This window comes from Lolium rigidum, chromosome 3 (genome assembly GCF_022539505.1).
Source record: "Lolium rigidum isolate FL_2022 chromosome 3, APGP_CSIRO_Lrig_0.1, whole genome shotgun sequence".
Taxonomy (NCBI): Eukaryota; Viridiplantae; Streptophyta; class Magnoliopsida; order Poales; family Poaceae; genus Lolium; species Lolium rigidum.
In genome coordinates, this window is record NC_061510.1 from 354,197,600 (window position 1) to 354,269,688 (window position 72,089).

General features: G+C 44.4%; 2 protein-coding genes, 1 long non-coding RNA gene and 1 pseudogene across 3 annotated transcripts; 1 reads left to right on the plus strand and 3 right to left on the minus strand.

Moving 5' to 3' along the window:
* Window positions 1-4,634: 4,634 nt before the first annotated feature.
* LOC124700329 (protein POLLEN DEFECTIVE IN GUIDANCE 1-like) lies at window positions 4,635-10,513 on the minus strand. Its single transcript, XM_047232480.1, has 11 exons — window positions 9,942-10,513; window positions 9,332-9,483; window positions 8,672-8,775; window positions 7,592-7,680; window positions 7,430-7,503; window positions 7,205-7,355; window positions 6,757-6,924; window positions 6,151-6,248; window positions 5,940-6,062; window positions 5,338-5,406; window positions 4,635-5,241 (listed from the first exon to the last, which is right to left on the minus strand). Exons 1-11 carry the CDS (start codon window positions 10,492-10,494, stop codon window positions 5,041-5,043), a joined length of 1,782 nt encoding a protein of 593 aa, XP_047088436.1. The 5' UTR covers window positions 10,495-10,513; the 3' UTR covers window positions 4,635-5,040.
* A 3,462-nt stretch (window positions 10,514-13,975) lies between these two features.
* On the plus strand, window positions 13,976-20,142 carry LOC124704089 (GPN-loop GTPase 3-like). Its single transcript, XM_047236334.1, has 9 exons — window positions 13,976-14,085; window positions 16,075-16,183; window positions 16,268-16,349; window positions 17,083-17,168; window positions 17,448-17,551; window positions 17,636-17,766; window positions 17,859-17,952; window positions 19,264-19,319; window positions 19,788-20,142. Exons 1-9 carry the CDS (start codon window positions 14,041-14,043, stop codon window positions 19,885-19,887), a joined length of 807 nt encoding a protein of 268 aa, XP_047092290.1. The 5' UTR covers window positions 13,976-14,040; the 3' UTR covers window positions 19,888-20,142.
* Window positions 14,596-15,633, minus strand: LOC124704090. Its single transcript, XR_007003462.1, has 3 exons — window positions 15,454-15,633; window positions 15,006-15,147; window positions 14,596-14,922 (listed from the first exon to the last, which is right to left on the minus strand). It is a non-coding gene; the product is annotated as an uncharacterized LOC124704090 (long non-coding RNA).
* Window positions 20,143-57,467: 37,325 nt separating the features above from the next.
* LOC124700330 lies at window positions 57,468-63,861 on the minus strand (annotated as a pseudogene).
* Window positions 63,862-72,089: the final 8,228 nt, after the last annotated feature.

Sequence of the window (72,089 nt, forward strand, 5' to 3'; positions counted from 1 at the left end):
ACGAGGGCCGCTCCCGTTCGGTGCGACGGCGGCGCCGAACGAAGAGGAGATCCACGAGATGATCACCTCCGGCTCCATGGCCGCCGCTGCGAGCCCGGGGTTCTTCATGACCGCCGCCGCTGCGTGCCCGGGGTTCTTCACGCAAGAGGAGACGAGGGCGACGGCAGCTGTGGCGGCGCGCAACGGGCATCGGGAGGATGTTGCCGACGGAAGCCAAGCCGTCGAAGAAGAAGTCGAGGAAGAAGAAGAGCCAACTCAAGCCGCCGCCAACCTGTCGAAGGGGAAGAAGAAGAGGAAGAAGGACTCGCCGCCTGCCGAACCGCGTATCAAATGGACGCCGAAGGAAGAGGAGTGCCTCGCCGAAGCTTGGATGACCGTGTCCACGAACGGCATAATCGGGGCCAATCAGTCGTTCGACACATACTGGCTTCGAGTGAGGCAGGCGTACGAGGAACGCAAACTCGTCGATCCCTACTTCAACAAGACGAACATGAACGTGTACCGGGGAGACAAGGCAATGGCCACCCATTGGGGGATCATGCAGACGGCGTGCAGCAAATGGCACGGCATACAGGAGGAGGTCGACAAACGGCCGATCGGCGGCCACGACTTGGAGCAAAAGGTATGCTCCGCCGACCGTGCATCACCGAGGTACATCGTCGTTACCTGACCCGTATCGCCGTGATCTTTTTTCCCCAGCTGCGCCGAGCTTTGGACATGTACACGGACGACACCGGCCTGCAGTTCAAGTTCCTCAACGTCTACGCCCGCCTCGAGAATTGCGAGAAGTGGAAGGAAACTCCGCATGACTCTCTCGAAGAGCAAGACCGAGCAAGTACAACCCCGATGCTCCGGCGGCTTGCGCGGCGGAAGGGCGCCACTGAACTCGGCCGAGAAGAAGCTGAAAGAGCTCAAACGGACGGACAATCCCGCCGACAGGATGCGGGCGTCGATCGACAAGTGCTTGGGCCGACTTGAGGTCGCACGCCGACGGGAGGAACGACAAGTTCGACGGTAGGTGGCGGGAGATGCTCGCCAACCAGGGCGTCCGGATCGCCCTGCTGAAGACGACGGCGGCGGCGAAGAAGAGAAACACAGACTTGGCGTTCCTCATGGGCGGCGGCGACATGGAACTGATGGACGAGGAGACGAGGAATTGGTACCAGGGTCACCGCAGCGACATCCTCCGAGCCACTCCGGCCAGTCCTTCGTCGTCTCCGCCGGCTCCTACCTCGTCTACCTCACCATCCACCTCGTCGACTGCGGCTGCTTCGACGTCCACTGCCGCTGCTTCCTCGTCGCCCGCAGCAGCAGTAGCCGCTTCGGCCACGGCGTGTGAGGGAACTGGTCCGTCGGACACCGCCGTGCCGGCCGGGACTGCCGACGAGCCTGTCTCCGTGTAATTTCCCTCCGATCGCCGATCTGTGGCTGATCCTTTTGCTCCTTTTGCCGATCAACTGGCCGTACTTGTAGCGCGGGACGGCGATTTGTTTGAATTTAAACTCTATCCGCCGAACTCCGGGTGGACGACTGGAAATACGGTACTCCCCACGACTTAATTTCGTCCAATCCGGCGGTTGTTTCGTCCGGATTTGGGCGTGGGGAGCGCCAACGAGTGGGGATGCTCTTAGCACGATCTGAAATTTCAGCGCGCCACGAGTAGAGATCCGTATTCAGTTCGCTCTTTCGGCCCCTACAAATACAGGTCGAGTTGAGTTTTCGGTCTCGGACTGAAAACTTTTTTTCGGTTTTGCCTCGTTTACGGTGACTGGTCTGCGCATTTTCTGAACTGAACCCGTAAATCGGCAGTTATTATTCGGTTTTGCCCAGTTTACGGACTCTGCTAGAGATGCTCTCAGGCACGTGCTTTTCTACATCTCAGACGAGCAAGCCATTGCTCGGCCATGATCAACCGTCTCCGTCGATGGCAGTGGTGCTGCTGTTTCTATACTACACTAGATTCTCTTTAGAAGTGCAAGTCGGGTTTCAGTAAATGTGTGTATATAAACACACAAGGATGTGTTGGATTGGTGAGATCATATCGCGAGACTGTAAAAACAGCCTTTGTCTAGAAGTTTGCCTTAAGTGTGTCCATGATTATTTGGCGCGATCAATCTTTCCATGATACCCAACAATATAGTATAAAGTGCCGCCGAAAGAACATACATAAGCTGCGCCTAGATAAGCTAAGCTTCTTCGTGTCACTCCTGTGCTAGCTAACATTCAACTTTGTCGTCTACCTTTGTAGGTGCAATCACCGAATTCATTCGTATGGCAAGGGAATGAAGTTATTCGCGCTGATCAGGCCAATGCAGGACACAGTGGATGCACAAGACACTTGTGAGGGACAGGACAAAGAGGCCAGATTCCAAATGAAGAAATGGAAACTCGAAAACGATCCTTCTGATTGTCCAAGAATGAGGGGCAAGGAGGTTGATTAGCTTACCTGGGAATCATGCAGGGATCACCGAACCGAAAAATAAGCATGTTGGCTAAATCTTTTTCCGTAAGACCCAATCCTCGTAAATTTGTTTATATATGAATTGAAGATGGCTAAAACATCATGTGGAAGCAATTTATTAGATTGCTCAAATTCATTCCAACCAATGTGTGTTCACGTTACAGATGAGATTCTGAACTAGCCGTTTGTATGGAACTCTTCAAGCCAGCATGGAGTGTAGCTAAAAGAATATTTGACGATGGGCCGTTGGTTATTGAAATGAGTATAGTTTGTTTGGTATATATTTCCTATGCCTTCGACTTTTGAGGTACTCAAATGATAGGCCAGTCCCTTCCCCGTAGATTCACTGATCAGGAAGACAATCTCTCTGTATGGGTGAAATCCGAGCATTATAATTTTTGGTGTACGAAAAAAAATCTGCCGGTCATCGTCATGCGAGTGAAAGTCTTCAACAGTGTCTCTGTTCTCGCTAGCATAATCATTGTAAGCACGTTGTTGAAGCTTCTGTTTAATTGTTGCTTTCTCATTCCCTTCATTCTTGGCTTGACCATCAACATTATCACTATCGGAGTTCCATTCAAACTCCTCTTCAAGTGTATCTTTCTTCTTGTAGTCTGGGGGATGAGAACAAGACAAGTTGTACTTAACATCTTTCAACACCCAGGGCCTGTGAACTTGTTGGCCGTGGTGAGGTGCTAGGGCAGCCTGAAGGTTGTTGTCATACTTTAACATCCACTCCCTTTGACCAGATGATTCCTTGAGGACCCAAACCCGACGACGATAGTTATCAAGTGCTGCAAAGTACACCCCTTGTTCTGACTTCTCGAGATAACGAGTTGGACGTAGGCTCAGTCCCATATCCACGGGTGGTTTAATTACGCAGAATTTGTGGGTTGATAGTGATATTCCGCGAAATTGAAGCATTGCCAACATAAGAGCTCACGGAAAAGTAGTCACTTTCGCTAAGGGATGACACATGAGAAAGAAAATGAAATAACCAAGTGGAGTGGATACACCATACCTTACAACGGAATTAGCTTCACGCTGAAGGTAAAGTGCTCCTCGCCAATAGACAGCACATTCTCGCCAGCGTAACGACCTGAACTGTGCTTGACGTTGGTGCCTTGAACACGCCCTTCTCGAACAAAGGACCTCTTCTCCCATGTACCCGTCTCTGAAGAGAAGACACGGAAGATGCATGGAGAGGATGCCCACCTACATTCTTTCACTAAGGGGTCAAAATCATCAAGCTCCTCCACAAGGCCGACGGAAAACCGGCGGGGGATCATGAACACCTCGTAGTGTGGTGACACCATGGGATCATATACTAGGTAGGTGTTGAATGATGCATTGACGTGGCCAGCCATATGCCTGACGAGCCTGGGCGCTGGCGGGCATGGCGGCAGAAGGTAGCAGCGCCGTGTGGCTGGGTTAACCACGTGTCTGCTGAGCAAGAGGAGGCCATTGCAGTGATCCTGAATATGACAGTCCCGCCAAGTTTGATGGTAGCCGCGGTTAGAGACCTCCATGTAGGTGTTAGGGTCAGGAAGGAAGTCGAGGGCGCCTGTTGAGGCGGAGGGGCGAGCAAATAATCTCGGTAACATCTGTTCGCCTAAGTGGAGAAAGACACCGTGGAAGGAGAGCGGGAGCAGGTCCACACGCAGCAGCCGGCAGGCGTCGATGGCGGCGCGCCAGTCCCTGCAGACGCAGCGGGATGCGGCGAGCCAGCATGGCGCGAGGCGGCTAGCACGTCGTCGGGCAGGATGCACGCCAGGTCCTGCTGTTAAGCGAGCTCCTTGCCGTAGTCACCAGCAGCAGTATCTCCATCGGCATCCTCAGAGCAGCATCTGTACACCACCTCTCCCACGGGCATCATCGCTCGAGTATCGTTCTGTACCCCTAACATAGCTTTCGATTTGATTTATCGGACTGGGTATGAGCGTCGTTTGGTAAAACTCAAGTCCGTCTCCGGCTCGGGTTGGTCAAAAAGAAATCCGAGATTTGGTCATGAGCGTCCTCTTGTAAAACACAACCCGTCTCCGGCTCAGGTTTGTCAACAGCACATCACGAACAGATGCTCATACACAGTTGCAAAAAAAAAAAAAAAAAAAAAAAGAAGACAAGAGCAACACAGACTCATTGTTTGGCACAGAAATTATGATTTGAAAGCTGCTGCGGACAAAATTGTCATATTTTATTCTCAGGGGAAATGTACAAATATGCCTAACTTGACAGATCCGCAAGGCTTTGCAAAAATCTTAACTAGGTTGAGGCAGATAATTTTGGGATGAGACTATGAACAATCCACAGAGGGATGTAAGAAAAAAAACTATGAACACAGCAAAATTGGACTATACTCAGTTCCTCGACTCAATGAGAAGTTTGTGGAAAAGAAGATATTTGTGATATCCCTCTGTAGATATTCCTCTGTGCATTACTACACTATCCATAATTCTTCATACGGGCAGGCACCTATGACCGAACTCATGGCTGATGCGGTGGGTGCTGTACTCCACGCACCACAGCAAATTGACTTCTCAAGGATAGCATCTTAACACCAGGATCACGGTGCCAGGTACTCAATCCACATGTTGTTTTCTTGTCAGACGTAGATTTATATACCAAGCCGCGAGGCAGCGCAATACCAATCCCACTAGTATCTTGAAGATGGCGAGTATAAAATAGGTCAGAATTGACCAGAGCAAAATCCAGAATATTCTCCAGATAAATGGGCCAGAGGGAAGGAGGGTGGCATACACTGGAGTTAGTACACGAATTACCTAATGAAACACCAACGAATACCTTGCTTGTTAGTAAAATATGTAAACACAAACGGAAAAGGTAGAAGAGCATGGACATTTGACGTGTTCACTTACCACACAAGCAGGGGCAAGGGGGATGAATGTTAGATCCTTCTGACGGTCATCAGTTTGCTCATTCAAAATCTGTGCAGATATTTTTTTCAGCAATACAGGTATTAGCAACAACATTAAGATGAAAAGGTTTCAACTTCTAGGCAGATGAACCAGCAATATCACAAAGTTTTGGTATGCACAGAAAAGCAGAATCAGGAAAATAATACCGTGACATATCACAAGACAAAATATACTGAAAACAATTGTTCATTGCATGCAATTCCAATTATTTGTCAATATATGGTATAGCTGGAATTTCCTAAATAATTCTGCAGGAGAAAGGCAGTCATACATGCCATGGAATCAACGACAGAAAATTACAAACACAATGAAGCAGCACTTTAAAACAACAACAGTCATTGCTTATTTATCTATCCACACGAATCAAATTAGCAATGTTCTGTGTGCATGAATGTATCTTAACATTTTTTAACTAAGAAATAACTCCAAAAGTCATTGCTTATTTATCTATCCAAGTATCAAAGGGGCATATGATATGTAGCCAGCAAAATATTCGAATCAAAATACACATGCAGCTGGTTAAGTTATCTGTCAGCACATACCTGCTTGGATAGGTCTTCCAGAAACTCTGAATAAGCAACCGGCTTTATCTCATTAAATTTTGCAAGGAATGAATGCTTGATAGCATCAATAAGTACTTCACACATAAATACCAAGGAGGCATTCTGCAGTGACAAAAGGAAGTAATATTATTTTTCTGAAACCATACAAGTCTCTGACTACGACTAAAATATATAGAAAATTTGAACTTACAATAAGAAAACTGTCAAACCATGGTCCCTCTGCTTCCAAAATATTTTGAGCTAGTACAAATAGCAGAAATGCTGTGATGTGAAATCTCTCAATGATGTCTGCAAATCAGCAAATCTCAAGAATTAAGCATTGTAAAAATAAAAAATAAATGCAACAGGGGCATGCTAAATATAGAGCACAGCGCTAATTAACCACCAGTGGAGTATAACATAAAACATAGCAGTTATTTTGCAACCAATGAAGTGCTTGAAACCAAAGCTTCAAACATTGCACTTACAAGATGAAGATTACCCACGATTTGCTTCTAGAAAATAATGCACATCAAATATGTCATGTTCACTTAATCTAAATAGATCCATGCAGACAATTTATCTGGAGAGTCCAACTTAGCACTATTCATTCTACCTAAGAGCTGAAAATGCTGAACACTAAAGTAGCTTAATAGCAACAGTAAGCAATGACAAATATTGACAAATGCATGCAATGCAGAAACAGTGAATTCAAAAGGATCATCCAGATGATGGAAACATAGTAAATACAGTAATCCATCAGCATCTTATTCTAGAATCTGGAAATGGGACAATCATAATTCATAAGCACACTCACCATAGTAGACCAGATTGTGAAGGTTCTCTTTGCTAACCCGCTTAAATACATTGCTCTTGATCTCGGCAAAATTGTTGGACACCAAAAGAGCCAACAGTGCATTGTTATGGGCAATAATACATGTTGACAGGGTGATAGCTTGCGCTAACAAGACAAATGAATGCACAAGTAATAACTCGTTAAGGAAACTAAATATAGAATTTATACCAAAAAATAAAGAAGCAACTGAAAATTGGACATACTGATGTTAAAAAAAACTGTGATTCCACTAAAAATGTTATACAATGACTACTATATCTGTACTGTGAGCTGGTAATGAGTTGGATACTGCGTACCAGTAAAGGCTGCATAACATAACTATGAATAGAGGAATTCCAACATCAAGGAATTATAAATTACCCCAAGGAACATATACATATAAAATAGCATAACTTGCAGCAAAGGATATCAAATGCAACGACAGCAATAGCCTCGTCCAAAAGGAACCGCATCAGTTCAAATGTCGCATTATCAGTTGAACATGTTGACAGTCCCTCAGCTGAGTTGAACAAAACTTGCAACACATCCTCACCAAATGATTGACAGAGCTTGTCAAATATCTAAAAAGAAGGGGGAAAGGTTAAGTACGCTTACCAAAAAATGTACATACATTTCAAATAAATATTTCCATCACCTCTAGTACGTTGTATACCACATAGAGTTTGATCGTGCCCTGGCCACGAATGACATGGTAAATCAAACTAATATCTGACACAGAAAACAAAGTGTTGAAGGATTAACAAACGTGTGCAGAATATTCTTTTAGTTCAGCAAAGCCAAAGGGAAAATAACAAACCTATCATCTGCAAAGAAGCAACTCCTAGGGCTAGAACTATAAAACATCCATAATCTGATAAATCAGCAGCATTTGGCCGTAGAAACTGCCTGCCACAAACACATTAGATAAATATAAGTACATGACTCTATGCTGCTGAAAACAAGAGCTTAAACTGGGAAAGTGTGGTGTTTACAATGTAATGACACATACAAGTACACGGATGAAGAATCACTTAACGCTACAAGCACTTAGTCTAGCAGACCGTGGCATCATGAACAATAAACAATTCACCAGTATTTCTCCTGCTGGTAGTCCTGGCTAATGCCTATAATAAATGTAGGATACTTCAAAAAAAAAAAAGGATTGCCCACCAACTAGAAAAATACTGGTAACAGATGATAGCTATTATATAAGTAGGCATTTAACTGGAATACTAGCACGGTATCATACTTTATACAGAAAGAATCAAAACTGTGGACTAAAATATTCACTTTTGTGGACCAAGATATTATTTTTAAAAAAGGTATCATCATTTTATTATATGAAGGTCAGCAACATGGGCAGAATAACTGTTCACAGCTCTGGGTTTAAATCAGAAAGCTAATGAGGGGCACATTTTATTTTATGTTTGGTGCAATTCTAATCGCATTTTGAGCCTGAGAAAATGTTAACTATAATACATATGATCAACCAAACATAATCATGTAAATCCCAAAAAGTTCTGAGGCCCGCTCTGGAAGCGCTTAACATCACATAAAAGCTAGCCAATTTCTTATAAAAGCTTAATCACAGAGTTAATGTTTTGAGTACAAAAGGGATTAAGCTTATCCGAGAAGGCCCATAGGGATGTCTCATTGCTTTGAACTTGCGGTAGCTTTAAGCTTAAGCATAGGCTTACAAAATAGACCATAAACTAGAAAGTATCTCCGGATTCAGTTGCTAATAAGAAGAATGAATGGTATCCTTTTAAACAACGAAATCCTAAAATAAGATATGATAAAACATATTTTAATTTGCAGCCATACATTACAATGTGTGCCAAGATTTAATTTTATGTACAAAATCTATATGTAAATCATCTGGTTTACAGCAACCCACCTGGTTTTCAGCACCCGCCAAACTGTCATCACAATTCTTGCAGGCATAATGGTGAGCAAAGACAGAAAGGAATCCAAGCAGACAAAGAATCCTGCGACAATTAGCTGCAGAATTGATCACAATCAAACATCTCCCCATTACTACAGATAAAATGGTACATCCATAAATTACTATACTAAACATTTAGCTCTATTGCACATGGTAATCAAATTATTATTTTTAAGAATTTTTCTGAACGAATGATCAAACCCATTATTTTGTTAATTTATTTAAGTATTGCCAAAATCACATCATTTGTATCTATCCATATCTTACAAGCATCTGAATTACCCATATTCACTTTCAGTTAAAATATGTAGTGATAACATGGTTTCAGAAATACTACAACAAGATGCATATTGGATTCATTTCCATCGATGCTGGCAAACTTGGATGGCACTAAAATTTCAATAGATAGGATGACCCTAAAATTCCAAATATTCTACTCCCTCCGTGTCCCACCAAAAGTGTCAACTTTGTCAAAATTTGGATGTATCTAGACACTATCTAGTAGGTAGATACATCCAAATTTTGACAAATTTGAGACACTTTTGGTGGGATGGAGGGAGTAATATATAGTACCCAAAGAAGGGAGCATATTTCCAAGTACAGAATATATACCCGTTCACATCTCCAAGGCACATGAAACATAGTGTTGTAGACCCTCTGTCGCTTCTTATCATTACCCACTGCAATTGTACTTCTAAGTGAATTGCCGCTATACAACTCTCCAATGAAATATCTGAATGGTGAATTATCACGGCGCTCGACTTCTGCAGTAATTGAAACTAGGTTAGGTGTAAAGGCATAAAAATTTGACTAATTCAATATGCAATAGGAAATCGGAGTATATGCAAAAGTTGTTTCCATCTACCGCCACTGCAAAGCAAATGGTTAGGAGCTAGACAGTTAAAAAGAAATGCAAATCAACAGACTGGTAATAACAATTCTTTGAGGTTTTCCTTAAAGAGCAAAACATGAAGAGGCTACCATGCTGGTTTAAACTATTTGATTCAACTTGCTATAGTTACTGTTTTGACAGGTTTGTCACATTGCTGAAGTCTGCTTGCAAGCTCGTAGAAAATCAGTGTGCCCTTATGTTCTCAAATGACACACTTCTTGTTCGATATGAGTCTCCTCATCAGCACCGGAGAAACAACATCACAATGAAAGAGAGGTACAAGAAAGTAACAATGTGTGCTGAAATCCAAACGAAGAGAGATCTATATACCTCCGAGAATGTTGCTATTCTCCTTGATGAACTTCTCCCAGTCCAGCGACTCATCCTTCTCCAGTTTCTTCAGAACACCGTTCGCCTCAGGTCGCCGAGCCGCGTCGACCACATCTGCCGCCGCCGCCGCGGCAGCGGCAACGCTCTCCCGCGTGCTGCTTCCGCAGCAGCTGCTGGACGCGTCGTCCCCGGACGCCGCCGACAACCTCCCATTCGAGGCCACGCTCCTCTGCCTCAACTCCACCCCAACGCGGGTCACGCAGCTCGCCGCGGACCCCTCCGCGTCCGAGCTCTGGCAGACCTTCTCCACCACGGACCTCAGATCCGTTACCCTGAAGGCCGCGGCGGCGCTCCCGTCCACGCGCGGCTCCTCCTCCACGATCGGGGGGCTCTGGAACCCCTGCTTGCGCTTGGAGCGCCTCCTGCGGCGGCGGCGGCCATCGGAGGAGGTTTCCGGGAGGGAGCGCGGGGATGTGTCGTCGACGTCGTCGGCGGTGAGGTCGCTGGAGAGGAGCTCGAATGAGAGCTTGCGGCCGCCGGATCCGAGTGACATGGGCGGCGCTGGGCGAGGCGGCGGGGTTACCCCACGTGAACCCTAGGCGTGGGCCGCGCCGGCGAACGGCGGCGAGGAGCGGAGGCGGAGGGGAGGCGGAGGAGGAGGATTAACGGACGCAGCACGGGAGATTATTATTTTTCTCTCGTGTTTATGTGTGCTTTTAATTCCTTCTTATGTTTTTCGATTTTTCCTGTGATGAGATGGCGATGACGTGGGTGGAACGAATGGAAGCAGGTCGCGTGGCATCCTAGGAACAAAGGAATGCGCTTTTTCCTTGCTACGTGGCGTGGGACACACTTCATGTCAAATCGGTGGTAACACGTCGACTGCCATGTCAGCATCTGTGCCACTTCAGCTACTAAGATTATCATAGAAAAAAAATTCTTCTGTTTCGCATTTAGGAGTGGAAATTATCTTGCATTGCCATACAGTATCAGTCTGGGATGCCCAAAAGGAGACACTGGTGTAGAGATGTACCGTCAGTTTCTCCCTCGCCATTTTATTACCACTAATTTTGGTGAAGCCGATGTGATAAATCTTCGGACGGTGTTGGGCATGCATTTGTATAAGCTCCAATTATTGGCTAGTTGGACAAATTCAACCATGTTTTTAGCCCAAAACAACAATATATAGAGTATAAGTCAGCTATTTGCTCTTGAGTAAACACCACTTGAGAAGCCTGATGATAATTTTACAAATATAGCAGAACCAACACTTGCGAGGTTGAACCCGTTTCAATGGAGAGGCAAACTTCATTTTCTTTAGCTTGTCCTCAGGACTAGATGGAGACGTACTCATGCTCCACACAGAAAAGGTAAGTAGAAGTGTGATACTTCTGGTTCGATGGCTATCGGCATAGGGCAAGGGGCGCTTTTATAGCCTCAAAAATAGCGTCGAATGGTGAAGTAAGCGTGGAAATTATGCACCAAATATGAGGAGGGTTGTTCACTCATGTGGTTGTCGAACCCTTTTCCATTGTCTAAGATGGCAGTATGTACATCCCTCTAGCTAGGTGCAATGATGGGAGGATCCTTCCGCTGGCCCGCCACGTGATCACACAGACTTACATCAAAGAAAGTGGTGGGATGCTTGATTTGCCAGCTCCGTCGGTGGGAGGATACATGTGTCTCTTCGTTGGCTTTCCGCCATGGTAGTTTTGGCATTTTTCTGTTCGGCGGGGGGGGGGGTTGTAATTTCTAGCTATATTGCAAAGTGCATGGGGTATATTTGTAGGAAAACAACTGGCCTTGATGGTAAGTGTTTGCAACTTTCTTTTTCTATTGGAGCTGATTATTTTTTTTAAACCCGGTGGTCGGTGGAAGGAGATATTTTCCAGGGTGATAGCTCAACCAATCCATGCATGCTATGTCCAATTATAAATTTTCAAAATAGTTCTCGAATGAATTATGACGCCGGTTATAGTAGGGTTACTTGTTTTGGTGATATAACAGAAGTGTGTGGAAGAAAAGGATGGTTTATATTGCTTTATCCTGACAATGTCGGGGAAACAAAGCTCTATTGATGTGCATTTTAGAAGCATCATCTATGGATTGTTATTACCATGGTGGTAATTAGAAAACAATATAAACAAACTTCTGAAAGCATGGACATGCTAGCAAATTCCTAACTTTGCTCGCATGACCATTTTTGTGTTGATATTCAAAACAACGGTGTTTATTGTACGATGTAAAGTTAATAAAGAATCTGAGTATGAAGTAATGATCGCCTCATATGTGCTTGAGAGTTGAGAAACCCTCACAATGAAAGCATACTTGTACGGAACATATGGATTTACTAAAATACAAATATTAAATATATGTAACTTCGTACAAATTTCTAACTAATAGAGTTAGCGTGAAAACATAATAGTAGAAGAAGCACTATGTGATATTCCTATATAACAAAAAAGGTATGCAAAGAATTGAACAATGAACCAACTGATACAACCATGCCTTGCAAACTAGTTGAGTTACTACATGTTGGTCATAATATGCTAGTCCGTTTTATTATACATCTGCCCTGGTTGGTGTAGTGCGTTCTTCACTATGCGCATGGGAGTATATTTTGGCTGGTGCTCTCTTTCATGTGCATATGAGACTCACTTCTAGGCACTCTAGCAATCACATATAACATCAATTTCACCGCCACAATCTTGTGTGAATATGGATAAATTTTTAGGCCTCAATGCGATATAGTCGTACCTCGCACTTGAGTTACTCACATTGAGATTATCAGAAAAATGTCTCAGTCCATCTTCTCCATGTATTGTGAATCACTAGAAATCTCTAGTTATGTCCAAGAACATAAAGAAACATTACCACTTGCTCTTTGATACATGTGTGTATGCTATCTTTATGCAACTCCTAACCCTTAATATGTTTACAAGGTGGTTAAAATGTGTTCTTCTCGTCCGCTGGTATCCTCTATATCGTTGTTGTCATAGATGTAGTTCAGATTTGTCATCATCTGAGAGGGGGACCTATAATTGCGACGAATCACTCTCTGGTCGACCAAAAGCATACATGTGTGAATCATAGCTACGAGTGCAGTCGACTGGTTGGAAAGCTTCAACGGTTCATCCTAATAAAATCGATGTTGCATAAATAACCGTGAAATTGGCCATAAGCTGAAACTACCTCTCTGGGGAGGGTGGTTATAGGTTCTTACAACCATGGTTGAAGACGAAGACGACCTGTCGTGGCCAGAGACGACTCGAAAAAGAGGAGGATGTAGACGAGGAGAGCAAGCTGATGCCTCAAATTTGTGAGCCATGCTGTTTCCGGTGTCGGAGACAAGAGGGTGACGGAGCCGGTGCCGAAGAACTGCAAAGTCGGAGCAACCAGCGCCATAGATCTCAATCATCGCGGGAGAGGAAAAGTGAGGATTAATTTATTCTTTAGCAATGGTGACCTAGATTGTGAGGCACTGGCTACATTTCAACGAAGCTAATTTTTCTAGTTCCCGCCATCATCGCACTTGCTCCCTCGCATGCTGTTTCTTCCTTTGCGCCCATAACGCCTGCCCGAGTGGAAAAGGTCAATTTAGACGTTCCTCGCGAGACTCTCCTAAAGGCTAGCTGCTAAAGCTAGGGTTCATGACAGCCCAAAACACAAAAGTCGTTGAAAAACCAGAGCTATTTTTTGGTTCAGTGGAAAGCCGGAAAACCGGCTCGCAAGAAAGCAAATTGATCAGGGCCTATAGCGGTAGTCCGAACTCGGTGTAGTTGTGGCCCAAGCCCAACACGCTCCACCCGACTCCCACTCCCAGCCGCCACAAACCCCTACAGCGCGCCGCACAGTCGTCTCCAACCCGGGCGAGCCAGCCAACGCCGACCAACCTCCGGGAGGGAGACGCCGCCTATGTCCACCCTAATCGGGTCCCTCCTCGCAGCCCTCGTCTGGTGCGCCGCCTACCTCGCCGCCGCCATCTCCTCCGCCTTCTAATCCCCCCTTCCTGCTCCAACCCAACACCCCCTTCACCTCTCTCTAAACCCTACCCCGACCCCCCTCCCCCTCCCCACTCGCCCGACAGCCCCGCGGCGCCATGGGTTTCGCGCAGCTCGTCATCGGCCCAGCCGGCAGCGGCAAGGTTACCCCCTCGCCCACTTCCTTTCTGGTTCATGCTCGATTCAATTCCGTCGACGATTATTGTTTGTTTTGTGCTGTTGATTGGTTCTGGGTTTCGGTTTCGTTCCTAGTATTTTAGGTGATTCCAGCCGAAATACTAGTTTACTTCATTTTTATTTATTTATCTAGGGTTTAGTTAAGTCCACTGGTGTGAGATAGATATATACCGACACATATTCGGGGTAAGGGCATGTTTGGTTGCCGGCCACAAATTGTGGCAAGCCATATTTTGTGGCAAAGCTACTCCATTTGGTTGGTGACCAAAGTTCGGCAAAAAAAAGAGTGGCAGCTGTTTGGTTTGCTGCCATAAATGTTTGGCAAAAACTTGTGGCAATTGTTTGTATTGCCGCCAAAAGTTTGACAAAGAAGTGAGGTACACGGCCATTACAGATAACAGTTGAAAAAGAAATATGTTAAACCTTCAGCTTTTTCTTGGTCATTGCTGCTTCTCATGAAGTAGATGATCATAAAGTAAATCATAACACATGACCATAAACTTCAATTATTTTGATTTTGTTCGAGGGGATAAAAACTCATGTATGTCATAAAAAAGAAATTATAAACTTAGAGTAGATGATCATTATAATTAGAGCATCACACTCATGTGTTTCATACAAGAGAAATTATAAAAGCATCGCATGCATGTGTTGCATACAAACAAGAAAGAAATTATCAGAGATGGTCCTACTTTATCTTCCCACATTGCTTTGGCCATCTCTTCTCTTTTCTTTGCCCATGCCACATTCTCCTGGTCACTACGGTTTCTTATACGTGTACCATCCAGGGGTCTTATGCATCCCTAAGAAAATCGAAATTTTATTGCTTTCAATTAGATGAACATGACATCAGTACTTGAAAAAGTGATTAGCAATTTCAGTGTACCTCAAAGTAAGGGTGAAATCTGCCACGGGAAGTTGCGATCTTCGAATGTGTCTCAAGTGATTTGATGCATATGAGGTCACCGGCAAGGATACACAGACCGTCTAAAACAAGATGGAAATACCTACTAACAGTCTCACTTGATCTGATGAACTCAAAAGCAATTGATCTGAATGTCCATTTTAAACCCACGGCATGCATAAACATGGCAGGAAAATAATCGTAGGAAAGCAGAGCTGAACTTTCTCTGACGAAAAGATAAAGAATAGACGTGCACAAAATTGATAGATCATGTAGTACAGATCTTCACACGAACTAATACACACACGTAGCATATATCCATGTATACACAAGCAATGGTAGCAAATTAAAAAAATGCAAGGCAAGACATGTATCTCCTGGATTGAAGAAGACCTAAAAAATCGATTGCAAGGCATGATAAAAGGAATACCTTCTCCATCCGCATGGACTGGCCGTGAATCTGCTGCCACTTTCGCTGCCCTGCTTCCGTTTCCGCTGCTATACTCTCTTTCCACTTTTCTCAGCTTCAGATCTGGACATGAGTGGGAACGAGCGGTCCGCGAAGTGGTGGCGGTGAGTGGATGAGATGGGAGAATGGGCGGTAGGGAGGACGGCCTGTTCTGGGATGGGAGACGTGGCGACGGTGATCTCAGCAACGTCGGCGAAAGGGGAGCAGCCTTGGAGTGAAAGTGTGCAGAGGGGAAATTTTTTCAGATACGGCTGAGAAAGAAGGTACGCTTGGAAAAAGACCAGCCAAAGCTTGCTGGTATTGGCGGCCACAGCGGGCGTGGCGGGGAAAAAGACCGCCAAAGTTCTCTGGCAAAAACATGTGTCGGGAGGGCGGCGAGACTGTGGCGAGCCAATACTTATTGATGAACGAAACACCTGCCAAAAGAGCTGTGGCAAGCCAAATTTTGGCTTGGCAATTTGTGGCCGGCAACCAAACAGGCCCTAAATCGCCTGATCGAAGTGGGTTGAACGTCATGTTAGAGCGATTAGGAACAAGCCTAGAAGAAATGGCGTGTTCTAATCTATTGCCATTGCTGTGCAGTCGACCTACTGCTCCGGTCTGTTCCAGCACTGCGAGACGGTAGGCAGGAGGATTCACATGGTCAATCTGGATCCAGCCGCAGAGCACTTCAGCTATCCTGTGTCTACGGGTAAGAATATATTTATGTATGCCCCTGCGCTCATATTTATATATGCCTCTTACTCATCTTCTTTTGGTGATTTTTTTCTTCCAGATATCAGAGAGCTCATATCGTTGGATGATGTCATGGAGGAGCTTGGGATGGGGCCGAATGGCGGGCTCATCTACTGCATGGAGTATCCTATTGTGTGAAAGCATGTTGATTTATTGTTGATTGTTGTCTTCCTTCCAAGCTAGTATTTAGTTATGAAGTGCCCCTGTCGTTTCACTTTGGTACCTATAATGGGGTCGGAGTTGCAACATTAGGCTGCTGTGGCAGATTTGCTATTGTAGCACATCACTGACAATTGTTCTGCGGAGTACCCTGAGGCTCACAGATGTGGTACATATTAATTTTGGAAGACCCTACTTGCTCGGTAAATTGTCACTGGATCTGGACGATCCTCTAGATCATGCTAGTGCTTTATTACGCCCTGGTGGGATGGTCGCAAATATGCTTCATTATGCCTAGAAATTATATTTACCTTCTGCTTACTTTTCACCAGCAATAGTTGTATGCATATGTTCCAAGAGCAAATACTTTCACTGTGCCCGCATGATTTGCTATCCCAATAGCAGATACTATGACTTTCAGTTATTGTTTCAATTTTCCGCTCCATTTGTTCAAGTCATTTGCTAGGAATGTTTCTTTATGCACAAGATTGATAGGCACTGTTGTGCTGCCAATTTTATTATTCCCTTATGTTTCTGTACTCAAAAGTCAAAGAAAGAGCTACATTTGTAATCTAGGCTCCGACCAAATTCATTTTGATCATGCAATTCCAAGAGGATGTGAACATTTTTATATTGGCAACGTTTTTTTTAGAAGATCTTATGCTGGCAGTTGTTGTTTCCTTAAGAAATCCTTAGGCACCTTGAAGACAATTTGGATGATTGGTTGGATGAACAATTGGAGAACTATTTGGACGATGACTATCTTGTGTTTGACTGTCCAGGTAATCTTCATAATGCCTGTTTTCATGCTCTAATTATATTTTGTTAACTTCATGTCACCTACTATTCTTTACACATAAACACCTGCATGGGCCTAGTCTAATGAGTTTTTCTTTACTTATTATGTTATGCTTGTGCACTAACTGTGTACATGTTGCCATCTTAATCCATCTCTTCTGTGGTTCTGTAGCATGTTTTACTGTATGGAAAGTCTGACATACCTAGCTTGCTTAACATTACCTAGAAAGGTTAACCCAAGGCTCCACATGTTGTTTTGGCAGGCCAGATTGAACTCTTCACTCATGTTCCAGTTCTACGTAACTTTGTCGAGTATCTGAAACGGAAAAATTTCACTGTTTGCGCTGTGTATCTTTTGGATTCGCAGGTTTGAATCACTAATACAGTTTTCTTTTATGGCAACATTGGACTCCAACCCCAGGCTGATTTCTGTTTGTTTTTCTTGGTGCAGTTTGTCAGTGATGTAACCAAATACATTAGTGGTTGCATGGCTTCTCTTTCTGCTATGATTCAACTTGAACTTCCTCATATCAACATCCTTTCGAAGATGGACCTGGTTTCAAACAAAAAAGATGTAGAAGAGTATGCTATCATTCTTTTACCCTTTGCTTCGCTCTAACGTTTTAAAGTTGCCCCTTTTTGTATGACTAATGTATTTTTTTTTGTATTTCTAGCTATCTGAACCCAGAGGCAGCAGTTCTTCTGTCACAGCTGAATCGAGAGATGGCACCTCGGTTTGGCAAGTTAAACAAGGCTTTGGCTGATCTGGTATGCCTTCTATGAACCTGAAATTCTTAATTCTGTAGAATTTCATCCTTCATGTAGCCCTGTAACTGTCAATATATTGCTGTCAGCTACGTTTGTTATGTCCTACACTCATAATTACTGGACTTGTATCTCCTGCATTGGACTTATATCAATGAAAATATCAGCGTGGTTAGATTTTCTCTGATGACACATGGCTTAAGTTTTCATTTAGAACGACCCATTAAGTTCTGGCATCTGAGCTCTGACCATGCACTAGTAAAACTGACTTGCTTAAAAATTATGTTTTGAGTTCCATGATGCACTTCTGTTGTGATTCCATGAACTGTGGCCAACTCGCCTTTGCTTTATTTGAAGTTAGGCCAGGAAGTTTAACCTGTCTAGCATGATAGCCCGTGCCAATTTATATTCCAGCTAGATAACCAAAACTATGTTTGGCTATGGTTATTGGGTCGTCTGGACTTCTCGAACTTATAAGTAGATAAAAAGCTTTAGAGAGCTTTGATTTGTGCGAATACCATGTTTGGCTATGGTGATTGGGGAGTCTGGACTTCTCGAACTTATAAGTAGATAAAAAGCTTTAGAGAGCTTCGATTTGTGCAAATACCATTATTTGAAGGAACCTACAGTAGGTATCTATGGATTCGTGAAGATTGCAGGGATTTTCGCACACATGCTTTCTTTTATTCCTTCATTAGTGATAGCATTTCACTTTCTGATCGTTACTTATTATTTTGTTAATCCCAGCATGAAGTTCATGGTCTAGGAAAAATAATACTCCCTCCGTCCCAAAATGTAAGGCGCCTAAGGATTAGTCAAAAGTCGACGTTTTTTAAGTTTGACCAAGTTTATACATAGAAATATAAACATTTGTAATACTGAATCAACATGAATAGATTCACCATAAAGTATATTTTCTTAATATGTCCATTCTATATTGTAGATGTAAATGTATTTTTCTAAATATTTGGAAGTTAGTAAAGTTTGACTTTTGATCAATCCTTAGACGCCTTGCATTTTGGGACGGAGGGAGTATCAGTTTACCTATTAATAGCGGTGTCATTTTTGGGCTCTTCCTTGGGCTCAGATTTATCGGTGTGTGAAGGTGTACGAGACCGAGAAATTCATGTTGGCATGCTCTAGGTCAACATTTGGAATAGATGGCTGTATTAATGTAGTTACCTTGTTTATTTCTTTGTACATATCAGCATAGAGATGCCACTTGTCTTTCATGTGCTTCATTTTTTCCATTTGTTTTCCTATATTCTTGTTTGTTAGGTATCCAATATTGATGCCAGTACTACAATCTTGTAGGTCGATGATTACAGCATGGTGAATTTCATACCACTTGACTTGAGAAAAGAGAGCAGGTAATGCTGTTTGTTTTCTTGGTTACAATTCCCAAATGTCAAAGCCTTTTTACATAGTGTTTTTTGGGTGTGCGTCAAATGCCCTTTGCCACTTAAAATTTTGATCCCTGCACATGCGGCTTATACTAGTATGCTTACGGATGCAACATTAACAGATCATATTTGTAGAAAACTTCACAATTTACTCTAGTAATATGGTGTTTTGCGGTCATATACTGGTCTGGCCTTTGATTTTTGTTTTCTAATTGTGGAGTGAACACTGTTGGGTGGGAATTGGGAATGCTTCTATAGCGAGATGATTGTTCAGTTGAATTGCATGTGTTATAGCTGGGTTAATTAGTATGTGTAATACCACAGCATGCTGAGATCACACTTTCAGTTATTTCCATGGCATGTATGGATCAATTAGTCTCGAGTCTGTACATACTGATTCTGTTTTCATGTCCCTTACCATCCTTGCTTTTCCAGCATTCAATATGTGCTGTCAAACATCGACAGTTGCATCCAGTATGGAGAAGATGCTGACGTGAAGGTTAGGGACTACATTCCTGAGGCTGATGAGGACTAATCGTTTTATCACGCAGAGGCAACAAACTAGCTAGTATCATGTAGCATCTCAATGGGAGGAGGGATTCACAGTATGCAGAAGTGCACAACAGGCTGAAGATCAATCTATCTATTTCAATCGTAGACCAGACGAACCAGAATGCATCTGCTAGAGTGTGTAAGTCACCTATTTATGCTAGTGGATGGAAGCTATATATTGCTGTAAAATACTCTTCTGGAGCTGTTGAAGGACATGAAACATGAGTGGTAGCCTAAATATCCCGAGCCATCCACCCATTCTGTTGCTTTTTCTCTACTCCCTTCAAACCTTTTTAATTGACTCGGATTTAGTAGAAATTTGTACTAAATTCCGAGTCAATTAAAAGGGATTGGAGGGAATAATTTATTTGGCGGATGCAGGAATTTTATATTTGTCCTTCAAACCAATGAATTCTCGAGGATGAAGATAAAATATACATGATGCAATTAGGGGTGCATGATCCCAAGTGCTGTTTTCTGCCCACATAACTTACATACCGGTGATTTCTTCATACTGAACTGTAACTGACTTTCTCTGTTGGGGTTGAGTTTTGGGGAAGTCTGGCAGTTGTTGTACCGGAAGTAGTTGCTCTTCGCTCAAGCCAATCTTCTCTCCGTGCCTAGCTACCGTATTGGGATCTCACTGAGAAGTGGGAAGGCTCCATTTCTGTCATAGTGCCAATCCTAACGATCTTCTTGGTTCAGTGGAATGTGCAATAGCTGGCCACTGTCCATAACTTTTCCATTTCTATTAGCCAAGTCTACGAGGTCAGAAACCAACTCTAGGACTCCATTTCTTTTCCCATATTCTCGTTGGCTTTTCCAGTACCTACTTTTTTCTTAATCTCACCCAGCTTTAACACATCACGTCCTTCAACAATTGCCATCCGATTTTGAGAAATGTCCTTTTTGTTACTCTAATATACTACATAGCTTTCAGTAGTCTCACTGTCAGTGAATTTGGGTGCTGAAGTAAGCGCCGTCCCTGTCGAGCAGAAAGAGTTAAGACTAAAAATGTTGGCATCTGAAACCCAACTCTCCCAAATATTTTGGAGCTGTCATTTTCTCCCAAAGGTACTGGATTTGGTTTTGGTATCATTTTGCCCATTTTGCTTCCCCCACCAATACTACCTTTTGGGAGAATTTATATGGTCGCAAAAGCATGCGGTACATCAGGGATGGCTTGCACAAGTGACTTAATTAGTACTACTTCCTTCCCCACGATGAAAGAATGTGTCATCCTCCAATTCTTGACCGCACAAAATACTTAAATGAGCTCTCACTTAAATTACCCTTTGTTTCGATTCACCACATCGTACTTTCAAAACATCGTTTGTCATTTGAATGATTTTCTTAATGCCACCCCCCTTGACTGTCTTCTGGTGCAGCCCTTACTAAAGAAAATGGAGGATTTATTCAAATAAACCAATTGGGCTAATGCTGAACAATAGAATGTTTTTGATAAACTCAGCACTTTCCTCCTATGCTTGTAATATTGGTAGCATATGGAACTTGGGAGATAAGCAAGCACCCCCGTTGGTGATTTTTGAGAAGACTAGGAACGAGGCTAAGTTATGGGCCGTTGCCTGCGCTAAACGGGTGGATTACTTGATGCCGAGAGAGTAGGCTTGGGTTGTATCTTTATGTTTTCTTTTATTTGATGTAAATTGTGAATCAATGGAATAGGCCAAGGCTTTTGCCCTCTTTTCAAAAATAAATAAATATTAGTAGCATTCTGTCGTACATATAACCAGAAAAACAACTAATTATGGGTGCTTCTTTCTTGATCCGCACTCCTTGCAGCGAGCCGTCTTAATTGTGTGCTCTTCCTTGTCAAACTCGACATGCCTTCAACACAAATAATAAACAAATGGGGTGAAATAGGATCACCGTTGGTTCTAATTGTGGGTATTACCAGTCATGTAGGCTTTTAGGTATAGCTCTAGCTCCCATTAACATTAATCAAGCCAATTAACACAAGATAATGAGATAACACAAGAATGAAAGCAGGGCAATTTGCCATGTTGGGCGGTGTCACCATATGTGATAAAGATGAACGAACTTGCTATTGATTGGTGCCCAATTTAGCCTATAGGAGCAAGGCACGGTGCCCCAATCCCGGCCCTATAGGCAACTTGCATCACGAGAATTACGCATACAACGTGTTATACTTCTGCCAAATTCATTTGCATAAGGGTGATTGAATCCAAGATAGTATATGCATGCTAACTCATCGTTCTCTCAACTGTTGGACGCACCATGTTTATTATATTTCCATACTTTTCATCTCTGTCGCTGTTGATCAGGTTCATTACCCTTTCAGTTTCGCTTCGTTGGTTTAAGTGACTTCTGACATTGTTGGTTTCATCTTTATGATTTCTTGGACGAGCGCAACTCGTTTCAGTGCTTTTCATTCTTTGATCGAGCACAACAAGAAGCAAGCCCGTTTAACCTTGTGTGAGGATTATAATGGCAGATCCTCGAGGAAAAAAGACTGCTACTCGAAGCAATTTTACGCGAGGGACTAAATTTAAACTAATTAGATTCTCAGAATCGAAGTAGTTCAGTTTACAGCTTGCTAAAACCATGACCTACGACTTCGGGCGTAGCAGTTGTCCGCTTCAGTTACAATTCTATTTTTATTCTGTTAGAAAAAGAACCGGCGAACTCAAAAGCAGTACAGCAAAGAACGCCAAAGGCAGTTATAAAAATTACAAGCAGGTTATGCGCACGTCGTTGGAGCGGCACGATGGCCGGGCCACCGAATCCTCCACCTCTCCTCCAGGAACCTGGGGTGGCAGCTTCGAACGCGGCATCACCTGTTGCGGCACCGGTGCCTCTTTCTTCCAGTGCTCCGACCTAATAGCACCGCCGTCGCCTAGTGCCGATGCCACACCATTGGCGTCTGCTTCACGATGGATGCCGGCCGCTTCCTCCTCCGTGGGGCGCCGGACCTGCGTCGTCGGCCCGTCGCCGTGGCGTGCAGGTTCGTCGGCGCTGTGAACCACCGGTTGATCAGATAGGACCGCAGGCTTCTGCGGCTCCACAGGAGATGGTCTCGAGCTGTAGGAGCTCTGGAGAAGGGCACAGGCGAGAAGAAGAAGAAGGAACGGGTGCAAGCGCGCGAGAGTGCGGCGCCATTGATCTGTGGTCAGGGTTTCGGTTTCGATCGGCGGGGTACGTACTACGTACTTATCGCTGCTGGCTTTGATTGACCTGTGAGGCATGCCTATCGGCCCACACTTATATACCCGTAGAAGTAATGGCCTCCACGTAAGAGGTTTCCGTTTCGTATATGGCTGACAGCACTGAAGACACATATCGCGGTTAGAAAACAGTTGCATCATCGACGGGCTCAACCGACCTGTGCCGCTGTACCACGGAAACAACACGCTGACGATTCACGTACGGCAACTAACAACTAGCTAGTGCATTGCCTACAAGGACTATGCGTACTATGCTCCTTTATCGAAAAAATGCGTACTATGCTCCAAAGCAGCACCGGCGAGAAGAAGGAACGGGAGCAGCGCGCGAGAGTGCCACGCCATTAATCAGTTCAGGGTAGTACGTTGAGCTTACTTGCCAGGCACTACTGGCTTTAATTTTCTTCACTCTCTTCCTCTCACGAGCGTGGAAAATGGGCGTTGATCAAAGGCTAGCTGTTGGTGAGCTGACAATGTATGCCCTATATCTCACGACTTTGTTGCAAAGATCGGGGTGCTAACCAGCTGATATGCAGCTGATATATATCGGCGCATGCCTATCGGCCGACTTATTTACAGGTAGACATTATGACCTCCACGTAGAGCTATGCTCATATAGCCTTTCAACTGCCACCAATAGAAATTTATCGAAGGCCAAAAGTTTAGTAAGGGTTGCGTCCTTTGAGCGCCCAGCCAATGGCCGGGCACTACAGGAATGGGAGGCTATGCCGAGGGCCAGGCTATACGCCGACGGCCAAAAGTCGGGGCCGTCGGCGTATGGCCCGGCCAGGCCAGCCTGCCCTTTCAACACTCGGCGAAACGTGCCGTCGGCGTAGCGACCTCTACGCCGAGGGCAGCCCTCGGCATATCTTTGGCCCTAGGCGTAGACAGGGCTACGCCGACGGCCACCCTCGGCGTAGGCTATTTTTTAAATTTGTCTAATTTTGTAAAAATCATAACTAATTCATATGATGTCAGAAAAATGCGTATGAGGTATCAAAATGTTCAGAAAAACATCCTCTATCCGTTTATGTCAAAATCATGCATATATGAATCATGTAAAATAACATGTTAATATAAAAACAATTCAATCACTTTCTTATATGTTCTCAGGTTCCCGTTTTAGCCAGATGGCAATTTAAACGAAGTCAGAAAATCTCGCGGAGCCGCATGGCATCATTTTATGTGTCCTAGTAACCACTCCAAAAGATGGAATTGGGATACGACAATTATTTTGGAAAACCCTTCACGAACAGGGGCTATCAAGTCCGGATTTCTATGGCTTTTAGGGCAATGAGTAGGAAACGGCCCGTGACACCGCATAGTTTGTCGGAACGAGACCATATTTGGCACGTGCGTGGTCCCTGGGATGGGAAGCAATGCCCCGGGAGCGCATTTCCAATCCGACCCATGGGCGATGGTTTTTTCATTTTCGGGGTGCCAAAACAGGTTTTTTTGTGAAGGAACTACATGGGGCGCATTTTAGTATTGCGCGAGACCTCTGCGTAGTGGTAGGACACCGCCTTCGCACCCCATATCACATGCCATATGTGCGCGCTAGCTATCTGGGAATCCATGCGGCTTCCTGCGGTGTCCCGCCGAATCCGTCCGGAAAGTGACCGGATTTGAACTAGGGCTACACTTTCCGTCGCTCAATAAATTCCGCAAAAATTGTTTTTAGGTCTATGACATATCAGTTTATGTGCTAATTTTTGTCCGTTTAGCGCGATGGTAAACGGGTGCACCAGCGCGCCCGGTACGGCCATACCGCATCTCCGTGGGGGCCCCTTTTGGCCAAATGACAATTTAAACAAAGTCAGAAAATCCCGCGGAGCCGCATGGCGTCATTTTATGTGTCCTAGTAACCACTCCAAAAGTCGGAATTAGGATACGGCAATTATTTTGGAAAACCCTTCACAAACAGGGCTATCACGTCCGGAGTTCTATGGCTTTTAGGGCAAATGAGTAGGAAACGGCCCGTGACACCGCATAGTTTGTCGGAACAAGGCCATATTTGGCATGTGCGTGGTCCCTGGGATGGGAAGCAAGGTGCCGGGAGCGGATTTCCAATCCAACCGATGGGCGATGGTTTTTTCATTTTCGGGGTGCCAAAACGGGTTTATTTTGTGAAGCAGCTACATGGGGCGCATTTTAGTATTGCGCGAGACCTCCGCGTAGTGGTAGGACACCGCCTTCGCACCACATATCACATGCCATATGTGCGCGCTAGCTCTCTGGGAATCCATGCGGCTTCCTGCGGTGTCCCGCCGAATCCGCTGGAAAGTGACCGGATTTGAACTAGGGCTACACTTTCCGTCGCTCAATAAATTTCGCAAAAATTGTTTTTAGGTCTATGACATATCAGTTTATGTGCTAATTTTTGTCCGTTTAGCGCGATGGTAAACGGGTGCACCAGCACGCGCCCGGTACGGCCATACCGCATCTCCGTGGGGGCCCCTTTTGGCCAAATGACAATTTAAACAAAGTCAGAAAATCCCGCGGAGCCGCATGGCGTTATTTTATGTGTCCTAGTAACCACTCCAAAAGTCGGAATTAGGATACGGCAATTATTTTGGAAAACCCTTCACAAACAGGGCTATCACGTCCGGAGTTCTATGTCTTTTAGGGCAAATGAGTAGGAAACGGCCCGTGACACCACATAGTTTGTCGGAACGAGGCCATATTTGGCACGTGCGTGGTCCCTGGGATGGGAAGCAAGGCCCCGGGAGAGGATTTCCAATCCGACCCATGGGCGATGGTTTTTTCATTTTCGGGGTGCCAAAACGGGTTTTTTTGTGAAGGAACTACATAAGACGCATTTTAGTATTGCGCGAGACCTCTGCGTAGTGGTAGGACACCGCCTTCGCACCACATATCACATGCCATATGTGCGCGCTAGCTATCTGGGAATCCATGCGGCTTCCTGCGGTGTCCCGCCGAACCCGTCTGAAACCGACCGGATTTGAACTAGGGGTACACTTTCCGTCGCTCAATAAATTCCGCAAAAATGTTTTTATGTCTATAACACATCACTTTATGTGCTAATTTTTGTCCGTTTAGCGTGTTGGCGAACGGTGCACCAGCCCGCCCGATGCGGCCATTTCGCATCTCGCGAGGGGGCTGTTTTGGCCACATGGCAAATTGGGCGTCATATTTGGATTCCTCTAATTTTTAGGTTCAAATGATGATATGTATGTTCTATAATGGAAGCTCATCCGAATGGAACCAAGAAGTTAAGCGTGCTGAGGCTGGAGTAGTGTGAGGATGGGTGACCGACTGGGAAGTTTAACCATGATTGTAATTTAACATAAGATTAAGTGTAGTTAGAGTTAAAAGTGTATTGGGTGAAAGATAAACAAGTAAAAAAAAAAGAAAAAAATTGTGTAAAAGAAATTAAAATTTTAAAAATTTTAAAAGTCTATGCCTAGGGTTTTGCCGTCGGCATATAGAAAAAAAAAATTCGAATTTTTTTTTTGAATTTTTTTGGAAACGGGAAATTTGAATTTTTTAAAAGTCTATGCCGAGGGTTTTACCGTCGGCGTAGCGTGCTACGCCGAGGGCCGGGCTACGCCGACGGCGATAGTGCCTTTGCCGAGGGACTTACACGCCGAGGAGCTATGCCGAGGGCGGCCCTCGGCATAGCCTACGCCGAGGGCCAAAGCATGCTACGCCGAGGGTTCCCGGCCCTCGGCATATAGCCCCATTCCTGTAGTGGGGCCGATCTCCTTCTGAGTGCATGCATGATGCTCCTTTTTCAATTCATAGAGGGCCACAGATGCGCTTCAACCACTCGCATTCCTTCGCACTCGCACATGATCACGACCAGACTAAGATCACACCCCTCTTCTCGATCAATCAGTGACGGCCAATGTGGATGCCCGTTTTTTTCCCTCTCGGACGAGATTTGCCGCCAATGAGCATGCGCCGCGCCCTGTTTTCAGCCAAACGCATGACAAGAGCGTACCATCTTCAGCAAAGCAGCAAACTCTGGAGCTCAAACGGACAAACAGTCCAAAAAAGTCTGCCTGGGAGCGCGCCACCGTGTCTAGCATGTTAAACATGCACGCAGTGCATGAGTGACTTGATCGTCATGAAAATATATACTTCCTCCGTTTTAAAATATTCTACATTTTAGATCTATTTTTTCTGAATTAGTCTGCATTTTAGCTTTGCAACCAACAATAACATAGGAAAAAAAACTTTGATTGGTTGGAGTAGTATTAATAAACATGCATGCAGTGCTTGTCGCGACTCGTCAGGAAAATATATACTACTGTAGCGAAGTTCCTTCCCGTAGGAGTACACTACTACTCCTGATCTCCGAAAATAGGTTGGTGAACCTGGGAGCAAGCGCACCCTATATTAATTTTTTTTTAGTAATTCAGAAAAAGGTCAAAAAAATTCAAATCTTTTTGGAAATCAAAGATGATCATGTATTGTACTCGTATACGAAAGATTCACCATGGAATAACTTCTCTTGTTTACTGGGTGAAAAAGACAAACTTGAAGGTCCTATATTAAAGTACTATTGACGCTATATTCATCATAGATTTGTTTTTTTTCCTCAAGTCAATGTGAATCATTTCTTGGCCAAACAATTTTATACGAGTACAATACTGGATTATCTTTGATTCCCAAGAGGATTCGATTTTTTTTTACTTTATTTGAAATTACTACGTTTTTTGGAGTATATATGGTGCACCTGCACCTGAGAGCACAAAGTGCAGGTCATCCTGATCTCCAAGTATTATCATGGATTTGGTTATCATGTAAGTAAGTTACACCGTGTAAACGTGTAAATTAAGTACTCCTTTAATTTATCTTAAAGAAACCTCCTTAATTTTTAAAACACGGATATATCTATAATTAAAATATATCTATCTATATATATTCGTATCTAGATAAACTTGAGCAGCTTTTAAAGAAACGGATGAAGTACAATACCACTGGTGGATCGGGATTTGGAAATGTAATTTGGAGGTGAGTGCCTCATACGCGCCGAAGTTTCCCCGGTTCACACTGTACGGTATGTAAACTGAGATCGCCTCACGCACGCCCATGCTTGACTCTATGCGCACACTTACCACAAAGTACTAGCATGAGTATTAACTAGTCAGAGCTGACAGAGTACTGAGTAGGAGTTTAGTCAGAGCTGACAGAGAACTGAGAAGTATTCTTTCTCTCAGCAGTTTTGCTGCCAAAATGCATGGCGAGCTAGTATTTTCTCGGAACCTGACGTAGCGTGTGGCTGGAGGAGAGACCGAGATAGCCATAGCATTGATCGTGTGTGCTGACTTCCCAAAACGAGATACAGTACTCCTACTACATTGGTCCACAGACTCTGAAAGTAAAAGCGTTTTCGTCCAAGATTCGAGCTGGATCAACGAAACCGCTGCAAATCTGTCCGTGCAAGTCGTTCTTTCTGTGTGTTTGTGCGACAGTACTCCTCTTAGAGCTTGATTGCATAGGTTGACCGGCAAAACTTTCTTGAAATGTTTATGAAGAAGTTGAGATGGAAATCCACACGTTCCGTTTCTGGTTCAGTTTCCTGGAGTTGGAGTAGAGCAAATTTTCTCTCTCGATAAACCATGTTTTATTAAGTATTAAAAGTTTCTTCAAGTAGATCATATGTGACGATCATATATAGCAAATTCTTAACGGATTTGCTAACTTCATGCTCAGTCGAGTGATACACCATTTAATTTACATATCGTGATTGGTGCAAGTCATGAGTTGCAAACTGAAGGGTCGCTTTCTTGAAGGGTCGGTCTATCCATGATAATTTCAAATTGGTTAAAGAATTCTTGGTCTATCTTCGAAAGAAAAAATGCCAAAGTATGCTCTGAAAGTTGGATATCGCCAAGGCTTTCGGCACGGTCGCTTGGCAATTTTTGCTTGAGGTACTGGAGAAAAAAAGGGTTTGGTCCGAGATGGAGAGAGTGGATCTCGATGCTCCTCGCTTCAATATGTGATTGGATACATCTCATCAATATTAATCAGGGGGCTTTCTTGAAGGGTCGCTCTATCCATGATAATTTCAAATTGGTCAAAGAATCCTTGGTCTATCTTCGAAAGAAAAAATGACAAAGTATGCTCTTAAAGTTGGATATCGCCAAGGCTTTCGACACGACCACTTGGCAATTTTTGCTTGAGGTACTGGAGAAAAAAGGGTTTGGTCCGAGATGGAGAGAGTGGATCTCGATGCTCCTCGCTTCAACTTCATCTGGTATCTTACTCAATGGAAGGCCTGGTAGGAAGATTTGGCATGCAAGGGGTTTAAGGCAAGGCGATGCCTTGTCCCCCATGCTCTTCATACTAATCATGGAACGTCCTGGTGTCCCTTTTCGAAAAAGCTGAAGATTTTGGCCTCCTTGTTCCCTTTCCGAATAGACAAGCCATCCCTCAACGGCTGTCTATCTACGCTGATGATGTTATAGTTTCCTCAAGGCAGACCCTAATGACGCTGTAACAATCAAGGCACTACTGGATATTTCTGGGGAGGCCTCTGAATTGAAGTGCAACTTGAGGAAGAGCTCTCTGTCTACCATTTTTGGTGATAAGGATGAAATAAAGGAGATCAACCTTCTCCTAAATTGCAAACACTCCGAATTCCAATCACATACTTAGGACTACCTCTCCTTTATAAAAAAGCACGAAAAGAGGATTTCCTTGTCTTGATAGACAAAATACGCAGCCGTCTTGCCCAATGGAAGACCTTCATGTTGACCCAAGGGGGTAGATTAATTTTGGTACAATCTGTTGTCAGCGCAATTGCAATCTACCACCTGATGTCGTTGGACCCTCCTCCATGGGTGTTCAAAGCTATTGACAAAATTAGAAGAGCTTTCCTTTGGAAAGGCACAGACGCCATCGAGGGGGGAAAATGTCTTGTGATTTGGCCAACCGTGTGCCTCCCAAAGTCTAAGGGAGGCTTAGGAATCCTCGACCTGGAAGTCATGCATACTGCCCTTAAGGTGAGATGGGCTTGGAATCTTAGAGTGGGGAACAAGAAGCCATGGAGCATTCTCGCAACTCCCGATGAAGATCGGGTAAGACAAATTTTTAATGCTGATGCAAAAGTGGTCTTAGGAAGTGGAGAAAGAGTTTACTTTTGGACTGATAAATGGATGGATTGATGGAAGATCCATAGAAGATTTTGCCCCTGATATTTTTAACATCATAAATCCAAGCATCAAGGCTAGGAAGACTGGTGACACAAGCAGTTCCTAACGGAAACTGGATCGATAACATCAAGAAGCCCATTACAATACAAATGTTTCATTAGGTTTTGGCAATATGGGAGAAGGTTAATACTGTTCCCATACATACAGAAGAGGAAGACTCTTGGTCGTGGTCGTGGGATCCTAAAGGAATTTTTACTTTAAAATCAGTCTATCAAGGTCATTTTCAAGCAAACGTTTCAAGTAGTCTGGCTGAGGAAATTTGGAAACCATGGACCCCCCTTCGTTGCAAAATTGGTGTCTGGTTATTCTTGAAAGGAAGGGTGTGGACAGCGGACAAATTTGCAAAATGCGAGCTGCCTCATATTGAGCATTGTGTTTTCTGCAATTCTATCGCAGAGAGTGCTCAACATCTTTTTATTGGTTGTGCGGTCGTAAATATTATATGGGGAGCAATCCTAAACTGGGTTGAATTTCATCAGGTAGTGCCTTCCATGGATAAGCCTCTCGGTTCATGGTGGGAATCTGCGAGATCGAACATTCCAAGAGCAAATAAAAGCCGCTTGGATTCACTTGTGATGCTCACCACATGGATGATATGGAGGGAAAGAAACAGCAGCGTCTTCGAGAACTTATCTACCCCGATTCAAACCTTCATTGCCCAGATCAAGGAGGAAGCGAAACTTTGGGTAGTCGCAAGTGTCGGCCGTTTTACACCTCTGCTAGCGTAGGCCTCTATCTGATGGTCACATTCTTAGTTATGTAGGTCGTTTTCCTTTTTTTTATTTCTCCTGTTCTCTTTCTGGTTTGATGTCCGGTAAGACATTGCCTCTCTTGGCTTCTTTCTTCTTATATATTTAACATGCAGTTCTCCTGCATGCTTCTCAAAAAAAAAAAAAGAGTTGCAACATGAATTACAACCGAGACTAAAAAATAGTTCACCCAATTCTTAATTACATTCGCAACAACAAAGGTTACTTGGATAGATGGCTAACGGGAATGTAAATACAACAATATATAAGACAATTCTTGAATGAATGATCAGATCGATCAACTACGACGAGTGGGCGGTAAGCCGGTAAGCACTAGCATGCCAGGTACGTCCATCTCGGAATTGTGTTAGTGCAGTGCTGGAGGAGGGCATGTTACGCTAGCGTCGTGGGAGCGGCACGACGACCTGGCCGTCGAGTCGGCCGCCACCCCTCCCTGCAGAACCCGGCGCGCCACCTTCGGACTCGCCGCTGTTGTCAGGACCGGCTGCACCACCGCTCTTCCGTCCCTTTGCTCCGGTCCAGCGCCAGCACCGTCACCGTCCACTCCACGGCGACCATTCGCCCCCAACTTCGTCGAGGGCGTGCCGTCGTCGACGCCACCGCGTGGTTGGAGCGGACGTGTGGAATTTCAGACACGCGTACAGTGCTTTGTCGGTGGATTTGTACTTTATAAGTACTATTACTACGGCAGCTTCTTGCTAGGAATATACTGCCACGGTACTTGCATATCAAGGATTCGCTTAGTTTGGACTTAATTAGTTTGCGCGCCCGTATGTTTTGACTATCTGCACACGGTACCAAAAATGCTGCTAGTTGTAGCAGCAATATCCTGCAGTCAGAGCCGACAGAGTGTTGAGTAGTGTTAGCAGGAGTATTAGTTTTCTTTCTATATGCAGCTAGCGGCCAAAATGCATGTTGGCTGGCCGGTATCTTCTGGGAAAGGGACGTGGGGAGTCCATCTAATTTCCACAAGGAAACAACAGGGAAATAACTGTTTTTTTCAAACAAAAAAGTACCACTCTTTTGTTAATAGTCATCGACGAACCCTAAAATAAAGTATTAATAATTATATTAAATCATCGACCACCTAGTGATGACTAGAAGAACTAGAGAGAGCTGAAGATCGATGCGCCGCCATTCTTGCCCCTCCCTCACCGGAGTTACTCAAAGATTGTCGTAGTAGAGATTCTTATAGTTGACATAAAAAGATCATCATGCTTAGACCCAAAAGACAAACGCACCAGAACAACTACCAGCGTCAAAGATTGGAACCGTAGATTGAAAGAATATGACCTGCAACCACACCAAAGAAGTCGGAAAATGATAGATCCTAGTTTCGTCGGACACACAACTCCACACGTTCTTCACTAGGGCTAGATGCACCACTAGAGCTGGGAGGACCCTAATCTAACACCATATTAAACTACGTATTAGATTTTGTTGAAGTTATATATGCATGATCAAGTTTAATGAAGTATATATAAAAAATCCACATCTACAATGTTGAATCAATTATGAAATGTAATCTCCATATTGTATGCATTTGGTATATAGATGTTACTATTATTTTTCCGTATAATTAGTCAAACTTTACAAAAAAAAGTATAAGCTTTCATCTGAGCTAATATACACCTGTAATTTGAAATGGTGGGAGTATTCCTTGTCCAATACAAACAGATATGTTGCGTTGTGCTAATAAATAATGACATACTTTTACCTTCGGTGGTTGTACTTGGCAATGGTGGCTCCATAGTCATTTCCTAATGTATTGTGAGGAGATTGGAGGTTCTCTAGGTAAAAATCCAGGATCTGTGTTTGTGCACCATTACCTTCTTGGAGGCATCGTTATGGAGAAGAGTTTTTTTCGGAACCGAGGTGTTCTTAACATTGATGGTTCTATTGATGTTGCGAGTCCCTTGTTGCTTCGATGGGATCTTTGTTTTCCATTTTCTTATTTTATTTTTTGTCTATGTGATTCTTAAAGTCTAGATTTTCCCTAGTCATTAGTTGTTGTAGTCTTGCAGATCCTGTGTGTAATTGATACCAACATATATTCCCTTTACCAACATAAAAAATACACGACATATCTATACCAAAGTACATGACTAATGTACATTCACACCGAGTCACTTTCATCTTTACGCTACGATGATCACACCATGTCATACTGATCTATACATCAAAATGAGTGAGATTGACGAGTAATTAACGGGAATGCTAACACAATAAGATCAATCAGATCGATGGAATAGGAGAGGACTGTAAGCCCTAGCGTGTCAGTCACGTGTACGCTCATCATGCATGGCAGTGCGTCAGCGTCAGTCCATCGCTGGAGGGGGGCATGTTACGCCAGCATCGTTGGAGCGGCACGACGACCTGGCTGCCGAGTCCTCCGCCGCTCCTTCTTCTAGACTCCGGCGCGCCGCCAGCTTCCAACTGAAGACCTGCTGCGCGACTGGCCCTCCCTTGTTCTGCTCGGACCCTACACCACCGTCGTCGACCAGTGCCATTGTTGCACCATCGGCGTTTGATCCATGATGACCAATCACCCCTTCGTCCGTGGGGGCACGGACGACTATCGCCATCCCCTCGCGGCGGCGTGGTTCGTCGATTCCGGGATGGACCGCAGGCTCGTGTGGTTCATGGGGAAACGGTCTGGAGCCGTAGGAGCTCTGGACGAAGGCACAGCCTAGAAGAAGCGCCAGGAGCAAAGCGAGCAAGCACCGTGCCATCCTGTAGGGTTTAGCGAGGCACTAGCTACGTGAGATTTCTTTGCAAGGTATGAGGCACGAGTGACGGTGACACTAACTAGGCTAGCAGAGTAGCAGCTAGGCACGAGTGACAGTGACAAGCAAACTGGGCGTACTACTTATAGTCCTTGAGAGCGAAATGGCAAAGCAATGGCGAGGCCGAGGAGGTGCCGTGCAAATTTCACCGAAGCCCGGGCGGCCTTGTTAACTAGTGTGAGGGCGAAAAACACACCAGCATATCATATCATCTTCAGCACAGCAGCAGCAAAGTCTGAACTTCACACGGACAACAACAGTACTGCCTCGAAACTACGCTTGTCTGCGTGCCTAACATGTCAAAAATGCACGTACATATGTCTGTGGTTCTTGTGTACTTTATACTACTGCTACGAGGAATATAATACGTACCACACGCGTGTCTAGCATACCTTTTTGCGAGGAATATACTATACTTACGTTACTGTACTAGAATACTCGCGTATCAAGGATTCGCTTAGGTGTAAAGCTAGCGCTGCATCCCGTGCAAAAGATACGCTGCTGTCGGGTTTCGGACTTGCATATATATGTGCAGAAGTTTCTCAAGGTTCACACTAGTTCTAAGCTTGTTGTATGCATGGTTAACTTAATAAATAAACCATGTTTGGTAAGATCGCTACGACTACGAGCACGCCCGTGTTTGACTGTACCTGCAGTCCTGCACAGGGAGTAAGCAAGTATTGCTAATTGGTTACAGCTGACAGAGTGCTCGTAGCATGAGTATCAGCGAGACCTGACAGACTACTTGGTATTAATTCCGTAATACTCCGTATTACTAGTTTGGAGCATTACCTTTCTTTCCATCAGCAGGTACCAGCCAAAGTGCATACCGATCGAGCTGGTATAGAGCTGTAAAAACATAAACAAACAAAGAGACCTGTCCCAGAAAAAAAGGAGGAAAACAAAACAATTTGTTAAAAGAAGAAGAAAACCAACTTAGTGTAGTATATTCTCCAAAAGTAAAAAATGCAATTGGTTTTCGCAAAAGTCAAACTGCAATAACTTTGACCAAGTTTATTGAAAAAAAATATATATCTACAATACCTAATGCACACCATATTAGAATATATTTGGTGATGTTTCTAGTGGTATTAATTTGATATTCTAGATGTTGATATTTTCTTGTATAAGCTTGGTCGAAATTTACTTGGCTTGACTTTAAAAAAACTAATACGCACTATATTTTGGCATAGACGGAGTATATAGCATGTCAAATAATAATTTACCCAAAAAAGATGGAAGCGTCATCAAACGATATATCAATATATCAATTTAATTCATCTGTTCTAAAACCAGCTCGAACTAAAACGATTATACATGACCAGAATGTTTAACAAACGAACCACAACTAGATAGCTTAACTAAAATCTCAACATATTTATTTTCCTAAAACCGTTAGCCGACGCATGAATGAATAGCTTCCTTGTTGGGGGAGAAGAAGATATCCGAGTCGAGCCTCTTGGACCGAAACAACTTCTCCATCTTGGGTGTCGTGTTGAACGCCCCTCCAGCACCTCCGATGAGATCACCTTCCACACTGAGGTCTTCCCCGCCAAGTGGTTGAAGATCGGCATGCACAAATATAAACGTACCATCAACTCGATCACTGTGATAATCGACGATACAATGCCAAAAAATAGATTGGGTTTCTTACTTGGGTGTGGTGATGACATGATCCGGAAGCTTCTTGCCAGATGTGAGCTTGACGATGCCAGAGGACAGCTGGGTGGAGATGAGCTTGGCGGTATATATCACCTCCTTGAAGTCCCATGCACGACGATAAACTCCGTGGAGAAGCCGGTGAAGATGCCACTTGACCTAGTGAGCTGAAAGTTGGTGAATTGGTCAGGTTTGTGGCCCTTGGAGGTGTAGGACAGAGAGCTTAGTGGCCGATAGCTCTTGTGTCGTTCTGAGGTGACACGACGACTGTTGGTCTAGGGGGTAGGCTACCGCCTAGATCCGCCATAGGTGCGGCCACCGGTCACTCGGAGGTGCGTGGGGAAGCGGTGTAGTGCACATCGCAGGCCTCGCTGTGGCGTCGGGCTTGGCATCCTGGTCGGAACAGAAACTAGAAGGTGACGCATGCGCGTGGTTCATGTGTTAGCTTGCCTCTTTTTTCCGCCGGATGGGGTCAGCTGCGAGCGTTGGTGTGGAGGCCGCTTGCTCGGCCCGAATAAAGACGTCGGTCCTAGGACCACTCTCGCGGCAGAGCCGGTCTTCCTTGAGCTGGCCAGAGTGTCTAGCTCAGGAAGGCTTCGCCGACGAACTCCAACGACATCATGCCGGAGATTGCCAGATCGGATGGGATTCGGTCACACACAACCGTGTTTTTTCTGACCGTTTGGTTTCAGACGGAGCCATGCGAAGCTTTACAGTCTGTTGCCATCATGTGTCAAGTCTTTAGTCCTATGTGAAGTCAGTCGCGGAGAATGGCATGGGGGTCGTGATCAGGGGATTAGTAATGGTGATTCAAGTCCCGGTGGCGATGGGATTTTGGATTGGTGATCCGTGACTCGGAGCAGCAGTATCAGAAAGTCGGGGCAAAAGCACAGGTAAAATTCAGAGTCTAAACTTACAAGGTGAAAATCCAAGGTCTAGTCTTAATTGGTTGTGTTTAGCAATGACCTTGTTGAAGGCATTGTTTTGTCAGTGCAAACTTTTCCATGGATGAAAACCTATGACGATGAGGGTGATGATGACACTTGTAAACTATCTCCTTCTTAGAGGCGCCGTGTTTGAAGAAGATGGGTTTCTGGTGCTGTCTTGATGGTGGTTGGTCCGCTATTATAAGGAATTATCACTATAGCGGGACTTTTCTTTTCTGTAGTTCTTCTTTATTTTTTTTTTTGCTGTATGCATCCAGTTGCCATGAGGATACTGCACTGTTGCAGAGGTTATGTGTAATTGGTTTCTTTGCTACATTAATATATTTTTTTTATCGAAAAAGATGAGTATGCCGAATGGAAGCACCAGAGAGTCGCCCTCCTTCACAGCAACCACCTTGGTCGCCTCATGCAGGGCGATGCGGCATGTTCCCTTGCTTGTAAAATCAAGTATCAACAACACTAGCAAGCATCCTGTTTGTACGGAATTCCTCCAAGGAAAATCGCGACAGTTCAGTTCAATTACAGAACAAATCCCAAAGCAGAGCAAGTGTAATATTAATGGTCGGGTGTAGTGTTTAGATCGGAGGAACAATGCATACATGTTGTGATATTTCAGAAGGATTTGAGACACGAGCAGTGTGTGATGAAGGGCCACAACATCTTGAACAGATAGATCGATTCAAAATCAATAACAAGAACAATTCACCATACTACTCCGACCATAATGGATGTTACAAATTGTTTGGCCACAAACAACTGCTGCTATTGATTTCAAAGAGACAACGGGACAGGCTGTTGTATGCTTCCTGTAGGACCATTGTATGGCAAGGCAGTCTGCGGCAAAGTCGTTCTTCAAAATAAAAACTAGAAAAGAAAACTTCACCAAGTAGTAGTACTCGTATTGAAGAAGTCCCGGTAGTTACTGTAGGAACCACAAATATAATGGTCGTAAGAAGAACTGAATGGGTTCTACCACTGGTAGAAAAAAGGCTATCAGTCGCGGTGCGCAACTGCTATTGGTCGCGGTTGCGCAACCGCGACCAATTAAGCGCGACTAAAGGCCCCCCCCTTTAGTCGCGGTTCCTTACGAACCGCGACTAAAGGCTCCTCCACGTGGGCGCCAGGCGACCGTCGGGGCGGAGGCCCTTTAGTCGCGGTTCTTCTGGCCGACCGCGACTAAAGGCCGCCGCAGGTTTAGGGTTTTAGGCCCCCCCTAAACCTGCCCCCCCCCCCCTAAACCTGTTTTCTGTTTAATTTGTATTGTTTTATTTCTTTTGTGCTTTATTTGTAATTTTGAAGGAGTACGTTTCACATATTCTACGGTACTACATACATGCATGCATATGAATGTACAATTTCAAACAAATTTGAAATTAGAACCAAAAAGAATTCAAGAGGAATATACAATATATATTCAATACCATCGGATGACCATATACAAGTTTGAACAAGTTTCCATACATAATTTAATGCATGTATAGTTCTACGTCCTCTACGTAGTGTTGTCCTGTAGGATCGATGACTTCCCTCGCGAACCATCCAGCCTAGTTCCTCCTGAAGTGGTCGGAAGCGAGCTTCGGACTAAGCGTCTTCCGGAGGTTATTCCTCTTGATGTTGAGCTCATCCGACCGGTCCCGCTCATTGGTGTATCTCCGGATCCTCTCACAAACATAGTATCCACATAGATTGGTCCCCGGTGGCTGAATATCACCAGTCGTCCGCACTGCCCTTTTAAAATGTAGCTCTTTTTTGAATTCACCGACCTTTTGATCTACGAACCGTCTCCAAACCCTACGAGGCAAAGAAAATTAAATGAACAAGAGAGTTATTAATTAGTTACTTGATATTAGGAAATGATGAACGAAATAGGCCGATCGATATAGAGCGCAAATGAATGAAAACAATTACTTTTGCATCATTTTTCTCATGTCGGCCCAAAGCGCCGCATCCATATTCAGAGAGTCGTGGACGAGAACTGTGGAGGTGTGAAATTGAATTACCATCAGAATCCAGTGGAACCCGCGGACACGATACATGCACAGTCATGCATATATAACTCATCGATTAGCCACATACCATGCATGGAGTAAACAAAAGAGAATGTGCTCAAGACAGAAACACTCACCCAAAATGGTAAGGAAATAGAATATCACTTTTGAGTTCCTGTTTTCTAAGAAACCGCCACAGATCTTCCTCCACGTCGGCGGGGTGGTGTTCTAACACATATGAATTAACGATGTATGGGTCAATGAACCCAACATCATGGATGTTCCTTATTTGCATTTCCCGCTTCTTCATTCTGCATAATAGCGTACACAACAAGATAGTTAGGACAATATATAGTGCAGGCAATGAACGAGATGGGGTAGAAATTAATAAATCACTTACAGAACGTAGCAACTGATGATAGATTTGTCGAGGTCACGCAGATTGAACAGCTGGAACAATTCACTCTGATGAACCGCGATATAGTAATGTTTGAAGTGATGCTCAGCTCTAACTTCCGCATAAATATAGTCTTTGGCGTTTTTAAGTTTTATGTAACTCTTGTACCAATTTAGCAGACCTTTCATTTGTCGAGGTAGATCCTCTTCCTGCGCAGGCTCAACGAGAGGGCCATTCTTCACATATGTAAATACTACGTCCTTCATTAGCGCCTCATCAAGGCCTAACAGTGCACGAAGAGTGATACCTAAGTTGGCCGCTTGTTCTCTGGCACTCGTTACAGTCAATCCATGTGCTGCCGCAGCTGCTATGATATCGGGGGCATCCGGACCGGCGGCTTGCACTATGAGCGGGGCGATCGATTGTTTACTTTGTTCCCCGAGCTGGGCAACTTCTTTTCCCCTTTCTAATTTTTTCTCGGCCTCCTCCAAGGCTTTCTTCTCCTGCTTCTCCGCCAAATCTTGGTTCCTCTTGAACGCGAGTGCTTGCCTACGAAGTTCACGTGCATAGTCGTTAGGCAGATTCTTTGCGGCTTGGGACGGTGTGTTCAAAAATGACTTAGCCCACTTCTTTTGCTCATCGTAAAATACTGGCTTGGGCTCGCCCTCTATTTTCTTCTTGCAGCTCGCCTTCCATTTCTCTAAATCAGCAGCCGCGCCCGCCTCGACTTCCTCGGCACTACTTTCCCAAGGCCTCGTGGGGAGAGGCTTCAGTGATACCTCCGGTACCTTTGTTTTCTTAGGTACGTAAGGGTCCGGGTTAATAATCCAGGACTGCTGCTTCGCTTCTTCGCCGGAGGTGGATTGGGGGGCGGCGTTCGCTACCCGCCCGGGCGGACTAGGGGGCGGCGGCTGCTTACCCGCCGGAGGTGAATTGGGGGGCGGCGTCGGCCCTCGTGAAGGAGGTGTAGGTGAAGCACCACCACCACCACCGCCACCGCCGCCACCACCACCACCGTAGGGGGGTGGACTTGTTGGCGCCTCGTCTGGAAACTTGATAAACTTCTTTTTCCATAGAATGAACTGGCGCTTGACACCTCCAAGTCTTCTCTCCCTTCGGGTGTAGCAATGTCAATCTCCGGTACCTCAAACCCTTGGAGTATTTCCTCCACCGTGACACGAGCATAGCCATCTCGGAATGGGGTTGTTGTGGTGGAGTGCTCCGGAGCTCACATGGCAAAGCACCGCCGATGGCTACCTTCATGGACATGTTCCCCATTGGATAATGCAGATGACATTCTTTCATCTCCTTTACATCGTCCACGGGGTAGCGAGGAGGCTCCGGTGCAGTAATTTCGACCGCCGTTGCATTATCAGTAGCCGGCGGGTTATCCGTGGAAGCCACGCTGCTTCTTATCCGCGGCTGGCTTCCGAGATCCGCCGGATGATCTTCATTCGCCCCAGCCTGCCGATCTTTCTTGTACTAGTATATTCAAGGTTTTCTTCATCGTATCGACTTCCGATACCAACTTCGCCATAACATCTGCATCCCGATCCATCTTTCTCTTACGGCTTCGTAAGCGTACGGGTCATCGTTCGGGAGAACCCTACTTTCCACGGAATGTCCCCGGACATGCCTCGTACACGTCCTCCGTGTTCAGGATTCCCGAGGGCTCTTGTCGGCGCGTCGTTCTCTCTGTTGAACTTGATCTTCCCCTCTTGAGCATCCCTCATTGCCTCAATAAGCTTTTCGGTGGGTTTAATTATTTTGCCCCGGTAAACACACTCCCCTGTCTCCGGGTTCAGCGATCCCCATGCCCGTACCACCAGCTTTTGGTCCTTGGGTCCCATCCCTCCGTACCTGGATGGATTCCTCGCGTCCTCAGCTCGTTCTCCATCTTCTGCCACTTAGGCTCCCAAAAGCGATACCCTCCTGGCCCCATAATATGATTGTACTCCTTCTTAGCCGCATTTTCCTTATTTTTTTTCGATATTTCAATGAAATGCTCCGATTTCTTCTGCTTCACAAAATCTGGCCAATCATGTTGAAGTCTCTCATATTGTCCTTTGAAATCCGGAGTCTTGTTCTGGTTGACATAGTCACGGGCTAGATTTTGCTTGAATTTCCTGAATGTATCGGCCATCTTACCAAGAGCGAACTGTTTGATTAGCTTCCTCCTCTTCTTGTTTTCCTCAATCTTGTTACCCTCCTCATCGAATTTGTGGTATTCCGGAGGTAGGATGAAATGTTCCATAAGCTTTTTAAAGCAATCCTTCTTAGTTCTCTTGTCGACAAAAGTGAAACCAAGACGTGCCTTCTTTGGCTCATGCCACTCCCGGAGGGTGATCGAGACGTTGTCTCTAACAACGGCTCCGCATTGGTTGATAAACTTGGTGGCGTGCTTCTTGGGCTCCAGCGGCCTGCCGGTTGCACGGTCGACAACCTCGATGGTATATGTTTCTCCTTGTTTGAGCGTCTTGGTTGCGCCACGCTTTGACGACGACGTACTCGATTTTTTCGACGATCCGGCCGAGGGCTAAAATAAGAAAGAGAGTCGCGCGTGTTACTACACACATATTTATTCAAATCAGTAAGTTTGTATCACCAGAGCCAAAATGTATATATATATACCTCGGCGCCGGAGTTGGTTGCTACTTGCAATTCAAGATCGTCGTTTATCGACGTTCCTTCCCCATCATCTTGCTGACGGCCTTCGTCTTGACCGTCAAGATTCAGATAAGAAGAAATATCCTCTTCATCTTGTTCGGTCGGCACATATGAAATATCGCTGTTTATGATGCCGAACATATGGTCTTCAGCGTCCAGATCATAGTTGTCCAGAATCGGGTCAGCTCTATCGTCCGCCATATGTCGATCCTGAAAACATGTAGTAAAAACTAAGTAATTAAGTGAAGAAGGGGGCGGTGGAGGTGGAGAAAGGGCGGTGGCAAAAGGAGAGAGGGCGGTGGCGGTGGCGAAAGGGCGGTGGCGGTGCCGAGGACAACACATAGAGGCCTCCCTCGCCGCCCCCTCCGATCCTCTCTCTCGTAAAAAAAGCAAAAAAAAACCCGCGCGTATACGGAGGGGCGGCGAGGCGGCGGCACACGCCGCCCCCTCGCCGCCCCTCCGTATACACGCGGGGTCGGTGCCCTACTTATACAAGTACTTAAATTTATTATAAGTTGTTTTTTAAGTTGCAATATACTTAGCACACTATTTTAATTCAAGTTAATTAAAATTTAATTTAATTACTATTTAGAACTATTATATTTTTAATTAGAGTTAATTTAAGTTTAATTAAGTTACTTAAAACTATTTTTCATTTAAAGTTACAATTTGTAAGTTAAATAAAAATTTGAAGTTACAAATTACTTAAAACTATTTTTCATTTGAGTTATAATTTGTAAGTTACAAAATTGAAGTTTTAATTTTTAAATTAAAAAAATCAAAAAAAGAGAGAGGAAGCGCCGGCCAGGGGCGCTCCTCTCTCTGTAACGGCGGCGGCGCGCGCGCAGGAGGTCCGGCCGGCGGCGCGCGCGCGCGCAGGGGGTCCGGCCGGCGGCGGCGCGGCGCGGTGGCCGGCGACGACACGCGCGCGCGGACACGGCGACGCGCACGGGTGTGTGGTTCGGCGGCGGAGGCCGGGCCGGCCGGGTTCGGCGCGCGGCGAGAGAGACGACGTCGACGACATACGGGCGGCGGGCGCGGGAAGAAGAGGAGGCTGCGGCCGACAGCGGCGACGAGGGCGGCGGTCGGCGAGGACGAGGGCGCGCGCGGCGGTCGGCGAGGACGAGGGCGGCGGTTCGGCGGTCAGATCGGCGGCAGCCTGGCGGTTCGAGTCGAGGAAGAAGAAGTGATCGCCCGTGCGCTCCCGCGCGTATTTATAGGGAGGGACCTTTGGTCGCGGTTGGTGTGGCCAACCGCGACTAAAGGTCACCCTTTAGTCGCGGTTGGCCAAACCAACCGCGACCAAAGGCTATTTTTCGCCCCAATTTCGTTTCCCGCGGAAAATACCTTTAGTCGCGGTTTGGGAGGTCAACCGCGACTAAAGGCATTTTTCAAAATGCTTTTCTTTTTGAAAATGTTAAAAATACAAATAATATATCAAAAAATAAAGAAAAATAAAACTAATTCAATTCAAAATCTTAAAAATACAAATAATATATCAAAAAATTCAGAAAATAAAACTAATTCAATTCAAAATCTTAAAAATACAAATAATATATCAAAAAATAAAGAAAAATAAAACTAATTCAATTCAAAATCTTAAAAATACAAATAATATATCAATAAATTCAGAAAAATAAAACTAATTCAATTCAAAATCTTAAAAATACAAATAATATATCAATAAATTCAGAAAAATAAAACTAATTCATTTAAAAATCTTAAAAATACAAATAATATATCAATAAATTCAGAAAAATAAAACTAATTCAATTCAAAATCTTAAAAATACAAATAATATATCAATAAATTCAGAAAAATAAAACTAATTCATTTAAAAATCTTAAAAATATAAATAATATATCAGAAAAATCATAAAAATAAAACTAATTCAATTAAAAATCTTCCCGCCATTTCTCACTACATATTTTTTTTCCCGTGCGACGTGTAGCCACCGCTTCCACCCCCTCTTCCCGCCACTTTCTTCCCGCCACTTTCTTCCCGCCTCCTGTCTTCCCGCCTCTTTCTTCCCGCCACTTTCTTCCCGCCACTTTCTTCCCGCCACTTTCTTCCCGCCTCCCGTCTTCCCGCCTCTTTCTTCCCGCCACTTTCTTCCCGCCTCCCGTCTTCCCGCTCCCATTTTTCCCGCCAATTTTTTCCCCGCCTCTTTCTTCCCGCCTCTTTCTTCCCGCCTCCTGTCTTCCAGCTCACATTTTTCCCGCCATTTCTCACTACATATATGTAGCCCGGCTTGGCCAGCATTATCACATCTCTACAATCTCTCATCACTCTCTCATGGCTTTCACCGCACCCACTCTAACCTACCAGCGAGGTGGAGGAGCTTTGCGCCTCGAACTACCCTTGCCCACCGGCTACCGCGTCCCCGCCGGCCGGAGCCTAAGCACCGGCGGCGTGCCGGTCCCTCCCCTCCCTCGGGTACCGCGCGCCGGGCAGCCATCACGAACCACTACTACCTCGACCTCACGCCGGAGCAGCGGATGAATCCCCGCCGGCATCCCGATAACCAGCATACTTGGGACGCCTTCTTCATCAATCGGCGTGAGAGGGTGCTCGCCGAGGTATGAGGAGGACGGTCTCGCCTCCCGGGAACTTCCACGAGGCCGGCCGTCGGCTATGGTGGTACGGCCGGACTCGCAGAGCGTCATGGACTACATCACGGCCGGCGATATCCCCCGCCCTGCGCTACCCTCGGTTCGAGCCACGAGCGCCGCCCGACGACAGCCGACGACAAGCAGCGACGAAGACGGCGGCAACTTAGAAGGCGACGACTACCAGTACAACGGCGGCGGCTATGAAGACTACGAGTATGCATATTATACGCCTAGGCAGGAGTATGACTAAATCACTCCAAATTTCATGTATCATCAGTGTTATCTCGAATCAATCGAATTATTCGAAAATGGACACGAAAACACATCACGGATAATATAATTCATGTGATCCATTCAACAAAATTTGGTACAATAAATTATTACACATCATTTCTTCCCTTGTGTCCCTGCTTGCTTACGATTGGGCCGTATCCATGGAGCATCCTCATCATTTAACTTAATGCTTGGGTCGGTGTTCACTTTGAAGGGCGGAATTTCACCAAACATATTATAATCTTCCGACATGTCCGTCTTGTCCTCCACTCCCACGATGTTTCTTTTCCCCGAAAGAACAATGTGGCGCTTTGGATCATCGCATGATGTACCGATCGTTTTCTTATCTTTCCGTTTCCTCGGTTTGCTACTCATGTCCTTGACATAGAAAACCTGAGCGACATCTTTCGCTAGGACGAATGGTTCGTCAAGGTAACCAAGATTGTTGAAATCCACCATTGTCATTCCGTATTGCTGGTCCACCTTTACCCCACCTCCTGTTAGCTTGAACCATTTGCACCGGAACAAAGGGACCTTGAAGGAGGGTCCATAGTCAAGTTCCCATATCTCCTCTATGTAACCATAATATGTGACCTTTTGCCCATTCTCGGTTGCTGCATCAAAGCGGACACCACTGTTTTGGTTGGTGCTCGTGTAAAATGTATTCCCATTTATCTCGTACCCTTGGAAAGTCGTTATAGTCGAAGATGGTGTCTTGGCCAACATGTACAGCTGATCTACAACAGCATTGTCACTCATTAACTGTTTTCTCAACCAACCGCCGAAAGTCTCCATGTGGGCCTTCCTAATCCAGGATTCGAGCTTCCCGGGTTGTCCGAGCGTAAAATATTCTTGTGTTTCTCAAAGTACGGAGCCACCAAGCTGGAATTGGTCGAACCGTGTGGTGAGCTTCGGTCGGAGAATGGCCGTCCATACATATCGTTGATTTCCTTCCGATCGTGCCTTTTCCACTTAGTCTCCCCTCGTGCCGCGATCGAGGAAGACCAATCGGCTTAAGGTCGGGAACAAAGTCAACACAAAACTCAATTACCTCCTCATTTCCATAGCCCTTGGCGATGCTTCCTTCTGGCCTAGCACGGTTACGAACATATTTCTTTAATACTCCCATGAACCTCTCGAAGGGGAACATATTGTGTAGAAATACAGGACCGAGAATGGAAATCTCTTCGACTAGGTGAACCAGGAGGTGCGTCATAATATTGAAGAATGATGGCGGGAACACCAACTCGAAACTGACAAGACATTGGACCACATCGTTCTGTAACCGTGGTAGAACTTCTGGATTGATTACCTTCTGAGAGATTGCATTGAGGAATGCACATAGCTTCACAATGGCTACTCGAACATTTTCCGGCAGGAGCCCCTCAAAGCAATCGGAAGCAATTGCGTCATAATCACGTGGCGGTCGTGAGACTTCAGGTTTTGGAACTTTTTCTCCGCCATGTTTATTATTCCCTTTATATTGGACGAGAATCCGGACGGGACCTTCATACTGCTCAGGCATTCAAAAAAGATGACCTTCTCTTCTTTGGTCAGAGCGTAGCTGGCACGACCTTGAAACCGTTCCGGATGCCGGTCATCAGGGTCTTTCAAACTTTGCTGGTCCTGTCGTGCTTCCTTTGTATCATTTGACTTCCCATACACGCCCAAGAAGCTTAGGAGGTTCACGCAAATATTCTTCGTAACGTGCATCACGTCGATTGCAGAGCGGACTTCTAGGACTTTCCAATATTCTAGCTCCCAGAATATAGATTTCTTCTTCCACATGGCTGCGTGCCCGTCGGCTCCCTTCGGAACTGATTGTCCGCCAGGACCCTTTCCAAAGATGACTTTCAAATCCTTGACCATATCAAATACCTCAGCACCAGTAGTGTTCCGCGAGTGCTTCGGCCGGTGATCTGCCTTGCCGTTGTAATGCTTGCCTTTCTTTCTTACTCGGATGACCTTTCGAAGAAATCGACGATGCCCAAGGTACACGTTCTTCTTACAATTTGGCAAATGTACACTTTCGGTCTCATGTAAGCAGTGCGTGCATGCATTGTATCCCTTATTTGACAGTCCCGAAAGGTTACTAAGAGCAGGCCAATCGTTGATGGTTACGAAAAGCAACGCTCGTAGGTCAAATTCCTCTTCTTTGTGCTCATCCCACACACGGACACCGGGTCTGCCCCACAGCTGTAAAAGTTCATCAACTAATGGCCTTAGGTACACATCGATGTCGTTGCCGGGTTGCTTCGGACCTTGGATGAGCACCGGCATCATAATGAACTTCCGCTTCATGCACAACCAAGGAGGAAGGTTGTAGATGCATAGAGTCACGGGCCAGGTGCTATGGCTGGAGCTCCGCTCGCCAAAAGGATTCATGCCATCCGTACTTAGACCAAATCTTATGTTCCTTGCGTCACCTGCAAAATCTTTAAACTCTCTGTCGATCTTTCTCCATTGCATTCCATCTCGCGGGGTGTCTCAACTCCCCGTCCGACTTACGGTCCTCTTTGTGCCATCGCAACAACTTGGCATGCTCTTTGTTCCCGAACGGACGTTTCAACCGTGGTATTATAGGAGCATACCACATCACCTTGGCGGGAACCTTCTTCCCGGGTTTCTGGCCCTTGACATCGTCACCGGGGTCATCGCCTCCGATCTTATAACGCAATGCGAGTGCATACCGGGCATTCATTCAAATTCTCGTATTCACCGCGGTAGAGGATGCGGTCGTTGATGCATGCATGTATCTTCGTAACCTCTAAACCTAGAGGGCAGACAACCTTCTTTGCTTCGTACGTACCGGAGGGCAACTCGTTATTCTTTGGAAACATATTCTTCAACATTTTCAGCAAGTTTTCAAATCCCGAGTCAGCTACACCTTCCTGTGCCTTCCATCTCAGCAAATCCAAGTGTGCAGCCCAGCTTTTTCAGACCATTATCGCATCCTGGGTACAGCGACTTTTTGTGATCCTCTAACATGCGATCCAAATTCTCCCACTCCTTTTCAGTTTCGCAGCGACTCCGTGCATCAGCAATGGTCCGACCAAGATCATCAGCGGGCTCATCACGTGCCTCTTCTTGATCACCTTCCCCTTCACCTTCCCCACCTTCAGCATCCTCCATGAAAGTATCACCGAAATGATCAAGATAGTTGTCATCGATGATATCATCCTCTTCGTCATCCTCTTCCATTATAACCCCTCTTTCTCCATGCTTGGTCCAACAATTATAGCTTGGCATGAAACCATGCCGAATCAGGTGCAGGTGAACTTCCCTTGAGGAAGAGTAACCCTTCTGATTCTTACAGCCAACACATGGACAGATAACAAAACCCCCCGCTTGTTCGCATTAGCCACTACGAGGAAATCTTTCAAACCCGTAGTGAATTCGCCGGAGAGTCGGTTAGCGTACATCCATTGCCGATTCATCTGCATTATTATAATATAAAATATATAATTAACCATCATGCATTTGTTCGCGACTAAATAGAAATTAAACAATTAATGAACTACACACATGCATATTTTATCAATGACACATATGAAAGGTTCAAATTAATTGCTAACCGCGATCGAGGAGGAAAAAATAAATGAGGAAGCTCGATCAAGTGTGGCTCCGACACTTCATATCATGTTGGTTTCATGCTCTTGGGGCATTTCATCAAACACCTTGTGTGCATAAGAGGAGCCAAAAGCAAACCAACACCCCCTTGTGAAGTTTGTGAAGAGAAGTTGCACCAAATGGCTAAGTGCTGTGGGCTGGTCGGTATATATAGGGGAGGGGCTTTAGTCGCGGTTGGCCAGGCAAACCGCGACTAAAGGCCCCTGAGGACATTTAGTCGCGGTTGGCCAAGGCCCTCCCGTCCACCAGCTGGCCACCGAGCGCGCTGGGCCCAGGCCTTCACGAACCGCGACCAAAGGGCCAATTGGTCGCGGTTCTTGCATGTTCGCGACTAATGGGGCTGGACGGAAGACCTTTTTTCTACTAGTGTACGTACTTTCCCAAAGCCACTCATTCCAAGCAAGCGAGTGTGTGCCTATGTTTCATAGTCATATCCACGTCTATAGAGCAGGATTCAGTGTACTGCAGATTTCAGCGAAAGAAAGACCAAATTCAGACTGATATTACTTGTAAATGTTAACTACACTCACTACATGTAGGTACAGCAAGAGTTTCGTGAGGAGGTAAGCACAGTTCGGCTACACTGCTATATATAATATGCTGAGAGTGAAAAAAGCCTGATTAAGTTGGTGACAACAAGTGAATGACATTTCTTGGTAGATAACTAATTTAAGTCAATTTAAGGGGCAATATATAGAGAGAGGAACACATGGGGCAAGTAAATTTTCACTTTTCCTACAAGAGGATTTTTTTTAAAAAAAAATGGACGATGAGCATCTAAAAGGTGCATATGGCTATTTTATTATATTGTTCAACAAAGGTCTGATAAAGAGAAAATATAAAAAAAAAACCCCGAAGCCATCACATAACACCTACAAACTCGACAATAGGTGAAAATCATGTAAGCATGATTTTATGCCACGAAACACGAAATCCCCGACCAACAAAGAACCCAGGATATGACATACCCCGAGACACACTCTAGGCAAAACGAGAGCGCTCATCCGGTTTAGTAGACTCTTAGCTGGAACCTCAGGTAAATGCTAGAGAAGCCGTCACACTACCATCGATCCCCCAAGCAATCTCTAGAGATAATATCCGCATAGCCCTTGTCAGACCTGTCGTCGGTGCCGCCTCCATGACGCCAAGATGCACCCGCAACCAATTCTGATTGTCCTTGACGCGGTAGATGCAACACTCCTCCACCTATTGCCTCTTCTATCCAGCACTGCTCCAAGAAACGATGCCCTAAAGAGGGAGAGGGACACCCGTAGCGCCGCCATCATCCAGAATATCAGGTTTCGAGTCAGGCAAACATTTCCGGAGTAGAATTTGTTGTAGTAAATAAATGAGAAGTATTCATGCTAATCCTCATGGACCAAAGGAACTGGAGCAACAACCATTGCCAAGAATGAGAACCATTGATCTGGCGGTAACCACACCAAGGAAGAAGATAAATGATGAGATCCTAAAAAATCTGCGAGGCACACACCATGCTCCCTTCACCCACGCTATATGCACCACAGAGCGCGCACGGGGGAGGGGGCGCGTGCCTTAATCTCATACCAGATTAAACTGCATATGTCAGATTACAGGGCATCTTAGATTTTTTTGAAGTTAAACTTGATCAAGTTTAATGAAATATATATGAAAAAATCTACATCTACAATGTCAAATCAATATTATGAAATGTATTTGTCATGTTGTATGCATTTGCTATATGGATACAGTATTCCAACCCTAACAACAACAATACAACCACCACCAAGACAACACCTGAACTCCACACTCTTCAAAAGGGGCGCCTTCAAGAAGGGAATGGAACACAAGCAACATCGTCGCCCGATCAAAGATCTCAGGTTTTCACCCTGAAGATAGTCCTCGCTCACAAAACAATACCTTCAACAAGGCCATTGCCAGGCACAACCAATTAAAGCTGAACCTTGGATTTTTACCATGAAAGGTAGGACTCTGAACTTCAATTGTGCTGCCGCCCCCGCTTCCATACTGTTGTTACGAAACCCAGAACTCCAAGCAAGTCCTCCAATCCAACCTTCATGATATTCTCTGCCTCTTTGTCTTCATCGTGGATCAAAATATCACTTGATAGTAACAAAGAGTAGAGCTTCGCGCCGCTCCCTCGAGACCTAAACGGTCGGAATAAAAACATGGGTGCGCACGACCGGATACCACCCGATCCAGCGAATTCCAGGCATAAGTGCACAGTTACATCCGCCAGCGGAGCCTTCCGGAACACACCACTCCAGCCAGATGAAGACGTACGGACCCGCCACATGGAGGTCTCCATCTTCGCACAAGAAGGACCCTAGGACCACCACCTTTATTCTCCAAAGCCGATGAGTAGGCGCCCATGCCGCCATCCGCTGGCCACCGACGATGAAGAAGGATTCGGTGGACGGTGGCCGCCGCTACCACACCATCCTCGCCCCGCAAAATCGCCACCCCCTCCTCGCGCCGCCAGCTGAAACCGACAATGGATCTAGGCGAGCACTAGATCCAACAGCCGCCACCACCATCCATTTCTGGCGAGGCCGTGGAGGGAGAAGCCACCGCCGCTCATCCAGAGTCTCCGCCACTGAACGTCGTGCGTGTCAAATCCAGCCGCCACCGCCCCAGCCGCCACCGCGGGTTGCCGCCACCACCAACCCCAAGAGCACGTTTGGCGCCGACACGACAGCGGCGGAGGTGGAGAGACCACGCGAGGGGGAGGGGGGGCTGGCGGCGCCAGGTTGGGGCCCTGGCGTCGCCCTGGGGAGCGACGCGAGAGGTGATTTTTTTTTTTTCTTTTTTTGTATGTGTGTATCCGTACTGCTGTTCGGGTGTTGCGTTGTTATAGAGGCTGGATGTAATTGGTATCTCTTGATATTAACATATTACCCTGATCAAAAAAATTTACTATATGGATGTTAATATTATTTTTGCATCTAATTAGTCAAATTTACAAAAGTTTGGCTTCATCTAAGATAATATGCTGTGTAATTTTAAATGATGGGAGTATATAACATATGCCTTAGCGAATTCGAATGGATATGCTGGGTTGTGCTAACAAATATACTAACAGACCTTTGGTAGTTGTACCTAGCAATGGTGACTGCCTCGTTATTCTTTTTTCATCTAAACGGGGCTTTCTAGTAATTTTCTTTTTGAAGGTATTGTCAGGAGATTGGGCATAGGATATGTCAATATTAATTAACCGGAGGACGACAATGTTTGTGCACTAATACCTTCGTTGAAGCATCGCTTTTTAGAAGCTATTTTCGAGTTGGGGTGTCGGCAACACTAGTGGTTTTATGGCTGTTGCGAATCTCTGAGTGCTACGGCTGGATCTTTTGGGAGGTGCTCTTTTGTCACATAGGTGCATATGAATCTATTATATAAAATATAGAAAAAAAATATTTAAAAATGTTAAAAAATTCCGAGATAAAATTTCGCGTGCACATATGGACATCCTATATTCGCACACAAGTTTTTGGGGGAAACGAATATTTTATGTGGTCTATATAAAAAAGAAAAAATATCATGTGAATAGTCATGTTTTGAACATTAAAATTTGTCTTTTTTTACATGTGACACAAAAAATATTTTTTTTTTCAAAAACTTGTGTGTCGATATAGAATGTCCAGATGTGCATACGCAATTTTATTTCAGTATTTTTTGATATTTTAAAATATGTTTTCACATAGTGGGTTCATATGCATCCGTGAGCCGAAATGAATATCCCGATCTTTTGTTTCTTTTATCTTCTTGTTTATTTTTTCGGTTGTATGAACCCTTGAAGTCTAGACTTGCTCTATTCATTAGATTTGTTGCAGAGCTTGTGCATGACTGTGACTGATACCATCTTAGTATTAGTATATCTGTTTGTAGAAAAAAATACATGGTATATCTCTATATCCGCGAGATATTTTTGTTTCACAATTCTCTGCCAAAGCCCATTCCGAGTCTCAAACTTCCACCACCACTTAGGAGTATGATGTTTTGTTCTCTAAGATCTTTAACACCAAGCCCCCTTTATTCCTTGATCTACACACTCTATTCCATTTAATCATGTAACAGGGTTTTTTCTTCTTTTTTCCAGCCCACAAGAATCTCCTCCTATATTTATTGATTTTTGCAACAAATGTTTTATTAAGTAAAAAGATAGATATATAATAAGAAGGAATCCTAGGCAAACATGAATACAAAAGAGTGAGCCGTGCACCAAAATTAGGAGAGTCACAAATCCATTCATGAAGTTTCTTAATTGACTTTGCATCCAAAAAAAATGGCACCCAATGTTTTTCAAATTTGGAACCTCAAGGTAGGAAGTTTCCCAACTTGACAATTAAACATGTCAGCATAAAATGACCCCAAAACATTGTTATCCTACCAATAGTAATAACCTCACTCTTGAGATAGTTTATCTTTAAATGAAACATCATCTTAAACAGATACATAATCAATTTTAAATTAACAGCTTATCAAGATCATGCCGAAAGCCGAATGCAAAAAAAACAGTACCATCAACATATTGTAGGATAGCTACACCCTTATCAATCCGGTACATGCACAACTAGCTTGACATCTGTTTATGGAGAAATTGAGATGGAAATATACACGTTTCTTTTTGTTCCACAGAATGTGTTTCCTGGAGAGTGCTAAAACCTTGAAATAGGCAAATATATGTACACCATATATAACAATTTCTTACATTCACAATAATCTATTCCCCCGATCCATAATTAGTGTTGGAGTTTCAATTTCAAATAACTTAAATTTGAACTAAACCTCCGGCATTTATTATTGATCTAAGGGAGTATCTTTTTTCATCTTAGGCAATATCACATCATGCCATACTGATCTATGCAGCAAACTTAATTAGATATTTAAACGACCAACGGAAATGTAAACATAACACCATACAGGATGATTCATGAATGAATGATCAAATCAATGGACTACCAGCGGCAGTAAGCGGTACGTAGCATGTCATCTCCAATCCTCCATCACGGCCGTACTTTAGTGCAGCGCCGGAGGGGAGCATGTCACCCGAGCGTCGTGGGACCGGCACGACGACCCGGCCGTGGAGTCCGCCGTCGCTCCTCCCTGCAGAACCCGGCGCGCAAGCTTCAGACTCGCCGTTGTTATCTGCACGCGCTGCACCGCCATTGGTCTTCCACCCATCTGCTTCGGCCCAGCACTAACCCCGCCTAGCGCCGAAGGCGCCACAGCACCATCAGCGTCTGCTCCACGGTGACCAGTCACGCCCTGCTCCGCGGAGGGCGTGCCGTCGTCGCCGTGGAGTGGCTCGGCGGCTCCGTGAACCACCGGAGATAGGAGGACCTCCTCAGGCTTCTGTGGCGCCCCCGGCGGCGACCTCGAGCCGTAGGAGCTCTGGACGAGGGCGCATGCCAGAAGAAGCAACGGGAGCAAAGCGCGCGAGCACCGTGCCATTTGATCAAGGGTTTCGGCGGGAGGCAGTACTACTCTTTTTTCCCCGATAAATGAAGTGCGTCCCTAGGCGAGCTTTGCTTGAAGGTCCTACAGGCTCTATTCTCTTGCGATGCAAAGATACTACACGATCGAGTATCTGTCAACAGTAGGAACAATAGAACTGTTACAATGCAGATTCAAAGGCAAAACGTCCTACTTATAGGAGTGTGTCTGCAGACTGGCGTTCGATCGACGGAAATGGCAGGGCAATTGCAATGAAATGTGCAGCGCAACTTTCACCGAGCTGAGCATGTGAGGCCTCGCCAATTAGCTTGTGTGTGGGCGAAAAACACAGGAGCATACCAGCACTGTGCCTGTACGTAAAGTACGTGGACAACAGTCCAACTCAAACTCTGAAGAAGTTCAAAGTTCAAGCGGACAAGAGTCTGCCAGGAAATTACTCGTGTCTCCGGCCGTGTCTAGCATATCAGACGAGCATGCAGTGCTTTGTCGGTGGATTTGTACTTTATAAATACTAATGTGTACAAATTCTACGGCAGCTTCTTGCCAGGAATATACTGCCACGGTACTTGCATAGCAAGGATCCGCTTAGTTTGGACTTTGGTTACACGCCCGTATGCTTGACTATGTGCACACGGTGTCAAAAGTGCTGCTAAGTAGTAGCAATATTCAGCAGTCAAAGCCGACAGAGTGTCGCGTAGTAATTAGGAGGAGTATTAGTTTTCTTTCTATAAGCAGCTAGCGGCCAAAATACATGTTTGCTGACCGGTATCTTCTGGGAAAGGGACGTCCCCAGTGGCTGGGGGAGTCCATTGCTTTCCACGCCTCAGTCACCATTTACCAAACGAGGAAACACAGAGTGATCGGGGAAATATTTCTATCTGAAAATATATATTAATAATTATCACAGAAATAATAAAAAATATAAATATGTTATTAGACCACCTAGTGACAACTAAAAGCACTAGAGATATCCTAAGGCATCCTGCTGTCCTCGTCCCTCTCTCATCGAAATTATGCAAATATTGTCCTAGTAGAGCTAGTTGTTGTAGATAGACCAGAAATCGCTACGCTAACCCCTCAAAAAACCAGCGTGTCAAAGTCGCAACCATGGCTAAAGATGATAATCATATGTCGGAAGAATCTAACCTGCGACCACACCAAAGAACATGAAAATAAACGTGAATTGTCGGTCAGGCACACAACTCCACGTGTGCTACACTGGTGTTAGATGCATTGCCGGAGCTAGGAGGACCTTAATTTGGCACCATATTAAACTGCATATTTCAAATTATTCTCCATATTCATATTTTGTCGAAGTTAAACTTGACCAAGTCTAATGAAGAAAAAAAATCTACATCTACAATGTTAAATCAATATTATGAAATTTATTCTTGATGAGAACCAACCTGTGGTTGGATGGTTAGGAGGCAGTGGCACCCCTAGCCCACCAGAGTTCAAATCCCAGATTTGACACTTTGGTGTCTCATAAAGACGGAATATTCTTCAGTGGGAGGCGACGTTCCCGTCGACAGCGAGGCGCCTGTGGTGACTTCGTCAATCTCAAGACCTGCCGGATCATTTCTTCAACGCAGTTTATTATTTTCCCATCTAATTAGTCAGACTTTACAAAAGTTGGCTTTCATATGAGCTAATATGCATGCCGTGTGATTTGAAATGGTGAGAGTATATAACATATTCGGCCGATTCAAATGGATATGGTGGGAGTATATAACATATTCGGCCGATTCAAATGGATATGTTGCGTTGTGCTAAAAAAATATGACATATCTTTGTTGGTTGTATCTAGCAAAGGTGGCTCATAGTTATTTTTCTTAAAAGTATTGTGAGGTGATTGAAAGTTCTCTAGGGTGAACACCAACGATCTAACCATATTGGATAGAACGGACGACGATGGTGTTTGTGCACTATTACCTGCTGGAGGGCATCATTTTGGAGTAGTTTTTTTTAAGTCGAGGTGTTGTCAAACCTAGTGGCCATAGAGACTTTCGACGTCATCTTGGAAATGCTTTTATATAATTGATATTATATTTGTATTGACATATATCCCATTATCGAAAAAATTCATGACATATCCATACCAAAATACATGAAACAATGTTCATTCACAACGAGTCCTTTTCATCTTTACGCTATGGTGATCACATCATGTCATAGACGACTAATTAACGGAAATGCTAACAAAATAAAATAAATCAGATCGATCGACTAGGAGAGGACTGTAAGCACTAGCGTGTCGCGTGTAGGCCCATCACGGCCGGACGTTCCTTACTGCAGCGCTGGAGGGGGGGCATGTTACGCTAGCGTCGTTGGAGCGGCACGACGACCTGGCCGCCGAGTCCCCCGCTGCTCCTTCTTCAAGACTCCGGCGAGCCAGCTTCGAACTCAGCCCCACCCCTGCCCCTCCCTTCTTCTGCACGGACTCTACACCACCGTCGTCGACCAGCGGCGCCAATGTTGTCGCACCATCATCGTTTACTTTTGCCGTCCTGTCGCGGTGGCGGGGTTCGCCGGTGGCGGGGTGGAGCACCGGAGATGGGACTACAGACTTCTCCCCGGGAGATGGTCTGGAGCCGTAGGAGCTTTGGATAAAAGCACATGCGAGAAGAAGTGCCAGGAGCAAAGCGAGCGAGGACCGTGCCATCTTCTCAGCAGGGTTTGGGCGAGGCACTAGCTACGTGAGAATGTGAGATCTCTTTGCAAGGTACCTACTGGCAGTAGGCTACTGCACTGGCTCTGCTCGTTCTTTCCGCTCTCTTTGTGCGCCGGAGGTGAAGATGACACTAGGCTAGAAGGCACGAGTGACAATGACGGTCGAACAGCGGGGATTTATAGGGGCGTAGAGAGCGAAATGACAGGGTAATCGCGCGGAAAAGAAGACATGAGCAGACCATCTGCAGCACAGCAGCAAAGTTTGAACTTCACAAGGACAACAATCGGCCTCGAAACTACGCTTGTCCCCGTGCCTAACATGTCAAACATGCATGTACTTGTCTGTGGTTTTATGTCATATACTGCTGCTAGGAATATACTACCAAACTGAACTAGAATACTCGCGTGTATCAAGGATTCGCATAGGTGTACGTGCATATAAGTGCACAAGTTTCTCAAGGTTCACACCAGTTCTTCGCTTATGGTTTCCCGTTAACTTGTAAAGCATTGGTTGGTAAGATCGCTATGCGCACGCCCGTGTTTGACTGTACCTGCACAGGGAATCAGCAAGTACGTATTTCTAATTGGGTAGAGCTGAGTAGCTGACACAGTGCTCGATCGTAGTAGGATTATCAGCCGATGCTAGGAATTTTCTTCATTGGTGTCATAATACTAAAGTTGCTGGTGTCACTGCGAATTACTTAGAGCTTTTATCCATTTGTAAAGAGGATTAGTACAAAACCATTGGTGTCATTTGACACCAATAGCTCTACGCTAGCTCCGACCAGACAGAGTACTTGGCAATACCGTAATAGTATTAGTTGGTGCATAAGTACGATGTCTAGTGATTTCCACCCAAACACTTCACTTGCAGAATACGCTGATTCTCCATATATGTTATAATAAAAGTTTTGATTACATAAGAAAGCAATGAAACTATGAAATAGAAAAAACAAGAAAACATTAATAGGCAGTATGATACAGCTGTAAAATCATAAACACACAAAGAAACCAATAGTGGAAATAAGAAACGTCCAAGAAAGAAAAAAAAATCATAAGAACTTGTCAAAAAAACCACCAATATTTTGCAGTTGCTAGAGAATAAATACCATTGGAAAAAACAATTCGCCCACTAAGATGGAAACATCATCGAACGATATATCAATTGCATTCATCAGTTCTGAAACCAGCTCGAACCCTAGACGGCCACACACGCTGTTTAACAAACGAATCACAAGAAGCTAGCTTAACTGAAATCCATCGCCTAAACATATTTATTTTTTCCTAAAACGAATGGCCGGTGCATGAATGAATGGCTTCCTAGTTGGGGGCGAAGAAGATCTCGGAGTCGAGCCTCTTGGACCGGAACAGCTTCTCCATCTCGGGCGTCGTGTTGAACGCCGCCTCCAGCACCTCCGGGGAGATGGCTTTCCACACAGAGGTCTTCCCCGCCAAGTGGCTGAAGATCGGGCTAGAAAAACACAAGAACATCATCAGCACGATCACCACGCGGATAAACGACAATACAATGCAATGTCAACAAAGAGATTGTGTTTCTTACTTGGGCGTGGTGATGATTGAGAACCGCTCCATGCCGGAGGCATCAGCGATCTTGGAGACGACGTGGAAGCGCGGCACGATGAAGAGGCTGCCGCCCTCGATGCGGGTCTCTAGAACACGCTTGCCATCAGGGCCGACGACCTGCACCCGGCCACTACCACGGACAATGTAGGTCACCTGGTACGCCGTCGCAGGAGAAGCCTGGGAAGCACATGGAGTGGGCATCGATCCTAACGAGATCAGCACCCAGCCTGACCTCCTTCACCAGGGGCAGGTTCACGGTGTTGAGAACCACCACGCGGCCACCGTTTGGGATGTCCACGTCCAGCTTGGCCTCGAGGCAGTTGAGCGCCATGTCCTTTTCGGTCCTCAGGGACTGGCTCCGGAAGCTTCTGACCGGCGGCGAGCTTGACGATGCCCGAAGCAGGCTGCGTGGAGACGAGCTTGGCAGCGTTCGCGTCCTTGAGGTCCCAGGCGCGACCAACGAACTCCGTGGAGAAGCCAGTGAAGATGCCGCTGGAGCCAGTGAGCTGGAAGTTGGTGAACTGGCCAGACTTGTGGCCCTTGGAGGTGTCACCGAGGAAGAGGATGATGAGCTCAGTTGCGGACTCAGGGGTGTTGTGCCACCAGGTTTGTATGCCAAAGGGGAGCGCCAGAGCGTCGCCCTCCTTCACGGCGACCACCTTCTCCTTTGTGGCCATGCCACAGGTTCCCTTGCCTCATGTTAACAACAATCTAGTACAAAAATTTACAGAAACTACAAAACAGAGCGAATGTAACAGCAGTACTGGTTGCTTCTAGTGTTTTGATCGGAGGAGCAAACATGATCACCGTTCCTAATTTTCAGCTAGATGAAAACATAATTGGCTTCAAGTCAGATCTCTGGCCGTTGGTTCTATTTCTAGTGCGAATCTCGTCGCTCTCTCTTCGGCGCATCGCGTCGTTCTCTCGTCCGCACCGCTTCTCGCTCTCTCGTCGTTCAGTCTGGTTTCCTTTTTGGTCCGTTTTTTTTTTGTTTTATCTGTTTGAATTTCATTTGCCTTTCCCCTTTTCCTCTGTTCGGTTCTCAGGGGAGGAGGAGAGATTCTGAGAGTAGGGCGTGGGTGGTGGTCTGTGAGCACGGCGGAGGGCTTGGCTCTGCCGTCGGGGAGATTGAATCGGCGAAGTTTTACCAGAGCGAGGTGCTTGGTCGAGTCCGCCCATTCCTCATATCAGCGGAAGTATGGGTCTGCAAGGTGACGGAGGACCTGGCTTGCTCCATGTGGCGAATGTTCCAGCGAGCAACCATGGTTTCGAGTTTCGACGTCGGGGTAGGAGCCGTCGTCGCCGGTAGGACGGGTATGATTTTTCTTCCTGGCTAACCCCTTATGTATTCTTCTCCATGCGAGCTTTCGCATCACATCTATGCATCTATTTTTGCGCGCGGATCTGGTGTATGTGTAGTATGGAGATGCTAAATCATGGATCTGTTTTGTTATCTAGTTAATGTGTGGAGATTTTCCGCAATTTATGATTTATTCCCCAAATTTTGATGTTAGGCTTCACATTTGATTCGGTCGCTGCTCATCTGCCTGTAGTGGCGATTGTACTTTTTGCATGTTCACTTACATAGTCCCTGAAGTTTACTTTGAGGCTTCATTGTGATTCAGGTGTGCTCGTCTGACTGGAGTGACTATTATCCTTTTGCAATGTCCCTGTGGTATCGTGTTGGGTATCTTCCTAGAGCTTTATGTGAACACTAGCATTTTATCAGGTAAGGCCTTGTTCGGCGGGCAGGTATTAGGATGCATTACCCCTAGTGTTTTGGGTGAAAACACTCCTGCGCGCGAGGGTAATGGCCGGTCCAAACCCGGCGTGCCGAACAGTTTGCCGAAGATTTGCCAGGATTTTGTGCGGTTCCGGATAATTAATACACTCCAATCCCCTAAGAAACTGTTGTGCCGAACGAGGCCTAAACTGTTATTCAGATCTGTGACGGAGCCTTTTTGAGGCAGTCCTCGATTTTTGTTGATGCTTTATTTTTGGTTATTCCATAGATAGTTATTTCTGCCCATTTTTTAGGGGTGATTTTAGTCAGGCACTGTTCTCATTTCTTATTTCTGCCCATGGTGATACCATGTAGTGGTAGGGATGCTTGCTTAGTCTGTTCATTGTCTATAGGGCTAGCATTTGATACTTGCATTTTAATTGTATATATTCCTGCTTGTTTTTTCTTATCTACGTTGGAGAAGGTGTGTTTTCTAATTGTGCTTTTGTTCGTTCATTTATGCAGGCATTGTGTTGATCCTCATTGTGGAGATGTTTCTCACTTCGGTTTATCAAATCCATTATGAAATAAGCTCAACTTCTGATGATTTAGTAGTTACTACTCTGCCTTTTCTTGCATTTTTACGTAAATTATTTGATGAATTTAAAAATGTAGCATATGAATCTATGTTACTATTTTATTTTTAGTTTGAAACTTTACCTCGTCTAGCTAGGTGTTGTTAAACATGCCTACATCCCATGGATTTTCATCTTCCTCTCTGACCAATGTAGCGGTTGATTCTCTTCCCTTCATTTATTCAGAGATAAATATATCATTTATAACATTATTACATTTTTCATCTGTCTATCATTCTCATTTAATTAGATATTTTTGGAATACCTGACCATGACGCGGTTGATACACTTCAGGATCGTGTATATCACCAAGTAGCAGCCATGTGTAAGTGAATCCTTCCTGCAAAATCAAGCAGAGCATTGTCATTAATTGTAGAAATTTGAATTGATGTTTCACATCTGACTATGTGTGTACCTGGGTGAAAATTTTGTCCTATATACCAGGGGATGTTTCGAAACTTTGAGATTGTGTCCTTGATAGATTCTGCATCAAAAAGTTTTCTTGCTTAAACATTGGAATATATACATAGTCTATGTATATTCTGTGAACAATAAATGTTTTTGCAATAAAGTAAAAGATGGTTACTCTGCAATCACAATCTAATTCTGCATGTCAAGTTTTTGGAGAAGCATAAAATGTTTCATGGCGTCATTCTCTTTTTAGGTTCATTCTCTCATTCTTAGTTCCCTTTTCAGATATTTGTTTCATTCTTCAGATATTTCTCAGTCCTCTATCTCAGTTCCCTCTTCAGATCTTTGTTTAGTTTTCATTCCTCATTCTTCATTTTTTATTTGTCTCTTCTCCTTTATCTCTTATTTACTCATTCTGCTCAGTCTCTCCTTCTTCAGATATCTTTTAGTTTTTAGTCATCATTCTTCAATTTTCATTTGTCTCTTATTTACTCATTCTATTCATTGCCTTGTGCTTGTAGTTCTTCATTTTTTCATCTGTTTTTTCTCAGTAAATTCATTTTCTCTTTAGTTTTTTTTCAGTACATTCACTTTTAGTCATCATTATTCAATTTTCATTTCTTTGTGCTCCTTTATATCTTATTTACTCATTCTCCTCAGTCCCTTGTTCAGTACCTTTTAGGGTTTAGGTTCATTTTATCATTCTATGTATTGTCTTCAGTCATTTTTCTTAGATCCGTCTCAGTTTTTTTTCAGTTTCTTCTCAGCTAATTCATCATTCTCACTCATTTTTTCTTCAATTTTTATCAGTTTTAAAATTTATGCTACACTTTCCTAGTCCTTCGTCATTTTTTATTTTTTGGCACTAGCATGTAGGTAAGACATATCTGCATCTTAGTTTTCTTGTTCTCATTTTCTTCATGTATCTCAGTATCTATTTGTAACTATTCAGGTATACTTGTGTTTTGATGATTTTCGCCTCTGTTCCGAATGCTTATTTGTATTCAGTTATCATTCATTCGTTGAATTGTTGTGTTGCTTGCTTATTCTTCATATTCTTTCATCCCTGGTGGGTCAGTAGGTACCTTAGTTTTTGTTTGTTGCTATGTTTGGCTGGCGACGGTTCTCTTGTGGTCATTTATGTGCTTGGCAAAGAGCTTCACTGCATGGCATCCTCTGGTGAACACCTTCAAGCCCCTGGAAAACAAACGCCAGTATCATCAATACAGGGGTAACAGACGCTTGCGGACCAGAATTTCGAAAACGGCAGCAGTTTCATCAGAAGAATAAGTAAGAATCGCAGCATCTTCTACCTGAGAAGCTCCATCGATCTCAGCGCGCCCAAGCTGATAACCAGGAGAGCCGGGTTGCTATGTTTGGCTGGCGACGGTTCTCTTGTGGTCATTTATATTTTTTCATTTTCCGGTAGTGTCTGAGAGATTTTCATATGTTGATGCATTACTATAGACCAACTGCCATTGGCCAACGGTTGTGCGCACAACGCATCATAAGTGTGGCAGCTTAGCTTACTCATTCCAAAAGGTAACAATTTTTGTTTGCACCACTATAGACTTGCACATGGACTTCTGGTGCAGGTTAAGGGATGTGTATTTAGCAGTCTTAGTTTAGATCATGTGCTACTGCAGCTTTTATGTACTTGATGATCCTGCGGGTAGGGCACTAGGCTGTAAGGAGCTATTCCTTTTCTCTATTTTTCAGGAGCTATTTGTTTCATAGGTTTTGTCTTTTTTTAGTCTGATCATGATCATGTGGCAAACACAACTAGTGAAAGATAAACATGGTGGCCTTTTTTAAGTGTTCCAGCAAGTAAAGTAGTTCATACTAGCATACATTGTAGTTTCAGACCATGACCTATTAGTGTTATTTATCTGATGACATAGCCTATTATTTTTGGACTTTATACTCAACCTGATGGTGTACATATATGAGAAAAAAGCATGCTTGCCCTTAGGGATGCCACTATGCACAGATAGATTTGGTGGTTTTCACTACTTGCTAAGAACATTTTGCATTTTCCTTCGCAGATCAACACATTGCTTGTGGGATAGATACATGATCCATCAAGAAACAAGGTTCTGAAAAGTAGTAAGACGAGAGAGGGGAGAAGTGATGACTTGCATGTCCTGAGAGTGTATGAGGTACGTTCCCCTCCATCTTGATTGTGGGTCTGTGTTATTCCCCTCCAGATTTTTCCCCATCTCCTTTTTCCCCTCTCTTTTTACTGATTTCGTTTGTGTTTTCCCGTCGATGGTAGAGGAGAAGAGAGATGGATCACGTGCAGGCAGCTGGCAGACCAGGCCAACTATGGGAGACCATGTTACATGTTTCCTGTCAAAGTTACGGCATGCAAGGCTGGTGTACACAACGGGCTTTTTATTGATTCAATCCATATGTTTTGCTAGCTAATGAATGCCCAGTTCTGCTGGTGTATGGAAAAAACTAGAAAAAACCGGACTGAACTAATTCAATTTGGTTTGGGTTCCAGACTGACCGAAATGAAAGTTTATGTAAAGTAGAATAGGGGGATGGGGGGTTGAGGGGAATGAATGAATCCAGACTGACCGAATCTACTTGTAAAAATGTGACTTGAAGCGAATTCTATTTTCAGCTAGCTGATGTTTAGACACTCCCAACATGATTCCAAGTTGTGACATCACGCAAAGGCTGAGATATATGTTGATTTTAGAAACACCACAACATTTTAAACAAGTAGATTTAATCAAATAAATATCTAGAACAATTCATTGTATTACTCCCAACACTAATTGTTGTCAAAATAATTTGGCTACAAACATATTGTCATTGAATTTTAATGAGCGCGATCTGATCTGGCCGAAACAAATAACCTGACAGAAAACTAAACAATTTCAGAACTAAACCGCATCGTACATGCAGACAAGACAACTACTACTTGAGACAGAGCCGATCATGTTGTGCATAGCGGCAGCTCCGTTCAGTTTCAATCTAATAGTGTTGCATACCTGCGATCCAGATTTCATGCCGAAACAAAACACAATTCGAGTCCCACACAGAGGCACAAACAGTATCCAACAATTGGGATCGATCGCACTCCGAAGGGAAAATCCAGACAATCAATGGGTGATCAACAGAGAGGACAGGAGCGGATTGGCTGTTTGATGATACCTTGGAGGACGTAGGCTACCTTGGCGAAGTCGGAGTAGCTGGGGAGGGACATGCCGCCAGCGGCGAGCGAGAGCTTGGCGGCGCCGATGGATGCGACGCCGAGCATGGGCAGCTCCGCGGGGCTCCACTCGTAGTAGGAGCCGCCATCGCCACCGTACGGCTTGGTCGGCTGCCTCGGGGTCAGATCAACCGCCATGGCGCAACGAGCAAGCAGAGTATCGAAGGTTTTTGGGAAACAACGGGAGCAGGAGGAGGAGGTTGTGATGAGGAGAGGTGGGATCGGGCGCCTCGTTATATAGGGAACCACCATGCATGAGCTAGCTAGCCAGAGGCCGATGTGGATATGCACGTGATTATGATGAGGATGAGGTTTATCGCTAGTGGCCAACTGAATAACTGTCTACGATATAATTATGGAACAAGCAATTGTTCTTCAAGAAAAAAAGTGCAAAAACGAACCAACTGTTCCCACTGCTGCCGCTTCTTCGTCTCTGTCTCCGCGCGCTGATCCCTGACCAACCTGCCACTCAGAATTCTGCTAACATGTTGTAGAAACAAGTTTCAGCTCGTAGCTCGAATTTTAGATCCGACACACTGATACATTATTCACGTACAAACTTCATTTCAGCAAAAGAAAAAAAAGATTAGAGTACCGATCTAATGCCAACATTTAAATTCTACTCAGCTATACACGTAATGGTTTCTACAAGATGCATATCATGTCAAACGACTAAGGGCTAGTGATCCAAACTTTATTGCAGTTCAACGCTAGCTAATCAATCGAAGCAAGCAACTCCATTGCCACTGATTATCAATGAGCAGCAAATGCAACATATAGAATCATGTGGTTAAAATAGCCCGTTATATCCCAACTATAGCCTTTCGCGAGGATGCGGCTACGTACAGCTTTCAAATGCTAAAATAAAAATAACCACTAATAGCCCGGCTAAGACTATTTAGCCCCAGTTTAGCCCCATAGAGGATAACTTCCCCTTCAATGGGTCTGAAATTCCAAAAATTTAGCAGCGCGGCCCATTTCTTTGGCAAAATCCCCACCAGGCTAACCGTAGCCACAAAATATCCCATGTCCCTTATCTCCCAAACTAGGCAAGATAGGAGAGAGCGACCATGGCGGCGCGCCCTCGTTGCTAAACCTGACCGATGTCGCTGTTGAACCCGGATTCCCTCGCTGTCGGAGGTGATCAAGCTCTTCACCGCGCTGCTGAGTGCAGAGTTGGCGAGGTGCTCAAGCTCTTCCCGGCTCAGATCGATTGCATGCATGTCTTTGGTTATCTCAACTTGTTGTTGCCATGTAATTCATGGACAAAACTATATCCTAAACTGCTTAATGATGTTATAATATTTGGACAAAATTATGTATTTAACTATATTTGAACTATGTCTTGATACTGTGTATCTCTCATGTGAAGATGTTATTATGTTATGCATCTATGAATTATGTTATGTTATATGTTGTCCAAATATAATTTTGTTATTATTTAGCGAATCGGATATATGGGTTTAGCTGCGCTATAGCCCGGTTATAGTCTTTCATAGCTTTACAAATTGTTCCGGCTATCGGCTATAGCCCGTTATTTTGACCAGTGATAGAATCAATGATGTGAACTAAGTTGGCTACTCATCTCACAAGTGTCTGGATTCAGTTCCCGCATGGTTATAAAGTTGTTACAGCAAGGCATGGCCTGGCAACTGAAAGAAAGAAGATGAAAGGAAGAAAAAACGGGAGCGGCGATTTGGCTCCCGGGAGCATATGCTCCCGGTTTTTTCGAAAAATCAGAATAAATCGAAAACTTATCGAAAAATTCCGAAAAAAAATCATGCACGTACCTTACCATGGCACGCACCAACGTGTAAAATGTCGTTCCAAAATGTCATCGTATGCGCCCTGGACAAAAATGACAAACTTCTGACATGAAATGAGATCCAAAAATTTGAATCTCAGATCTGGAAATTTGTCATTTTTTCCCAGGGCGCATACGATGACATTTGGCAGCGAAATTTCAGAAGGTGGTACGTGCCATGGTCTGGTACGTGCATGATTTTTTTCGGAATTTTTTGAAAAGTTTTGAAAAACAAAATTTGCTCCCCAAAAATCCGGGAGCAAATGCTCCCGGGAGCCAAGACGAATTTCCGAGAAAAAACTGCAGAGTATCTTGCTGCCGTCGATGAATAATGCACATGAATATTGAAGAAACCCAGGCTTGATAGTACCGAAGCTATGAGAGTATCTTCCCGGCGGCTTCACTGTTTTATTTGCCTGAGACTGCTCATAGTGGGAGTAACATAGCTAGTAACATCACACATCTCAAGATATTTTGGTGACATGGCATGCCAACAAATGAAGAAAGAGAGTGAGGTGGTAACTAGCTATGTTACCATAACATCACACACCCCAAAGCAAAATGAGTCTACAACATAATAAATAACATAATGTATGACACCACATATAAGTTACTACCCACTATGAAGGTAGTAACCTAGACTAGTAACATGACATATGTTACTAGTCTAAGTTACTCCCCACTATGACCAGCCTGACTGGAGAATTTTCATCATACATGATTCTTGTTGATGCATATGTAACCTGATACGGTTATTGCACTGCCAGGAGGGAACGAGACAACACTTGTGCAATCTACTACCTCCATTTAGAAATAAATTTTGTTTAGATACGGATATATGTAAAAATATTTTAGTTGTAAATACATCTATGTCTAGAAAAAGTTGAGACACTTATTTTAGGAGGGAGAGAGAAAAGTCATTGATTTGCATATACTACACGGTGGGCGTACAAGGTACTGCGCTCATTACTAATTTTGCCTTGTCTTTGATCAGTTGGTACTCCTTGAGTCGGTGAGCTTTTCTAGTGTATGCCAGCTGAGAGTAAAACACATATTTCTATTGAATGGAATGTTTATGCGAGATTTGGTGCTAATTTCACTTTTAAACCAACTAGAAACACTCCACTGTGTAGTACCACTTCACGAAAGAACTCCTAAGGCTATGGAGGACCAGGTAGAGATCACAGATTGATTTCTCCCATGAATGAGTACACCGGTTTCACGTGTTTTCCCAAAACCCCTCATTCCAAGGAAGTGAATTTCCCCCTATGTATAAAAAACATCTACATGCCTATACCGCAAGACGTGTCCCACCTAGGATCTCAATGAAAAAGTGGCTAATATCGTAACGATTTTAAATAAAGATGTCAGCTTCATGCACTCTATAGACTACTATATAGATATGGCCAGATTTGAGTGAATAGGTGACCCTTGGATAAGAATTGCAGTGTAAAAATGTTAAAGGCGAGTTTTGAGCCAAATAAGAGCAAAAGATGGCTGAAAACAAGTGAATGCTGTTGTACTTGGTAGGTAAATTACTTAGGCCAATTTATAATTGGCAAGGTATATAAGAAGGAACACGCATGAGTAACATTTTACTTTTCATCTACAAGCTAAATTCCCTGGACGGATGGTACTGGAATAATGACTACTAGCAAGATGAGGCGCGGCGGCACGCCGCGCTGGTGAGACAACATTGGCTGCACGCGTGGTGACTACGATACGAATATTTCATCAAAAATTTCATGAATATATATCTGGTGCACATAACTATGAGTCAAAACCTATAGTTAAGTGGTAGATAAAAGCGGCTGATGTTGCTTATCCCAGGCAAAACAACACATGCTCATGTGGTCCTGCATTTTTAAGGCTTATATTGTTTATGATTCAGCTAGTCTGTCTAAGCGGCTGCATAGATCAGTAAGCCAGCCTAATCGGCAACACCCGTGAGGCCGTGATTGTCATCGCAATAACTGGGAGGACTATTGTTTCATTCGCTAGGTGCTCAACATTTTTCATCGCCGGTGAAGCCAGCACTCGTTTCTGCGGTAAGCTTGTCGGTTCTCGCCCAATGAATGGCATCAATGACCCATTGATGGAAATGGCTCTATAACCTAAAGAAATCAAGGCTCGAATACCATCTCACAATCAACAACATAAGCAGAAACTGGCTCATAGTTCTTCTAAGAAAAAGCAAAAACCCAAGACCACCAAGTTATTTTACAGAATGCAGATTGACCGTTATTGGCAAGAGCAGCCTATTAGTTCACATATAGTTAGTAACAACTTGATATAGACGGGGCTAATTATTTATTTCCGATCATAATATACTCGCTACATAGGATATCATTCATATATTATCACTCCAAGCTCTGTCACTCACTCACTCCCTAGACTGTTCTAGATTAGATGGTATTTTATCCCCCATCATAATAGTAGTTACAACGACGTAATAAGTTTTGTGCTGCTTTAGATTAGAAGGTATTTTAACCCCCATAATAATAATAATAATAATAATAGTGACAAATAAGTAATAAGCTTTGTGTGTACTAAATATATGAATGCCAAAAACAAATTATCAACCTCTCCGCCACAATCTTCCATTGTGTGCCTGCAGCTATAGCTTCCATCCTTATTACCTTACCATATATGAATTGTCTGCAAAGTTGACAAACAAAGGAGTGAAACCCATAATTGCCAGACTGGAAATTTCAATATGTTACTAAATCCCAGTTGAACACTCCTGCCATGTACGGTTAAGCACACTCATCATCTATGGTGCTCTCCTGTTGGGAATATCTAATATACACGGGATCAACATCGGCAAGACACTGTAGCAAAATCCCAAGTTGTTTTTTCCTCTAGACTCGAGCTCCTTGACTAACCTAGCTTGCTATCTATGTTATCTATGTAACACCGAATCTAGCACTGAAGAGGGATCAGCCTGTTCTATACCAGCAAAGGTATATGAAGGCCTTTTGCATGCAAAACCTGAAGGTACATGCATGTCTTTGAAGGTTTTTTCAGGCCATCCAAACCACCATTTCTTTTAACAAAACAGTGGGAGAACTATTTGTCCATAAATTTCAAATGTACCGTGCATCCTCCAATGAAATCATAGTCTGCACTAAATTTGGGAAAAGAAAGCGAACCAATATGATATCTATGATACCACACGTTGGATATTATACTACAGAAAAATCCAAACTATAGATACAACCATAGATAGGTAGAAACAAATTTTATAAGGTTGATGTATCCTAATGCAGACTATGCACACTGCAACAGAATTTAGTTAACCTGACCTCTCGTAGCTTATGATAGTGCAGAAAAATGCACTATTTGTTCTACAGATGCTAAATTAATTTCAGTTACAAACAAACCACATACTTTCGTGCTAGATTGTAGTTAGAACATCTACTGCCGATCTGGGCAGTATAAATTGAAGATGAGAAGTTAAATAAATCATAAGCAATTGTACTTGGTTTACTTGGATCAATAAATTATCTTATAATTACCTGGCATAGGACTCAGCCCCTCAATCTTGCTTCATTTATGTCCAGTGTTCAAGGAACCCTGTAGGTTGCCAAGACTGCGCCTCTGCTAAAACAAATGTGACGCCTGTTATCTATAAGGAATGACACAGAAATTGTTATTCTGCACCAAAGAAAAGGTTACGTAAATTTACCCATTCAAAGACCCACTTCAAAATCATCAAGACGTATAACAGCTTCAGTGGAGACATTTGTCAGTATCATATTTGATGATTTCCTGAACCCATACATTTGACACTTGTGAATCCAGATAACAAATTTAGAATACATATTCCAAATTCTCTGTAAGCAATAAGATTGCATTACATATTATTTTGGAAATGAACTAACCAAGAACTGGCCGACAATCAAAAGATATCTGAAAACAAAATACTGACATACTGATGCAAGTAAGAGATATGTGAGATCTCTAATAGTAAGACAAATAATTAAATTGTGAAGTCAGAAAGTATGGCCTGCTATGCTCAAGCTGATTCATCTGCCTTTTGTGATATGTGAACCGCTTGTATGTCCTCATTCACAATTAATTATGTAGTTGCTAATTGGAGAGCTCAAGTAGCAGCCCTGCTGTTTCTGAAAATGTAAGTCTCAAGCAACTAAGCTAACCACAACTACAAACACTGCTATACTATGTATGGATAAGTAATCCTGGTCATTTTACCTCAGGTATTGGAAAACAGAAAATGAAGTAGTGATTGATATGCTCTCTTAAATTAACTAATGTAATTAAAAATGAAAACTGATGCTCATCAAATATGCAATTCAAATGTTGGGAAGTAAAATTCAGATTTCTTTGTCATGTAGGAGCACACGGGCTCTCTCGATTTCATATGATTTTCTCCATATAACATGCCTTCGTTGCTACATGAACCGTATGACTAATACAATAATATGTTACATGTTCCCTGGAGGAAGCCCTAATAAGTTATGTTGTTCAAAGAATTACTAACTATCTTAGCTCTTAGGAATATCAATTCAAAAAATACACAAAAAGCAATAGCAGAAGGCTAAGAAAAGGGAGAGGAACAAACGCATCCGACGAATATCACGGTGGAGGGAAAAAAACTTATGCCTTGCGGCGCTGTTTGGTTCGGCCATGGCACACTCCAAAGTGGGCGCCAAGATGTCAGTGGTGGACACAAATGATTTGGTCGAGATGGAGCAGAGGCCTTGGAACTATATCCTGCTCCTCGAAGTAGGTCACCGCCCTCTCGGTGCAGCTTCTGATGGCAGCCTCAGCGTAAGCCCTAATCAATCACAGTTCGAAGCAGAATTAATGCAGACGTCATCAAAAATAATCACATAAATTAAGCATGATAGAAGTGAGGAGTGGGTTTTCGGAAAGTGGGAGGAGATAGTCTGTATGTTACTGCGGAGCGTCCATCTTCATGTCATAGAGGCCAAGGTACACGACCCTGCAACAATCAGCACACATGATTTTAACCAGAAATTCGCATGTTCATATATGTGGCAAATTAAAACATTTTGCCGTAGCAAACCAAGATTATTACTTGCCCATGAATTGGACTCCCACTTGTCGCACCTGTACAGGGTGACACCCGAAAACCAGGAGCTGGCCCTGTTGAAGTCGGCGCCTGCCTCTGCAGCACCAACACAAACTCCTCCTCGCTGAAGCCACTCATCTATAGTGGTAGTCACGAAAAAACGAACATTGCAACTAAGGAAGATGATGCAAATGGGTAGCAGAGATCTGCCCACCTCTTGAAGTTGATGTCTACGTCGACTCGTGGAACTTGATCGCAGGGTAGTGGTAAGCCCTGAAAGAAATCAATCAAATTGGTCAAAATAGAAATTTCTTTCCTTCAGTTTTCTTCTAAAAAGAAAATAGTGTGTGGAAACCGTGGCCACGGTTTCATAGCACTGCATTGTGGATTCACCACATCTTGCAGCTGCCTGTGCCATGTAAAATCCACCTGAACAGAAAAAATTGAAGAAAAAAAATCAAGAACACTGTCATGTACATATCACCATCAAGTAATCAATTGACCACCATGGAAGAAATTTTAATTCATAGAAGGAAAAAGGAACTCACCCAGATACACCTGCTTCCCACAGTCCGTGCAAAACTGAAGCACAAACTGTTTTTTTGCATAACAAAACATAATCATCAAAGACGGATCGAGGGGGGATGAAGACCAAATGTGAGACTGCCCTTGGCTGGTGCCGCATTAGACGATGACGCTGCGGTACTGCAACCTCCTGGAGCACGGTCCGCGCTAGGTCTTCGCGACTCTGGTCGGGCACAACTCCCAGACGTTGCCGACCCCGCCGCCGCCGCAGCGTCAGCCAGGGCACACCGATTCCGTCGTCGTAGTTGGGAAGGACTTCTAGGCGACGACGGCCGCCACTCCGCCAGCGCTGCAGGATGCCAAATGCGGCCCGTTCGCATCCCCTTCCTCTTCATCTTCGCGCGCCGCGGCGAGCGCTGTAGAGGACGGCCGCCTTTGGTACCGCGGTGGCAGCTGCCTCTGCCATAGCGGGATTGCGCCTCCGACGGAATGCGACGACCCACCAGCACATGCGACTTCTGCGCTAGCCGCCGTGAAAAGTCAAGGAACGGCATGACGCCGCAGCAAGGGGAAATTGAAGAAAACGAAAAAGAATATCAGATCAAGGGGAAGGAGGAAAGGCAGGGAGAGAAGTTAATTGGACGCAGGTGGTTGCCGGGGTCGCCGCCACACTCGTGCTCCACGAAACTTTTGTGTGGCTGATGGCCGCGTTGCCGCTCTTGGTATCGCCGGCGATGATCCCAGCTCTAGCCTCTCCGATGTTGAAGCAATTGCGGCGGCCGCCGCCCGAACGGCCGCTGCCAGTTTGGGCCACCTCATGCTGGCAAGTGACATCACTGGGTATTTAGGATGACGTGAATGGCATCATCGATGAGCCCTCCGGATGAGAGATGGATTTGAGCGGTAGAGTAGAGGAGAGAGATTCCCAGAAGAAGATTAAAGGAAAACGAAAGCGAAGGAGGCGTAAGACTGGGTACA

What these genes read in the sequence shown, in the direction of transcription:
- LOC124700329 (XM_047232480.1), bottom strand. Translation starts at nt 10,494, where the DNA reads ATGTCACTCGGATCCGGCGGCCGCAAGCTCTCATTCGAGCTCCTCTCC. An exon ending in TATTGCTGTCGTTGCATTTG is followed by an intron (nt 6,925 to 7,204) that starts ATATCCTTTGCT and finishes ACGAGTTATTAC; the next exon opens with TTGTGCATTCATTTGTCTTG. An exon ending in GGTTTGACAGTTTTCTTATT is followed by an intron (nt 6,063 to 6,150) that starts GTAAGTTCAAAT and finishes TTGTCACTGCAG; the next exon opens with AATGCCTCCTTGGTATTTAT.
- LOC124704089 (XM_047236334.1), top strand. Translation starts at nt 14,041, where the DNA reads ATGGGTTTCGCGCAGCTCGTCATCGGCCCAGCCGGCAGCGGCAAG. An exon ending in GCCCAGCCGGCAGCGGCAAG is followed by an intron (nt 14,086 to 16,074) that starts GTTACCCCCTCG and finishes ATTGCTGTGCAG; the next exon opens with TCGACCTACTGCTCCGGTCT. An exon ending in GGGCTCATCTACTGCATGGA is followed by an intron (nt 16,350 to 17,082) that starts GTATCCTATTGT and finishes AGAAATCCTTAG; the next exon opens with GCACCTTGAAGACAATTTGG.